The 63,272-nt window shown below is 36.4% G+C and overlaps 5 protein-coding genes across 7 annotated transcripts; 1 reads left to right on the top strand and 4 right to left on the bottom strand.

The window, feature by feature from the left end:
* Window positions 1-10,120: 10,120 nt before the first annotated feature.
* Window positions 10,121-12,503, bottom strand: LOC116181906. The gene is made up of 2 exons (XM_031502359.1): window positions 12,317-12,503; window positions 10,121-12,036 (listed from the first exon to the last, which is right to left on the bottom strand). The coding sequence occupies exon 2, from the start codon at window positions 12,033-12,035 to the stop codon at window positions 10,173-10,175; it is 1,863 nt and encodes a 620-aa protein (XP_031358219.1). The 5' UTR covers window position 12,036; window positions 12,317-12,503; the 3' UTR covers window positions 10,121-10,172.
* Window positions 12,504-24,852: 12,349 nt separating this feature from the next.
* Window positions 24,853-27,541, top strand: LOC116181907. The gene is made up of 5 exons (XM_031502360.1): window positions 24,853-25,030; window positions 25,085-25,177; window positions 25,269-25,346; window positions 25,913-26,211; window positions 27,416-27,541. The coding sequence occupies exons 1-5, from the start codon at window positions 24,925-24,927 to the stop codon at window positions 27,539-27,541; spliced, it is 702 nt and encodes a 233-aa protein (XP_031358220.1). The 5' UTR covers window positions 24,853-24,924.
* Window positions 27,542-29,491: 1,950 nt separating this feature from the next.
* LOC116181909 lies at window positions 29,492-33,792 on the bottom strand. The gene is made up of 3 exons (XM_031502364.1): window positions 33,588-33,792; window positions 32,585-33,440; window positions 29,492-30,785 (listed from the first exon to the last, which is right to left on the bottom strand). Exons 1-2 carry the CDS (start codon window positions 33,790-33,792, stop codon window positions 32,602-32,604), a joined length of 1,044 nt encoding a protein of 347 aa, XP_031358224.1. The 3' UTR covers window positions 29,492-30,785; window positions 32,585-32,601.
* A 67-nt stretch (window positions 33,793-33,859) lies between these two features.
* LOC116181908 lies at window positions 33,860-38,763 on the bottom strand. 3 transcript variants are annotated; one of them, XM_031502361.1, is made up of 7 exons: window positions 38,618-38,762; window positions 38,119-38,394; window positions 36,200-36,526; window positions 36,075-36,146; window positions 35,950-36,021; window positions 35,732-35,896; window positions 33,860-35,686 (listed from the first exon to the last, which is right to left on the bottom strand). In XM_031502361.1, the coding sequence occupies exons 1-7, from the start codon at window positions 38,619-38,621 to the stop codon at window positions 34,581-34,583; spliced, it is 2,022 nt and encodes a 673-aa protein (XP_031358221.1). In that variant the 5' UTR covers window positions 38,622-38,762; the 3' UTR covers window positions 33,860-34,580. The 3 variants fall into 3 exon arrangements, with proteins under 3 accessions (XP_031358221.1, XP_031358222.1, XP_031358223.1); XM_031502362.1 differs by lacking the exon at window positions 35,950-36,021 and having other exon boundaries at window positions 38,618-38,763; XM_031502363.1 differs by lacking the exons at window positions 35,950-36,021; window positions 36,075-36,146 and having other exon boundaries at window positions 38,618-38,763.
* A 910-nt stretch (window positions 38,764-39,673) lies between these two features.
* LOC116181910 lies at window positions 39,674-41,916 on the bottom strand (the record flags this gene model as incomplete). Its single annotated transcript, XM_031502365.1, has 3 exons — window positions 41,108-41,916; window positions 40,863-41,051; window positions 39,674-40,809 (listed from the first exon to the last, which is right to left on the bottom strand). Coding segments are annotated over exons 1-3 (1,593 nt in total), but the record flags the coding sequence as incomplete, so codon positions are not given.
* Window positions 41,917-63,272: the final 21,356 nt, after the last annotated feature.

The raw sequence follows: 63,272 nt of genomic DNA, 5'->3' as shown, positions 1-63,272 counted from the left end.
TAGACAGTGGTAATGCTATATGAAAAAGATTTTTTGAATATCTCTGAACTATGAGAAGGGATAGTAATGAGATCCTTTCGTCTGATATTTACATTATGAACGTCAGTTCGAAAGGTGATTTTATTATAAAGATATACGGTGATGTTTTAAAAAATATTATTTTGTGATACAAAATCGCCGCGTGAAGGGGTCGACTTTTTTCCATATCAAGCCAGGATATTGATTCTAATTTACGCGAAACGCTTTGAAATGTACGTATGCCACAAATCAATCTTAAGCAAGAATTCTGAGTTACCTGCAACCTTCTCTTATGCTATGCGAGTAAGAGAGTCGAGGACCATATACAGCACTGCAATACGTAAAGTGAGATAATACAAGTGACATACAGAGCAAAATTTTTGATGAAATTGATAATAAGGATCTAATTCCATATATGTACTGAAGACTAGCAAAAGCTCGTTGAGTAGGTACATTTTTTAATATGAGTGTTGTAATTAAATTTAACATCAATAGTCAGACCGAGATTTCGGGCTTCGTCTACCAACTCCAGTCTTTCTCCATCAATCCTTATATCCAAAAGCGCACACACTTCCTTAAGTTTATATTTAATGAATGCTGAGCTGCATACGAAATGAAATTATTTAAATCTTCATTAATGTCTTTATTAGCCTTGGCAATATCGGATTTATCAAAACTGTAATACAACTGAGTATCATCTACATATAAATGATATTTGCAACATTTTAGCTTTTTAATTATGTTTGCAGTGTAAAATGAAAAGAATATGGGACCTAAAATAGAACCCTGCGGTACTCCACAATGCAGATATGCCGATATCGCACCAAACAGCTAATATATGTCCTTCAGCACTTCAAAATTCAACAAATTTTAAACAAATAAACTATAACTCAAGAAAAATAAGCACTTGCGCGACTACAAACAACGTTGCACGTCTGTATTCTCGATGACGTATACATTCCGTCCCTCCCACTTCCGCCCACATAGTTACCAGGTAACCTTTGAAATAAAATAACCTTGGTTGTGGCCTTAGACCATAGTGCATGGACTGCTAATTGCTATTAGCCCTATGCTTTCAATACAAAATGGCTGGTCACGGATAGAGGGCACTGTAGTCGTGGGTATGTGAATCTCAGGGTAAACTAAAGTCGTACGAACACGCTTTTATGGCAACCGCACAGTACGGTAAGCTTTAAATACTCTTGATGATCTTCTATACGGCCACAAATAAGAATAGGTTTGCTTTTTTTGCCATATCTAGGCGATTAATTAATTGACGTTTGTGAATTTATAGGTCGACAGTCTCAAATCGTGTCTCATCGGACAATTTCGGACAGACTCGTTTACCCTGAAACTCGCATACCCAGGTGATGTCTTTGCCCATATTTTAGTTACAATTAGCAGTCCATGTAATTATGGTCTAAGGTTGTGGCTCATCTGACAAACAGTCACTGGAACCCTGGCTCCTTGAATCTAGGAAAAGAAACCATTGAGCTCGTCTCGTAATCAACAGTCCTTATACATTGCGTCAAAATGTAACGGCGGTTGCTTACTTCTGTTGGGTTCTTATATTTACATACCACGACTTAAGAGGGTGGGTAAATAAATATAGAAAATAAAACACAATAATTGTTATTTATTAGTTAAGGCAAAAAACCCATAACACTACTCCGAAATTAATAACGGAATTACAACGCATGTGATGTAGGTACCTAGGTGTATGCATGTATATTGTTATGTTCTCTTATTTCAAATGTTACGCAAATTTTACTTACTGAACGTTTTGTTGCAGACAAAAGCGCACCTGGATGTTTTAGCGGACGCGCTTTTACGATGGGCGCGAGGCCGCTAATGCAATTTCCTCCTCCACCACCATGTTTCTGCAGCCGTTCTTGGGATACTTGTTAGTCAGGTCCGAGTATCCCAATCATGATATGCGTTTTACCCCCAACACCCCCGCTACTGTCGTCTGTATACTACCTTCAGAGAGTAATAAGACTTCACGTGTTACGCGCGGTAGATGGCGAACTCACCAAACGCCCGCTTACATGAACACTCTTACTTTCTTGCATTAAGAGAATTTTACCAGGACGTCTTTGGTGTCAGTTCGCCTGTCGCGTACGTAGGTAATCATTCCAAGTTAGTGAATTGGTAATTTAATAAATCTGTAAGCTTTCGAGATAAAAAAACGAAAAAATCAACATGCACAAAGAACATCTTAAATCAGCATCAATAACCGTCCAAACTGCGCAACGTATCAAAAACAAACGCCAAAAAGCTTCTCTTTTCTTTGCAAAATCATAAAGCGGTACAAAAAGTAAGTTATTCACGGAAAACTGCATGATGATGGATGAGGTTGTGCATATTGGGGTTTTCGTAAATGCGGGGACTGCACTATGGCCTGAAATCAGTCAAGGTTCTAAACGATTGTTTTAGAATATATATTTATGATATGTTACAGCCTGTTTGTTACATGTTTATCACTGTTGATATTGTTAAAATGTTAATAGTACGCGGAATGAGTTATTTGGCATGAAGTTTCGACTCGCCCGATGAAATTTGAAGGGATTTTGAAGTGGTCAATTATTAGAGACAAAATATGAGAGGACAAAACTCCCCAGCCTCGGATGCACATATAAAAGAGCTAGATCTAGATGTAGTTTTGAGTACCTCTAAATGTGGCGGTGTCAGTATCATTAATTGTGCTTTCGATGTAAATGTGTTATATCGCAATATATTTATTAAATGCACAATAGCGATTCTATTTAAGAGGCTGGTGTTTTTAGCGTTCTCTATGAAGAAAATTCATTTCGTAGTAAATTCCGGGAGGCTGGACCGCTGTCTGGAAAGTTGAGTGAATAAGAATACAGGGCCGTTATTGTGGGAGGTACCAAATATCATGTCTCTGATGGTATCGGGCGATGATCTACGATCATCCTGAGCCACCGAAACCTATCAATAGACAGTGAGATTACGACTGCTTTTCAAACAACGGTTTTTTGATTTGCTCTCGAAATGAATAATAGAGTTGTTTACTGTAAATCGAGTCGAAAGCACAAAATGAATGGAAATCGCATAACTTAGTTTCTTAGATTTTAATTCATGCAACTTTCTTTCGAAATATTTAGTACCAAACGTAGCTTCAAGTTAATGTTAAGATAAATAACAAGTCTGACCATGTTCCAAGTTTAAGTTGAACTGAAAGACGAAACTTTTAAGGGCGTACTTAGTTTCTTAACGAAATATACAAACGCATCGGCCTACGGTAGCATTTTTAGTTTAGAAATCATAGAAGCGTAGCTGTACCCCGTGGCTCCACGTGTGTTTACGGGTTCACGGCTGATATCGATCCTGTGACATCGTCCAAAAACAACCCCAACATAAAATCAGTTCAAAAGTCAATAACCTGGGACTTGACTGATTGTAAATCAAGTCTGTGCTGGAGATATCAGAACTATTACCGTAAAACGGACGTCTTAAGATTAACCGACATATTTACCTAATACGAAATTCACAAGATCGATGCTTTAAACCCGACAATGATATTAACCCAAGCAATTTCTTTTATAAAAAGTGTGTGCCGGTATTTCCCATTTAAAAATTGGAATGTTTACGGGAATAGTAAAACGTAACATGTCTCGTTACTGGAAATGTGAGTTCATAGGTTTTATACTATTTAATTTTCATTACGCAAAACTTAAAATTTTTAACCGATTACATATCATAATTATTCTCACATATTTTTTAAACAAAATAGAGAATGCATAAAATTTAGATTTGTTAAAAATCTTGATTGAATTAACGAGCGTCTTGTAAATAAATTACAACTTAAACCATTATAGGTAGGTAGTTCGTTCTTCCCCTAGAGCGTTTTGTAATTAAAGCACAACATGCAACTATTATACATACTTGTTTAAATATATAACACGCAAATTACTTTCGTTATATTTTTTTTCTTTTTTATTTACAAAATGGTACAATAGTCATTAGATAGGTTTACGTACGTGCTGTTATAGAAATAGCCGCAATTCTTAAGAAGGGCGAAGAGGAAGTTATATTCTATTTTGAACATTTTCGTGTGGGTTAAATCGTGGAGCCACAGATACTCCCCCAATCAACAGAAATCAGACCCGTTCCAAAATATTTTTCGTACGATTGAAATGAGTAGTTGTTACCTAAAATCTTGCCTCAGGGTCAAAATGGCGACGTGTTCCAATCAACCATTCCAAATGTAACCTAAAACATTCCTTTTCCTTATTCCTCCTTCAGCTGTTATTTCTAGGATGTGCAGCTACACACAAGCACTAACGCACCATGTTTTTTAAAATATAATCTGATGTGTCAATTTTGAATAGCCTATACACAGAATAGACTAGGCGCCGATACTTTAGGAGCTTTTTTACTTTAGCTCAACTCGTCAATTCTGTATTATACACATTTAATTAGATTCATTCTTACGTTATAAACGATTTAGGCTTCATCGGTATATTTTCTTCATGTATGTGCAAGCACCATATCGGCGTCAACCCGCACATTTATGAACTAATTATAGGCACAACCTATATAATTTCATACTGTAAAATAATTGATATGCACGATAATTACGTGTAAACACAATCTATTAAGTATGAATGTGATATTTAGATTATTAACTTCTAGCACCGTATTTAAAATATTGTTCGGAATCGTTAGTGTCTATTAATTAGAAATTATATCTTTACCACTGACACAATTTTTTTTTAAATGAAAACTAAAGTCACACAAATGTAATAAAGTTACCTACTAATAACTCCAATGACAGTATTTTAATAAATGTAATTTAACTGAGCGAGAATATGGAAAATAGGGGAGATATTAATAAAGTAAACCGTGTAGTAATAATGTCTAATATCAGATTATTGCAATAATTTTGTACGAATATTTAACAGATAAAAATCAAAAAATTTAATAAATTGGAAGGAGGCACAATCACTTTTAAATGCGTGTAACTCAAATTCCCATTTAAAAAAATGATAGGTATTATAACTTAGCAATGTACAAAGCATTTTCCGTTCAGAGGTATTTTACAATAGAAAATGTACACACTAACAATAGTAATAATACTAGATATATGAAATGAAACATTATTTTTGTGTCTTCTGCTTTAATATTGTAATAGTACTTAATGTTTATAATATAAATGTTTATATTTAAAAAAAACTGCACTGATCTTTGTAGGTTACTTAGAAATGTATACATACATTATTATTTCATTGTTATTATATGTGTCACTACACCAACGCACAAAAAGATTCTGGGCAAGAATCCCACGTGTTTTCAAAATCGCGAGATACTTGTCCAACAATCTACAGCACATTTTGGATATTCAGATGTCAATGTCCCAAATTCCCGTCCTATTTCCTTCCTATTCTAATCCTACTGCGCTGAGAAGGTCGGTGCTTTAACCTGGGCTTTAAATCCCCTACATGAAGTAATGAGACGGCCTAAACTATTTTTATAATTAGCTTTGTTGAATGTACTAGGTGTACATGTTATAGTTTTACAAAAAAAGAAATACATGTAATTGCGAAAACAGTGCCGGCCTTCCCATAAAAACCATTTACAAATATAATAATATATTTTACTATTAATGAATTAAAATATGTAAGTGGGAAATATAGAGCGATGAAAAAAATTCGATTAAAGTCTTCCAATAACATTTACCGTAAGTTTTACACTATACCCCTTCATCATTATCAATTTGTTATTTTGTACTTAGGTAACCTAAGATTTCTTTTTTATATAATAATGATTGGGTTATGAATATACCTACATCTCTTTAATTGATATTTTTTTCATCACTTAAGTGACTACAAATGATGGATGCTTGCTGGGAAAAGATGTGAGGAATGTTTCTAATATTTCCTTACGTCTGTAAGAGTATGGGGTTACTATCTTATCCAGACAACATATGTAACAATGTAACTACTGAATGATTCTAGATGTACAATAAATGCCTCGGTCATTAAACGACAATTCCAAACAATGTGTTTGTTTTTCTTTTTCACTTACCATAGCGAAGAAAAATTTGAAGAATTTAGTTCTTAATAGTTGTGTATCACAATTCACAAGTGTTTAAAATAGTAAGTAATTAAAATATTCGCATATTGTTTCAGGTGGATATTTCAAGGCGTACAATTGCTAAGGTCGTATACTATTTCACGCTTGGCTTTGTATAGAACTTCAACGGTGTAACATTAAGAAAAGATCATAGACGATACAGTGAGTTTTTTTAAAATGCGAACATACGTTTTTGTATCCAATGTAATTTCCCTATATGTTCGAATTAAAACGCCTCAATCTATTGAGTAGTTCAAATGAGTAGTAGCTAAAATTGATAGTTGTCACATTTTTAAAAATACCGTCGTCCAATTTAATTTAATCAAAATGCTTACTATACTGCATCCATTATAAGAAGGTAGTAGATGGCGCTGTTTGAAGATAAGCACACACAGAAAAAATATAAAACGGCACCAAATTATTGTAAAGTAGAAATATCCAGCACTGCAAACAGAAATAAATAAATAAACATTAACAGTTAATAACACTTCCAACAGTTTAGATGGCAACAGAAACTACCAGCTTGCAAAATTCGCCACACTTTTATGTTTCAGCGTAATACTGACTCGTGTTTTAACCAATCACACTGAAGGTCAAAGCTTCCCTATGCTTTCTACCGCTACCTTCTTAAAATGAATACAGTATAGAGATGAAGGTCCAAGTTGTAAATTGGTACAAAAATGAGAACGCAAGTTGCACGTTTTGCTGGTGCGAATGTCAACCGCGCACACTTCACAGATTGGTGCGTTTTTTTTAAATCGAACATCGAATAAAAGGAAGCATTTGCTTATACTTGCAAAATTCGAACTAAATACTCGTAAGTGCTCCTTCAGACTGGGCGACCTAGCAGCGCTGCGGAGCAGCAGGACAGGACGCAGTGCAGCGCTGCTAAACAGACCAGTATGAAGGGGCACTTACGTCTTACGAGTATTTACTTTGAATTTTGCAAGTATAAGCATATGCTTCCTTTTATTCATACGGACCATTGCATACAAAATCGTATGTTCGCATTTTAAAAAAAGTCACTGTATATCTTTCCATGTTATTATTCAGTTTTTGACGAGTATAAGTACTTGTTTTATGAAGTTCGTTCATTTTCGGATTAACTGATGGTTAAAAGTAAATATTCCGAAACAATACGAGTATCAGTTGGTGTTTATGTTATAGCCCATGTTGAATAAATAGACTAAGCGATTCTTTAACCGTAAGGATCATTGAAATAAAAGATTAAGGAAGAAGCTTATGTATTATTAGCTAGGATCCTATTAGGCTTCTCAATATGGCGGACATTCATACGCGCAGTGGCGTACATACATACATTTAATATACAGGGTGACACTTTTAAAACTTGCAATGAGCGATATCGTTTTTTATATTAGAGGTATCACAAAATGGCCAAAACAGTTTCGGTAGAATCGAGGGGGAAGCAAAATGGTCGTATAAAGAAGGAACCAACTTCAACCTCGTACCCCCCGCCACCCCCATGCCTAAATTTTGAATTGTGACGTATCACTTGTGATACATCATTGGAAAGCTCTTAAAAAATGCTTTTCAGAAATACCATACACTGGTACATTTAAACTGCCCATTCACAATTTATTACACTAAAATTTGAACTCCGCAAATAAACAACTTTTATTTAATAAAATGTTCAAAATTTCACTGTTTTGTTCTAAACAATACCACAAACGGTTTTCAAATTCATTTCTAACATTTTTAAACACTTCCCTGGAAAGTGAACGGCACTCCCTGACTATCCGGTAGCGAAGATCATGACCCCAAAGAAAGAAATCCAATGGTGTCAGATTTGGAGATCGTGCTGGCCATTCTATAGGACCTCTTCGTCCTATCCACTGTCCCGGAAATTTCTCATCTAAAAATTCACGAACAGCCATAGAGTAATGAGGAGGAGCCCCATCTTGTTGAAAATGTATGAAATCTTCAATCAAATTCATGTTTCCGTCAATTGGATTTATTTGATTCTCTATTTCATGAGTGATGAGAGGCTCGACGGTATTTTGTAGCATGTTTAGGTAAGTATCTCCAGTTAAATTTCCTTCGATAAACAGAGGACCAATAATGCTATCACCTGCCCAGACGTTAATTTTTTGGGGCCGTTGAGTATGCCCCTCGCGAAAAAGATGAGGATTTTTATCGGCAGTTATGTTTGTTCACATTTCCATTTAAAAAGAATGTACATTCATCACTAAAACAAATGTTTTTCACCAGTTCCGGATTATTTTGAATATTCTCGGTCATTATTTCACAAATTTTTTTTTTTTTAATTGAGATTAATGTGCCTTAGCATATCAGAGGCCATTGACACAGATACAGTTGTGTATAAGTTTATAGGCTAATGGTAAATTACATTATATTTGTGAAGCAAGGGTTCATATTTTGGAGCTGTAATTGATGTTATTTAGATATCTGAGAACTTTGTTTATCTGGTTCGGTGAGTTGAGGGCTTCATCCAGGGTGTTTGAGAGACCCAAGCTGACTTCTTGTGTGTGAGTGAAGCTGACATTCCCATTAGAAGGTTTTGACGGATAACGCCCTGTTGCAGTGATGACATATAGGTGAGGTTCTGAATCATCAAGTGGTCTGTGTGTGGGATTTGTGTTCCAATTCGAAGTCTTCGGATGATTATTTTATCTCTTCTTGTTAATGGAGGGAGGTGAAAAGGCTTGACAGATTTCCGTATCTCGTATAGCTTAGACGGGATTCTGGACCAGTGTTCTTGCCATGTTAGGTGGATCTTATCCTTGAAGAAGTTTTTCAGATCATTGTATAATTGGATTGCTTCGGTAGGGAGGTTTGCTATTGATGCTTCTTTTGCTGCACAATCTGCTAGTTCGTTCCCAGTAATGCCGACGTGAGAGGGAACCCATAGTAGGGTTACGTTTACTCCTACAGAGAGAAGCTGCTGGCAGCGTTCGTGTATAGAATAGACTGGACTAGGGGATGTGAACTGTAGATGTTTTGAATGGATTTGATTGACGCGGAAGAATCAGTACATATTGCAACTGTTTTGGAGTCCTGAGTTAAAGAGTTGCACGCTTGGAGTATAGCAAATCTCCAGTATGAATACTGCAAAAGGCAGAGAGGGCGCGTTTGAGGAAACAGTTCTATGGGAGAGAGAAACTGTCCTACCGCATTGCTGTTTTTAGAGGAGTCAGTGTAAAGCACTTGAACGAATTTTGATTTATGCATAAGGTCTAGGAAGTTGTGTCTTATGAGTTCGTTGGGCGTGTCGTGTTTGGAGTAATTATTTAGATTCATGTTAGTTTTTGGTAAACATTTTTTCCATGGAGGGGTTGCAGCGCTAGTGATATGTGTCGTCTGCTTAAGGTCAATGTTGAAAAGAAGGGATGGCAGGATGTAACTGACTGGTTGGGTTCTTTTGGGGGTGTTGACGTTTATGTTTCTCTTGAGTATAACTGTGTAGGCTGGATTTAGTGGATTTGCAGATATTCTCGAGCAGTGTGATAAGAGGAGTTGCCGTCTTCTTAGCCAAAGAGGGAGCTCGTTGGTTTCGCAGCATAAACTATCCACTGGACTAGATCGGAAAGCTCCTGAGCAGATACGCAGAGCTGCGTTTTGGACGCTATTGAGAGGCCTTAGGTTCGTTTTTGAAGCTGACATGTAGAGGATGCTGCCGTAGTCCATTCTGGAACGGATGAGGGATCTATATAGGGGAGACCGGGGTATAATGATCCCCCTAAGCTTAAAATTTCAATAGGTCGGCATCTAAGTGAATAACAAATGTTGTTCCCCATAAGAGTTATTGACAATACTTAGGGCGATTATAATAAGCATCATTTTTAGTTCACCCGAAAATCATTTTTGGAATTTACTAATTTTTTTGAAAGTCTATAAAAGGATCATATTACCCAATAGTGTGAGGTCAAATGATCCCGTTCATGGGTAAAAATGATCCCCCCTCTATATATATATATATTTATTTATTTTTTAAACAAAGTAACACAACTACATTAAGTAAAACAAAAAAAACATGAAATTCTGTAAAGTATTTAAAAGGAAAAACGTAAACGTAATTAAAATAACTGCCTTTTGTACTTGACACTTGTACATGATTGGCATAAATCACACGTGAAATGGTCTTCGTCCTCTTCCACCCCTGCACATGCATCGTGGGCCCATCTTAAACATTTGCTGCACTTAATCCATCCTTCTCCATCCTTGGCATTGGTGTAGGTTTCACAACAAAAAATGCATTCAGCATCGGATGCATCACTGTCGCTACTTATTTCATTGACCTTTTCTTTCTTCTTTGTCCGTTGTTTGGGATTAAAATTTTCTTTGTTAGCCAGCTTTGGTTTTTTATTTTGTTTTTTCTTTTCTTCTGCCTCATCTTTCTTCAGTTTTTCTTCCTCAAGCATACTTTTATAGGGCGTGCTTGTAAGCAACACCGTACCTACTGATTTTCTTTGGCGAACTTGTCGCTTTCCTTTTATTTTAGGGAGTGGATGACAGACCGTTGGTGCCATAATGAATGAACTTTCTCTGACCTCATCTGGAATAGGGGAATCTAATTGGTTACTTGGACCTGGAAGAGGCGATTTTTCCAACGAGTCACCGTGGTTTACTGTTTCTCTGGCAGGAGAGTTATGTGGCACCTCATTTAGAACAGAACTAGGAGAACTTCTTTCAGCAACTTCATCGTAGCGTTGATCAGTAACATCTGCAGCAACGAAATCCGCATCTATAAAAACATCGGGGTCGTAGGGCACTATTCCTGTCTTCTTGAAAGCATTAATTGCATTACTGGGCATTGCAGCTTTCAGATATGCTTCTGAAAAAATTTTTCCTATTTGGAACACTGTTACTGTTCGACCTGGGTTGTTGTTCATCCACTTCTCTAAAGACTGATCCATATATCGACTTAACGGGTACATTACCCCAACATCCAACGGTTGGAGTTTGTGCGTTGTATGTGGTGGTAGGCATAAAATACAAACACTATTTTCCCTTGCCTTTGTTACCACATTTAAGTTTTTGGTGTGGGACAAATGCCCGTCTAAGATCAAAAGCACAGGCTCCTCTTTTGAAGGTTTGGTGAAATTTAAAAAGTGATCAAACCACCGTTCAAACATGTCAAGCTTCATCCAGCCACTCTCGTTGCATCCAAATATACTGCCTGGCGGAGTGCCGTCCATTAACTCTAATTTCATACGTTTTCTACTAAAAATAAACATGGGAGGCACGAAAACTCCCCCTGCCGAAGTACAAATTACTGCAGTTGCCGATACTCCTCTCTCAGCAGACGTAACACGAGCTACTTGTTTTCGACCCCTTTTTGCGAAAATTTTTGAATTTTTTCCGGGGACAGTTGATACCGATGTCTCATCGACGTTATAAATCTTGTGAGGAGGGAAATTGTGTTTTTCAATAATATTCTTCAACAATTCGAAAAATTTCGTTACAACTTGCTTATTGAAACCTCTTGCCCGAGCTGCAGAGGTTGCTTCTGGATTTCTCAAGGCAATCTCAGGATGTCTTTTTGTAAATCCAGCTAGCCAATCGTATCCTGCTATCTGCTTTTCGCGCGAAAAGTGGTGAGGGATATGATTTTTTTCTGCAAGTTGAAATGCCAAACGCCGCAAATCTGTTGTAGTCAGACCATACATCCTGCTTTCTAAATCAAGAATGTGACGTATCAGCTCGTTTTCTTGATCATTTGTAAACGTTGTAGTCTTGCCGCCAAGGTGTTTAATAGAATCCTTCGCAATCACATTCTTGTTCTTAGCTCTACGCTTCAGAGACATCAAAGGGACCCCAAATATTCGTGCTGCGGTTTTAAAGGGCATCCCATTATGTAATACTTCTTGTAATGCAGTGTCCATGTGTTCTGCATTCCAATTTTGGCGATTACTTTTGCGGTGATAAGTGCGAGGCATTCTGAAATAAAATGACCTAGGTAAGTATAGTTGTTTCCCCAAAAATAATTTAACTACATGGGGCGAGATGATCCCGGGATCATTTTGCCCATTTCTTGGTGATCGTTTTACCCCACAAGCCAATTTAGTAAAGACCATCACCTAGAAATTTTACGAAATCAAATTTTCGCTACGCTAACATACTAATTACAAACTTAATCCCAGGGTTGAGCAAATAACCAGACGCACGTTTTAAAAAATGCTTCCCCTACGTTATGTACACATTTTAAAGTTGCACTTACCTTACATCAACAACTGCTAAAACAAAAATGGCTGCTTCCCTTCGTTGTACGTTATTCGAACTAACAAATTACATTTGTCCGGCAATGCGCCTGTAAATCAGTTTGTAATTATGTGTCAAGTTGGTAGATGGTGTTAGTGGAAACCTTTAAAATGGGAGGAACCATTTTACCCCGAGGGATCATTATACCCCGGTCTCCCCTACCTCACACCTACCCGAATCGTCACGTTTAAAGTTGGTCAAAAAATGTTCTTCGCAATATAATTCATCTTTGCTAAGTTTACGTGTATAACTACATTCCTCAACCTTCCAAAATCTTTCCAATTGATCTTGGACGTCCCTGTTCATGGAATGAAGGACCGTAATTTCGTGATTTGAGTTAGCTACCGTGCCCCCAAATATCCAACCTAGTCTAGTTTTTTGGAAAATTACATTCTTATCATAAATTTTTATTTGACCAATACTCAATAAGCTCCAAAATACTCCTGCACCTAATAGAACATCAATTTTACTCGACAAATGAAAATTTTGATCTGCTAAATTGATTCCACGCGGTATTTCAATATCGCTTATATAATATCTTTACTAGGTACGTTACCCGTTATGTCTCTTAATACCAAAAATGTTAGATTTTGATTGAAGTCATTAAAAATAGAACGTATCTGTGTTGTCACTTGTTTACTAAGTCGCGTAATACTTTTACTAATTCCCGCTATTGGTATGTCAATTTTTGAACCCTTTAGTGTTAATTTTTCAAACAATTCCTGTGTGATAAAATTTGCTTGCGATCCAGAGTCTAATAATGCCCTGCATTTAATAATATTTCCGTTAGCTCCTAATATATGAATTTGAGCGGTAGATAAAATAGCGTTAGGTTCGTTTATAAAGGAGTGTGCTACAAGTTTTGTATTTTCAATAGGGCTAGGAATAATTGATAAATGTGTTTGCACTTCATTTTGCGTATCCATATTGTTTTTTTGATGACTACTGGATGCCTTAATCAATTGGTTACCCTCATCACGTGGTTGCTCGAAACTATTATTATGAAGTAGGGTATTGTGTTTTCTATCGCATTTTTTGCACGAAGCACTCTTGCACTCGTTATTGTAATGATTACCTCTGAAACAATTGACGCATAGTTTTTTTTAATCTCTTTACTTCGTTCCAGCGATTTTGAATGGTCAATTTTAAGAAATTCGGACATTGATACAGGTAATGATTCTCCTTGCAATAATAACAACTGGAAGCTATTGTATTGTTAATTGCTACATGACTCATGGGATATGACGGCTTTGGTAAATATGGTTTTCCTTGCTGAATTTTATCATTTAAGTTTTCTAAAATTTGACATCGGCTGAGTAAAAATTTTAACAATTCATCTAAAGTAGGTAACTCGGAGTTGTTAACGGATGATTTTTCCCATTCGTGTTTCGTATTGCTATCCAATTTGTTCGTAATAATATAAATAAGTAAAACATCCCATTGATCGGTGGGTAATTTTAAATTATGAAGGGATCTTACGTTTTTATTGAAATTATCAATCAGGGAACGTAATGCCTTGTGTGATTCTTTAACTATTTGGGGTAGTTCAAAAATGCCTTTAACGTGCGTATTAATAATAAGCTTTTTATTTTCATATCGTTCCTTAAGTAACCCCCACGCAATTGCGTAGTTTGAATCAGTAACCTCTAAAGAACTCAACAAATGAGCGGCTTCTCCCTTCAAGGATGATTTCAAATAAAAAAACCGTTGAATATTTGTCAATGTGTCATTTTTGTTTACTAGGGCATCAAAAATATCATAGAAATTCATCCAGCAATCGTATCTTCCGTCAAATAACGGTAGATTCATTGTTGGCAATTTAATCAATTTATTACATTGAGATGTAGAATGCGTTTGTGAATTACCAGTCGAAGAAACATTTGATTCGGCACGGCTTTCAATAATGTTGCGTGCAATAGAAATGGTTCCAAAATATTTGTCCTCAAATTCCTCTAACTCCTCTGAATAATCTTTATCAACTTCTAAAGCTCCTAATTCGCGCAAATTTAATTCGAAATCAGTTAAGAGCGATTCGCCCCGTTGAAGACGAGCCTTTAATTCAGTAATATCTTTGGTATGATCAAAATTTGTGATGTAATTGTGAAATCTCGTTAATGACGATTTAAGTTGTTTGCGTTGATTTAAACATGAATTTAACGTTAATTCCGCCATAATTAATACGTAAGGAATATGAGTACATATATCAATTTACGAACTATAATTTGCAATAAATTGGCAAAAATGTTTGTACAATAATAAAATCTTAGGAATGTAATGACAAAGGATCGACTTACTACTTTGGCCTGGAGTACCTGCCTCAGAACAATAGATTTAATGAGTTCCCGAGCTGGTGTACAGTTGCTCCATAAACCGACGATTGGAATGTTGCTTTCGAAAAATGTCCTTGGATGATTGATGAGTCGTTCTATCCTTTACCTGCTTGCTGGAAATTTGCTTCGGCTTCTCACAAAACTTTTTTATTAATAAATTAAAAACGCGTTTATTTAAATTTCGACGTCTGATAATCCGGCTCGAAGGACCATAAAATATGTTGTATTCTTCGTTAAATAATAAATACTCGTATGTTCGTTTAAATAATTTAATAGCAAATAGTGGACTGTATCATCTTTACTCGACTACATAACTAGTACGAATGCCAAAGGTGGCTTAAGGTATAATACAAGAAAACTAGAGAGGGGTAGTGCAGCAAGGTCAAGTTCTGTACAATATTTAACAAATAGACTTGAGAAAATTCCGGTTTACGATGGATGGAGAATGGAGTACTTCGAGTGGAGAATGAAGAAGTTCCTATATTCACAGTGAAGGAGACGAGCTGCTACGTGTAACGCTGGTGGAGGATGTCACACTGCCGGAGTGTTGCAGAAAGTTGTGATGGCTCGCACGGATGAAAATCACCGGGAAAACTGCTTAGGGTGTGATGGAACGCAATTATACCAATATGGGTCGAGGCATCTTGATTGGCAAACTGCTAGTTAATGATAAACAACTAACGCCTGTTCGACTGATGAATTTGAATACATTCCCAACCAAGTTGAAGAGGGGCACAAAAATTGGGACGTGTGCCCCAGTAGCTGCAGTAGTGCGCTGCATGGATACAGCCAGGAATGATGACACTTTGGAGTGCCCAGATAGGCTTGACATCAAGCCAAACCCCTAAAGAGAAGCGGACTTCGTGTTGGATACTGACGCTAGCAATGTTGGAATAGGTGCTGTACTGTCCCAAATGCAGGATGGGAGGAGAGAGGCATCGCGGATATTTCAGTAAAATATCTTTTCTAAACCGGAACGCAATTACTGTGTCACCCAAGGGGACTACTAACCGTCATTAAGTCAATCGAACATCTCCATAGACCTTAAGTATCTGCTGTACGGACATAAATTTCTCGTAAGGGCCGACATGCTGCATTGCGATGGTTATTGCAATTTAAAAGTCCAGAAGACCAAGTGGCTAGATGGTTGGAAAGACTGCAAGCGAGGTACCTACGACTTTGTGACAGAACACGGCGCAGGGCGAAACCATTCGCGTAATGCAGATACCTTATCCAGAAGATCATGTGGGAATCGTACGGTTAGAAGATGGTTTTCTGAAGAGAGTTGTAGAAAATGATGATGGCTAACCACAACTGTGCAGCCAGTGATACCGGAGAGCAAGAAATCTGAAGTACTAAGACAGATGTACGATGGTGTATATCATCTAGAAGTGACGCAAACCAGCGTTAAGGTGCGAGCGCGATTCTACTGGATAAACCGCAAACAAGATGCGCAGAAAATGTGAAGTCTGTGCCACAAGCAACGGACCAGTAAGCAAGAAGAAAGCACGGATGAGGCAATATAACGTGGGTAGTCTGTTTGAAAGAATACCTAGCTATTAATATCTCAGGCCCTTACCCAGAGACATCCTCTGGAAACAAATACATCTTGGTAGCCATGCATGGACTATTTCAGCAAATGGACTGAAACGTATGCTCTACCAAATCAAGAAGCGACAACTGCGGCAGGCGTTCCGGTTTTTTAGCAGATTTGGGGTACCCTTGGAACTACACTCTGACCAGGGCGGAATTTTTGAGTTGCCGTTATTCCAAAACCTGCGTCAACTATTGGTAATTCGCAAGAACAAAACCTCCGCTTTAAACCTACAGTCAGACGGAATAGTAGAATGCATGAATAGGGACAATGGGAAAGTACCTACTTGTCAAAGGTTGTGTCCGATCACCCGCGGGGTTGGGATAAATATCTGCATTTGTTCCTGATGGAGAACCGTTCTGCAGCACAAGAAGCTATAGGAGAGCCCAGCCCCGTGTTGTTTGGCAGGGAACTCTGGTTGTCGTGTGATTTGAAATTTGGTACAAGACCCGGTCAAGAAGAAACCGTGGAGACAGAGTTTGTGGAAAACCTGCGTCAGAAATTGGGTGCAAACCATGGTAAGGTTCGTCACAATATGCAGAGATGGCTAGCGATAGTATGAAAGCATGCCGTACGGCGTGAAGGCCCACGCTTGTGGTTATCAACCCAGAGATCTGGTTTGATTGCATCGTCGCAGAGACGGCGCGGGCTATCCTCGAAATTACATGAGCTTGGGAAGAACCGTATGCAGACGTAAAGCGAATAAACGACTTAATATATCAGATACTGAAACAACCACGAGAAAAACCAGTGGTAGTGCACATAAATCGGTTGGCATCATACGCGGGACAGAACGAGCCCGAGGAACAGGAAGTAGAGAATGTAATGCAAGTGAAACCACAAGGATCCACTTTCGCACAATTTATGGCACATTACTTGGGAACTCGAAGGGCATGTTTTGGGTCCGTTAACTTGGCCCCCCCACTGTTAGATTTGATAGTCGTATTATGTTAAAATGAATGCGCTCGTTATGCGCTCATATGCGCCACCGATAATAACTCTTGCGCCATTATAGTTTTTTAGAAATCCGAAAAAACATTTGGGGGGGGCCAAGTGAACGTAGCCCCCCCCCAGTACGTATTTTGTCGCTTGTAACTAGGTCACCTGATACATTGGGTTATGCGCTCAATTGCGCCACTTCAATTAAAGCTTGCGCCATTACGGTTAAGCCGTGACAAATTTTCAAAAAGTGGGGGGGCCAACTGAACGTTTTTAAAAGTTACTTTTTTCTATCATCTTTCCATGCAAAATTGTACTCCTAGGTATGCGCTAAAATGCGCCGTAAAAAGATATCTTTGCGCCATTCTTGTTTTTTGGTTATCCTTAAAATATATTTGGGGGGGGCCAAGTGAACGTAATCCTCCATAATACATTTTGCTACCGGTATCTATGCCACTCGATACATTTGGTTATGCGCTCAATTGCGCCACTTGAATTAAAGCTAGCGCCATCGCGGTTAAGCCATTACAAATTTTCAAAAAGTTGGGGGGGGCCAACTTAACGTTTTCAAAAGTTACGTTTTTAACATAGTTTTTGCACTACATCGTACCTTCCATCATGCGCTCAAATGCGCCGTAGACATAAGTTGTTATTATAGTTTTTGGGAACCGTTTTTAGTACCTATATAAGTATATATGGGTATGCGGTGAAGTTATGTTCTAATTGTGCAATTTTCATTCGGTTTTGCAAAAATCGACCATAACTAATAGGTATTAACTTACTTGGTTCGGGGTTAATGCATTATGTCGCAATGTAGTTCATGTATTATTGTCCTGACCATTATTCAAATGGGAATGCGGCGAATTCAAAGTTATTATTAAGACGAGATGTTAGTATTATTCGATCGGGTCCGTTAATGTACATCATTTTCCTGATCTTTATTATTACAACGTTTTTAAATTAAATTGAGCTTTGAAATGGGAAAACTCACCATAACGTAACCATAACGTTTTCTCCCATTTTTAGGCTCTAATGTCCCGTGCATCTGATTTTGCCGACCTACCTAACTTATTTGATTTACAACTCTTCTATTGTTTTTACACCGTCAAAGTGGTGTCACACATAGGGGGTTGTCTATTCATTCAAACACGAGGACAAGTATTTTGTAATATTATGATCCCAGATCCAGTTTTGTTATGCCTACCTGCTCGGTTCAATAACATAAGTAAGGAATTATTTAGTTTCATTAGAATAGTGTTTAGATCAAAGTCGGCATTCGTTACATCAAGCTGTGTTATTTGTAAAATATATTCTAAACACTGCTCAAGTTATGCATAAAGCTTCTTGCAACTTGCCGCAGACTTGCCTGTAACCATTCAATTTAAGGTTGTTAGATAAACAACTGTCAACTTAGCATTAGCCCTTCTGGGTATTTCAAATCTGTTAAGCCACCTTATGTAGTTTGCTAACTTCTTCTTTTAATTGTTAATTTCAAATATTATCATTGGTTATTGACAGAGACTTGTTATAACTAGACCGCGCGTAACGTAGATTTTACTATGAACGCCTGTTGTCAAGATAGGATAGGCAACCAACTGTTCATTGCGGGGCAGACGTACTTTCTGTAGCTTGCTTTAGCCATGTTTATCCTAAATTTTAGTAGCAAAAAAAGATAACATATAGCTGTTAACTGTTTTAATCGAATTTATTGGTATTTTATTTGAACTAAATTGGTATATAACTGCCTTACTCTAGTCCTAATTTGATTTATATTATATGTGTATTTTGGTGGTGAACACGTATGGGAAAATATACTCTTAAAACTAAAGATGTAAGTAGTAAGATATGATTATTTAGCGGATTTTGATTCAATATAATGCCTATCCAAAAACCCAAATGGGCTGTAACTGTTATTTATTTTTCTTAGACTGCTGATAACCATTTTGTTTACAACGCGGTGTGGTGTTGATTGAATGGAAAACCTGAACACATTTTCAGCAATTTGGTAAATTTTTAATGCATCGCTTGATACGTGCAAAAATCCTCTACGATTTTTTCTAGTTAAAAGCTTTGAATGACTCTCTGATGCGAATATCGCATCTGCACATATGGAACATTTAACAGACTTAGCTATTTTTCTTGTAACAAAACCTGAAATACACTTAGTACCAGTAAGTACTTAGTTACGTCTATACCTAATAGGCAAATAGGTATTGCCGTTATCTTGCTGGTAAAGGATGTCGAACAATAGTTCTACGTTATTTTAAGTGAATGGGAAAGTCGAAAACGCTCGGTATTGCATTATTGTTTAACACCTTCGTAGGTACCTTTCTAAAATCGGCTACATGGTTTATTCTCAACAGAAATTTATCTGTTCACTAATTCGAGCTAATCACGAGAAAGATTAATGAACGGAACATCTAAAATAACAGCTTATTTCATTATATTGCATACATCATCTCAGCAATTTTTGCCCCGCGGTGCATTGTGTGTTGCATACTGTGTCGACAACACCTTAGATACGTTAAGCGCAGTCTAGTTATAGCAAGTCTCTGGTTATTGATATTAGCCGTTACAGTATCCACCAATACTGGAGTTTGTATCCCTACTCTTTACAGCTATCTCCAGTTTGTATACTCAAGAAAAGCTCGTAAAGCTAGAGTTATCTACGAAACTTTGTAAAAACACTAAATAAAGTTGTTGAATAATTGTTTAATAAGACGTTTAAATCACAAGTTCATTTTGTTGTACGATTGTCCGGTACTGTATCTTTATAAATTGGGTACCGCAATTGTTTTGGCGCCGGAGCTTTTGAAGTAGAAACGTCAGTGCCTTTTATAGGTGAGTTATTAACTTATATTTTACTGTATTTTTAAAAATAGGTTATAATGAAATTGAGTACCAATAAATAATAAAAATTATTAATTACAAAAAAAGCTATCTTATAGTTTATCAGGATCACTATTTTTAACTATAAAATTATTTCATTTATCTTTCTTTTCCATCGTTTAATATTGCTTTAATTATTTAATTCATTAAGTTGTCATGAATGGAATTTAGTCATTCATAATATACAGGGTGGAGTAATGTGTGTGGATGGAAGATTGTGAGTTTATTAAAAACATATTCATAGTTCGTTGCTGGAAAATGGTGGAACTAGAAACCAAAAATATTCTTGCTCGAATAGCAATGCTTATATAGGGGTGATTCATACAAAAGTTGTATTTTTTAAACTGGATCTCCGGTACATTACTGCATTGGATTCCTGGGTAAATTTTAGTGTGATTATAACACAAATAGATTTTTTAGGCTATCATCACAAAAACGTTGATTTTCTGGTCGCTTTTGCGGCCATGAAGTTTCACTTTATTGTACACATCTGTCAAACTGTACTTATTTGAAACTGATGTGTGAGAAACAGTAATCTGTTTGATACAAAGCGTCTATCTGGTCTAGCCCCATCAAGGATTGGGCCATCCACGTCCGTTTTTGCATAATCACAATGTTCACATTTAAAATTATAGTTTGACGTTTCAATCTTTGCTGCTTGCATAACTTTTTGAAGTGTATAATCAAAACATGAGGAAGCTGATGTTATTGCTTACATTATTATACGAAGAATCTGCAGCAATTAACCGAGAACACAAGTAGCTACCTATACCTACCATCAAAGTAGGTAATCATTCTAATAATTGTACAGCATGTTAACTATAAGGTCTTGGAAGCCACCAGTTACGAAGAACATATTGCTTATGACATTATTCGGAGGAAGTTGCGATTGTACCTTTACTCTCAAACGCCTGCTCTTATATCATATATGACTTAGGGTCGCAACGCTTGCAGCTTCCAAAATTTCATTTGGCGTATCTGAACTGTCGCTATCACCCATTTTGATACGCACAAAACACACGCAAAGATGCTAATTATAATTACATACCACAGGAAATGCTTTGTTTTTAATTGTCTAAGATAACTATGATTTTCAGAAAAAATATGTTTGTGAGCAAATTTTTGAATTCTTTTTTGATGATCGCCTAAAAAATGTTGTGTGCACCTTGGCCAAAAGTGATTTGTTAGGCCTCATCTGAATTGCGGCATCGGCTTTCGCCTCGGCCACAAACAGCAGCTTCGGCCAAAAAAGATTACTTTTACGGCCTTGGTACACAAATAACTATTTGCGTTTGGCTGCAAACGGCCGTTACTTTTACAAAAAGCCAATGCTTGTAAAATCTGGATATCACAGGGTCCACAAAACCTATGCTAAACTATGCGATGTTACTTTTCTCTTACTTCCTTCGTTAATGATGCGTAAGGACCTGTACACAAATAGCACTCGTCTTAATTTTAATTACTACTTGGTATTTCATCAACCCTACCTTGTAAGCCAACAGTACTAAATAATCTCTGTACACTTTTGGCACTAATTCTTAAAATGTTCCTTAATAAACCCACAATCTTCTATCCACACACTTTTGGCCCAACCTGTACACCGTAACTCTTTGACCTAATTAAGTGAATGTAACATTTATCTAATTTTAATTTTTGCAAATAATTTGAGGATTCCCTTCTCTTATAATTTTGTGAAAGAATGAAACCATCTGAGGTTAAACTATCTAACTTATCAGATAATTATAATTAACCAAATTCTATACATTTAATAGGGGGAATTGTTCGTTAATAGATTATTTACATAGGGTGTTATAATAGGCAAGCATGTCAAACTGGGTGTTAAAACAAAACTATCATGAATACCAAATCCAAAGTTAATTGTAAAAAATATAAGAAAACATGGTCACCGTATTTCTAAATGGACAAAGAAAATTACCGTATTTGCACGAAATTTACTGTGTATACTCAATATGGGTTTGGGAAACAAAATCGAAGCGTTTCTCATCTGAATTTAAAAAAAAGGTTATGAGCTAAGGCTAACACGCATCGAGCGGAGGAGTGAAAAACCAATTATAATTAGTTAAAGTCATTATGCAAACGAGAGCGTATTATAAACAAAAAAGTTGGCATTGCACATGCGTTAGACCAAATTTTTGATACTGCGCATGTGCAAAATGAAAAATATCGATACGCACGGAATCCTTGTACCAAGCCCTTTCAAATGAGCTTAATATCGCCCAAATCGGTTCAGTCGCGTAATACGTGTGACGGACGGACGGACGACAAAGTGCAGCCAATAGCGATTTTTCACTTTAAGAAAAATACGCTAAAAACTAATATGCGCACTGCATTACTAAAACTTCCATGTTTTCTTTTATAAATTGATGGTTAAATAAAATAAAAAATATATCAAACACGAATTTAGTTTACATTGCGCAATTTAATTCTCTTTCACTACATTGATTTTTTTTCGTATCGAATTGTTTGCCTTTTTTATACATAGATACCATTAACAACAATTTTGTTCCTAGACACATACATTTCATGCAAATGTGGTAATTTTTAGTGTAACTTTTTTAGTTCGACCAAGTGTCAAGGATTTTCGAATTTTAAAAAATTGATTTTATATAGACATAGGTACTCGAACAACCTAACAAATGATAGAAAATTGCAAATTTTGGTACTTTCTTGGACTCCCAGACGAATTTTAATTAAAACTTAATTTTTAGTGAATAACATGGGTCGCAAAAAATCTTATGAAGAAATTCAAGAACTAAAATCTTTGATTAATGAGTATAAAGAAAAAGTTTACGTTAACAATAGGATCGTTGGAAAACAAAATAAGGTATGGGTGGAAATTTCGAATAAGTTTGTTGGTAAGATGAGTCCGAATGCTATATACACAGCTCTTATAAAAAATTACCATTCACTATGGGAAGATGTATCATTAGAAATCAAAAATACAACATCAACGCCAACAAAGGTACTTAGTTCGTCCGAATTAGAAATTATAACACCATCACTTGCCAGTCAAGATGCACAAATTGTTTATACCGTTTTATTCTCGCAAAAGGAATTTGCCCTTATGAAACCTGAAGTGCAAGTTTATAAACGTAACGATAAAGATAAGCCTAACCAAACAGACCGAGAGTACACAATATTGAAGAAAGGAACTTGGACGCACATGCTCTATAAATACTTTTACTTAATAACAAAATTACAATGTCATATTGTGTTTAAACGGGCAAAAATTTATAAGATCGGGAACACTTATTGTACAGTTGATGGCTACTGCAAGGAATGTACTTCGGTGCTAAAAGGCTGTATAGAATATGAACCGATGCCTAATGCTCCATATGTGGAAATGAATTTCATATTTAGTGGGCCGTTTACCACGAAACATATGTCGCTAAAAAGGCGTCATTTAACAGGTGGCCTTCGTAAAGAAGCGATTACCGCTATGGTAAATGAAAACATGAGTGCAAGTCTTTATAGAAAATTAAAAGCGGCCAGTACAGAATTTTATGGAAAAGGACCCAGAGATTTGCCAAATTTAACCGCACTGCGCGCTGCAAAACATCAGGCAAAAAAGAAAAACCTCCTGCACGCAGATCCAGTCAAGGCGCTTTTTATTGCTTCTGGAAAACAAGCATATAATGGAATTATACGAGCCATTGGGCTTACGCCATTTTTTGTTTACTACTGGAGCAATAGCCAAATTGCAGTATACCGTAACTATTGCGCAAAAAATTATTCCACCATAGCAATTGATGCAACCGGAAGTGTAGTGCGAAAACTAGTAAAGCCATGTGGAAACCGATCAAAACATATCTTTTTGTACGATGTCACAGTCCGAGATAAGCATCATAAACATCAATACACCGTAAGTAGCATGCTTTCCGAGAGTAATACTGCACTGTCCATTTACTCATGGCTAGCACTTTGGGCTGCTAGTGGGGCTCCATGCCCTAACCAAGTTTGCTGTGATATGTCGCTACCGTTACTATACGCCTGTGTAAATGCGTTTACTAATTTCAAAACTTTGAATGATTATTTAAATTTTGCATGGCGACTTCTTTTTGAAAGTGCCGAATGTAAAGAAAAATGTTACATCCGATGCGACGTGGCTCACGTGATTAAGTCTTTTACGGGATGGAATTGTTTTAAAAATACTCACAAACGAACGAAAGTATTCTACTTAAAAGCATTGGGCCAACTTGTTCAATGTACAGACATACAAGATCTAGAAAATTTGTTAAAAGCAATATTTGTTGTTTGCCTGAGCGATACGGAAGGCTGTAATAAACAGGGAGAAACTACGGCATGTGAAGTAATGAAAACGTGGCTAGAAAACAGAATAGGGACAGGTTGGAAAGAAAACGTGACTGTAAACTTTGAAGCAGTAAGTATTTATAATATCCATCGTTAGCTAAAAATATGTATTGTTAGCAGGCCACAGTTCACAAAACTCACGAATCTGTAGTTCCAGAAGACACAAACCAATTATTCAGCAAGTGGGTTATTAGTATTATCAAAAAATGCAAGGTACTAATATCGTCACCGAATCAGATTGGAATTCGCGGGAATCAACAAGTTTTACCCGATTTCATAAATGATTTTATGAAAATATCAAAAATCATCCCACTATGGACGGGTGTAATGTGTAGATACTATCCAGGAGCGCCTTTAATAGGCAGTAGTGCCGCCGTAGAGAGTAACTTTAATGACATTAAACACAGAATATTTTCGCAAACGAAATTACCCATTCGGCTAGACCAATTTGTATTATTTCATATAAATGTAATAGACGGTGTAATGAAACTTGCATCTAACTTCAATGAAGAACAGCCGCAAAACTGCCAGAAACAGGAAATGATACCTCCAACTTCACCTTCCAAAATTTGCAGTCTCGAAAGTAATCGTAAGTAGTTATAGGAATAAAGAAAATTAAGGATTTTATTAGTCTGTATTTAAGCACTCGAAACTAAAAACGTTATATGGCAAGGTACAAAAGAAAACGTTTCATCCCGATGTCTCGACGTTGTAGGGTGTAACATTGTAACCTCAGGTGAGTAAATGTAAATATTTAAAAAAAATGTTTTTCGATATTCAGCAAGATCATTGCTCGTGCTGTTGTGTGTTAATTGTTATATTTACAGGATCCAGAGAAATTGAAAATGGAGATACCTATGCTTCCACCTCCATTAAAACACGAGGTGATCACCTACCTGAAAAAGGTATAACAAACAAAATTAGGTACAATATTAAGCAGAGTGTGTATTTTAGTTGGTGAATTAGGAATATCTCGAAAATTATAACTTTTTTCCATACCACTACACTCTACACATTGTGACTCTGTAGAAAGTAGGTGTACATTATAGATCGTTGTACTATTCAAAAATCCCAGAACGTATGTACCTAATTTTACCTGTAGTCCGATAATGCCTAAAGTATGCCTCCATAACAGTTCGGTGAAAATGTACAATTACCTACTTCGTCCTTCACACAGACCCCATACGTAAACTTAAACTCCTGAAAATTTAAACAAATTACATTTGCTAGTTATCGAGATATTATATGTGTGTTCTAATTTATCACCTGAAAAACACTCTGCGTGGCACCTGAAATTTAGAGATACAAATGTAGTAACATGTTAGTTGTTATTGAGTTGAATACTTACATGAATGGTTATTTCTGTATTTTTGTGAGATCAAGTATAAAATCAGTTTAGTCAAGTTTAATTTAATTTAATTGTGATTTAGTTTCATTTAATTTAAACTAATTTTAACTTACAACATTGCAGCGAGCAACTCTGTTTCATGTCCTTCGTGCGAACTTCAAATACCTCCAAATTCAGGCCAACTTTGTGTATTATGCGGAATGACAATACATCAAAGTGAAACATGTTTTGTGGCATGGGACAACAGAATCGTTTGCACTCCATGTGGATCCTTAGATGCTAACGAAAAAACTAAACGAGCAGAATCTCGCTCAATAGAAAACTGGAGGGGCTTGGCAGACATTCCCGTTAAAAGAAAACGGAGCTCCTACTTAGAACCCAATTCAGAATTTTTATGTATGAATTGGAGTGACATGCGAAAGGTGATTCCAATTGGGCTTTTAAAAAATGGACACAGGGTTGATTTGAAACCCATAAAACACAATGAAAAATTTGTAACCCTTTCCAATACGTGTGGCTTTGATACGATTACACAAATATTATGTAGTGCATATTGTGATAGCCTAGAATTCAAGGAATTCGTTAGGGGTTCAATTGAAAACTCATTGCTATACAGCTTAGTTGAGAATATAATTTCTAAGGGGATTAATGTTCGGGCGTATAAGACTAGAGTAGAGATTTTGTGCAATATATTTAAAGGAAAAAAATATCCTCAAAATATTGATGTAATTGATGCTGTTTGTGAAATTGACGACATGCTAGGTAAATTGTCCCTAAATTCCATAGAACACGTATTTAAATGTACAAAGTGTAAATATTCCAAAATTGAAGTTCAAGCATTTTTACCTGTAAATATAGTTAATAATATAAGTAATCTTCATGACGATGTAAATAATGAAATTGCCAATGCTACTACTACTAATAAAAAATGTACTTCGCGAGTTAATGGTAGGCTTTGTTCTAATTATATTAAAAAAAATATAACCATATCAAATAGCTATGTCTTTGTACAACCAGTGTGCCCGAAAAACAGACGGTTAGATATATCATGTCAATTAAAAGATATACCTAATCGCATTACGTGCTGCACTGTAAATTATATATTACGAGGTGCGATTGGGTACATTGGAACTGTGGATGGTTCCGGAATAGGACATTTCGTTGCTTACTGTAAGCGATTAAACAATCTATGGGAGGAGTACAATGATTTAAAAAACAAGAAAGAAAATATTGTAGCGGCAAAAGAAGTGAGAATTGTAATGATCCTTTATACAACTTAGTAGTTAAGTAAACATTGTTGAAATTTTTGTATTTTGCAATAAAAAATATTTACTATATATTTTGAACATCATTGTCTTAGATGTAGTTATAGTAGAAACATAAGGTTCCTCAATTTGCCATAAAAAAGGAAGTTAATTAAGAAAAATAAAAGGATTTTCTATTGCAAATGCGCATAAAGTCTATGGCGGACGTTTTTACGTCCGTCTGTCGCGTCACTGTGAAGGATGAGACCTCGGGCTCGGCACAAGAAAGTCCTTTAAAGCTCGTTGATTACTCGTCACTACATACAGTGCAGCAGGTTTTTTTGCTTAATCACTTCGGGATTACGCCCAAATTTTTAATTAGGCACTAATTTCGTCGGAACGACAATTTGGTTGGGTTTATGTCCAAAATAACGATCACGGAGATCTCCGAAACCATAAAAGATACGACGATGACGATGGTCGCATTCGGGAAAAATTGCGCAATTAAAGAGCTATTATCATGTTGTAAAGAAAACCAGAACATTCTGATTACTTCCGCACCCGCACACAACGCCCGAATCGTGCGAAAATACCTATCGGGCACATTTTTCAGTTCCGAGGAAATTTGTTAGTAAAGTTGATGATTGACAAAGTGTTTCTAAGACTATATGGGCGCAAAGATTTCTGTTTACGGCGCATTTTAGCGCATGATGAAAGGTACGATGCAGTAGGAAAAAAATGTTAAAAAAAGGTAACTTTTGAAAACGTTAAGTTAGCCTCCCCCACTTTAAAAAAAATGGTATGGGTTAACCGTGATGGCGGTAGCTTTAATTCTAGTGGTGCAATTGAGCGCATTACCAAATGTGTCTAGTGGCATAGATATCGGTAGCAAAATGCATTATGGGGGGTTACGTTCACTTGGCCGCTCCCAAATATATAAGGATAACCAAAAAACAAGAATAGCGCAAAGATATCTTTTTACGGCGCATTTTAGCGCATACCTAGGAGTACAATTTTGTATGGAAAGATGATAGAAAAAAGTAACTTTTAAAAACGTTAAGTTAGCCCCCCCCAACTTTTTGAAAATTTGTCATGGCTTAACCGCGATGGCGCTAGCTTTAATTCAAGTGGCGCAATTGAGCGCATAACCAAATGTGTCGAGTGGCATAGATACCGGTAGCAAAATGTATTATGGACGATTACGTTCACTTGGCCCCCCCCAAATATATTTAAGGATAACCAAAAAACAAGAATGGCGCAAAGATATCTTTTTACGGCGCATTTTAGCGCATACCTAGGAGTACAATTTTGCATGGAAAGATGATAGAAAAAAGTAACTTTTAAAAACGTTCAGTTGGCCCCCCCACTTTTTGAAAATTTGTCACGGCTTAACCGTAATGGCGCAAGCTTTAATTGAAGTGGCGCAATTGAGCGCATAACCCAATGTATCAGGTTACCTAGTTACATGCGACAAAATACGTACTGGGGGGGGCTACGTTCACTTGGCCCCCCCCCAAATGTTTTTCCGGATTTCTAAAAAACCATAATGGCGCAAGAGTTATTATCGGTGGCGCATATGAGCGCATAACGAGCGCATTCATTTTAACATAATACGACTATCAAATCTAACAGTGGGGGGGCCAAGTTAACGGACCCAGATACTCATTACAGACTATGAATGCTTTTAAAAAATTCGAACAGCGAGGATTTTTTAAAGCTTCTGGTCTCAAAAACTAAATTCTTTTGGGGACATTTTAAGGAGGGTAGCTTGCAGAGGAAACATTTCTAACAAAAAAATGCAAATCAAATTCGGCGAGTGTTAATATGACTATGTTGCGATGCTTGAGGGTAGATAAGGGAGCTCATATCTGATCTTTATATCTCACTTTGGCTGGCTGTAGTCGAGTTATTTTTATATCTACACTACAGGGTAGAATTAACCACCACCAAAGTCTTGACGCTGTCTTTTTTAACTTTTTTTTTAAAAGTTATGGAGCAAAATTTACTCAAAATTGTTATTTATGCACTGATTTCTTTGAGAAAACAACCAAACGTTCCATTTTGATGCCTAGGAGATAGGTTTTTCAAATTTTCTGATATCCATATACATTGAACAAACGTTATTTACGCAAAAATTTCTTAGTTTGCTACTGTTTGAAGATCATGTGTGTTTTGATCAAATAATTATTAGATTAAACGAACTTACCTGTGAAGTTTGATCATAATTATATGACTCGCCCCGCCTGAAATGATCACTCAATGTAGTACCCCTACTTACCCGCCAGAATTCGCACAATTTACAGCCAATTCAAAAAACGCGCCAATTCCAGGACTGCCTCCTAGCCCTCAAAATGGCCAACTTCATTACTTCAAAGCCCGATCAGTCGCAAAAGAAATGATCAGGGGATAATCAATAATTGGGAAGGGAGGGAGTGATCATTTCAGGCGGGGGGAGTCATATAATTATGATCAAACTTCACAGGTAAGTTCGTTTAATCTAATAATTATATGCTCACCCCGCCCTCAAGATCACTCAATGTAGATGTTTAAAGTACATTGCGACTGAATAACACTTTATTTCGAAAGAAATAAAATCAATACATGAAAACCAAATACACATTCTGAGTGTAAATAACAGTATAAATAAACTAACAAGTTTTTAATATGGCTCTGGCAAAAACCCCACGGTTTGCCAATGGTCGATTATAAAATCGGGCAAACATGTTAGAATCTTGCGACCACCCAGCAGTTTTACGAATCACATCCAGATGAACTCCTTTTCTGTTCGCTGCCGACACTGCAGCATGTCGAGTACTATAAGCAGAGAAGCTATCTGTGTCTATTCCACTATTTTTCAGCCCAATCTTTACCCAACGACTCAACGTCTGAGCAGAGATTTCTCTATAAGGTTTGCGAAGACTTACAAATAGCTTGTCCAGTGTTCCACGAATAGGTTTAGTTCTACTAAGATACATCTCCAGTGCAGAAGCAGCGCACACCTCAGGTTTGTCCACAAAAAACGGAAGAAATAAAGCTGGCTGACAATTCCCTATCGAAGAGGTCTTAATACGAGCAGGAATCTTAATTTCTATTCCATCTGCCTTGTGCTCTATGTTAGTAATTTGAATAACCGAAAAGGTCTGTAAGCGGTGAGCCGTTACCAAGGCTAATAACGTTATCAGTTTAACTGACAATAACTGTATCGAAATAACATTATTAGGGTAAAGAGATCCCAAATATTGTAACACAAGTCCCGGGTCCCATGTCGAATTATATTTGGGAGCGGGAGCTCTTAAGTTAAAAACTCCTTTAATGAGTCGCTTGACTTTTGCATCTTCTCCCACTTCAGGGGAAATAAGCAAAGATAGCGCAGAACGAGCTGAGCAAATAGTGCTATAACCAATCCCTTGATCAAACTGGAGAGCTAAAAAATCCAGAACCAAGGAAACGTCCTTTGTGAAGGGATCCACACATCTCTGTGAACAGAAGTTCCACCATTTTTTAAGTGCAACTTCATATTGTCGCAACGTGGATGTTGTAATAGACGAAACGTCCTTTGTGAAGGGATCCACACATCTCTGTGAACAGAAGTTCCACCATTTTTTAAGTGCAACTTCATATTGTCGCAACGTGGATGTTGTAATAGACGAAACCAGGATCCGAACTGCTGACTCTGGAACACCCCTCTTTAGAAAAGCCTCCCTGATAACAGTCCTGCCACCAGGGAAAGTTTGGGCTCTAGCGGGTGTCTCCTGTTAAGAAAAGACAAAAGATTAGTATTTGGTTCCAAAACCACAGGCTTACTACACAAAAGTGAAGAAAACAAGGGATACCACGGCTGACTTGGCCAGAAGGGCACAATAACAATCCCTTGGGCTTTGTCCTCAACGATTTTCCGTAATACCCGAGGAATTAAGGAAAAAGGTGGGAAAGCGTAAAAGAAATAATCTGACCAGACTAAAGTAAACGCATCAATGGCTAAAGCCGCAGGATCCCTCTGCCAACTCACGTAAAAGGAGCATTTCTTGTTGTCTTTATTTGCAAATAAATCAACTTCAGGAGAGCCAAAAGCTGTCACTACCTTAACAAAGGCCTCAGAAGATAAAACCCATTCAGTTTCTGCAGATAACCGCCGAGATTCGTAATCTGCCTCCCAGTTATCTGCCGAAGTGATGTAAGATGCAAGAACCCATAAATTACGTTTCTCACACCACTGCCAGATAGACCGGGCAAGACTGTTGAGTTCAGGAAACTGAACCCCTCCCATTCTGTTTACATAAGAGACCGCAGTTGTATTATCAATCCTCAAGAGGATATTACGATTAGACAAATCTTTGGTAAAGTGTTTTATACCTAAATAAACAGCTAATAATTCTAGGTAATTTATATGTTTCACTTTATGCTTATCATTCCAATGACCATGAGTCTTATCATTTCCACAAACTGCCCCCCAACCGGTCTTAGAAGCATCTGTAAAAATAACCGTATCCGAAGGGAAGTTTCTGAGAGGACAAAACGAAATTCGAATCTTTTTTCTCCACCAATTCAAATCTTCAATAACGCAAAGAGGAATGTGCATCCATTCATCAAAGTTGCCATTACAAGATTTTAAGGCTAAAAACTTAGCACGTTCAAGTTGTTTAGTATAAACCCAACCATACTTGGTTGCTGGGCAAATAGACACCAATTTCCCTAATAGTTCAGCAAATTTTCGAATCTTACAATGAGAGCGTGTAGTAAATTTCTCTAACAAAACTAAAATAGAATCTTGTTTAGAAACAGGAATTTCAATTCGCATTGACATAGAATCAATTACGAAACCTAAAAAGGTACAACGAGTACTAGGCTCAAAAAAGCTTTTCTTCTCATTAATAATGAAACCTAATTTCTGTAATAAACGGCAAGTCTGAAAAACATTTTCTGCACAAGACTCACGAGATTGTCCAAATACAAGAAAATCGTCAAGATAAACAATTGATAAAAAACCCATAGATCTTAATTTGGTCACAACAGGTTTCATCAATTTTGTAAATACCCACGGGGCAATTGCCAGGCCAAAAGGCATACAATTAAATTCATACAAAATATTATTGAACCTAAATCGTAAATATTTCTTAAAAAGCGGGTCTACCGGGACCATAAAATAAGCGCTTTTTAAATCTATTGTTGCCATGTAACCTCCAGGACACAACAAACTAGATACTAGGGAAAAATTTTCCAGTTTAAAATGTGGTGGCTCCAAATATTTATTAAGCATTTTTAAATTCAAAATGAATCGGTGAGAACCGTCTGGTTTGGGAACCAGAAAAAAGGATGACAGAAACTGTCCCTCACAAGAGTGACATTCTGAAATAGCCTGAAAGTCTAACATTTCCTTAATAATAGTATTCAAACTAGATTTCTCCCTAGGAGACCAACAGGGCTCCCTGGGAAAATAAGGCTGAACAGGAATGCTTACAAAAGGAATTTTGAGGCCTTGAATCCAGGACAATAAAAGGTTATCCTTTGTTAAAGACTTCCAAAAGTCAATATATAAATTAAGACTACCTGCCTTTTGAATTAGAGGCCTCAATGGCGTCTCGACGGCCGGTGAAAACGCTCCTCTCGAGATGCTGGAGGAAACCGCTGAGGACGGAAGGACGGAGCAGACCTGGTTGTCAACGATTTCTTGATCTGCGATCTTAGGCTCTGAACTTGGGTACGCGGTCCACCTTGACGAGCCTGCTGTTTCATTGCAAATCGAGGGGGACCTCGGAAGTTTAACGAAGGCACAGCCCGAGGAGCTACTGGATTGGAAGCTGAACGAGCACGTAATTCCACCGTAGTCTTGTCTAAGGCTTTTGCTGCCTTAATACGATCACTCAAGTTATCGCCAAATAACCAACCATCCACCGAGACTTCAGTTAAAGTAGCAGCCAGGTCCTTGTTAAGAGCACCTTTCAAGATCATTCGACGGGCTTGTGATTGTTCATGATGAAGGTCGGCGATCAGGCGAGCTGCATCACTGCACTTTTCCACCAACAGGCGACTCGTATCTTCATCTTCAATCAGAAGAATGTTGATAGCACTTCCTAATGCCGAGAGGGCTGAACAAATTCTGCTCTGCATAGCCATCAATCGAGAGTCTCGGGCCAACGTAGCTTCGGAGACAGAGTTTTTAACCTCACGGTTCACTTTTGGGGGTTCCAAAAGGGGACAATTTGAGATCAAAGGATACTTTGCCATAATGGCTGAACGAGCATCCTCGGTTAACCCAGATTGAAGGATTTTTCCCCAAATCTCAGCCAAATCTCGGTGAATAACTTCTGAGTTAATGCTCGATGACTCCTGTCGTCCCAGAATTTTCAGAATTCCATCGTCTAGCGGCACCACTGCCTCTCGACCTTCACTGCCCACCGGGTCAGGAACTAAAAGGATACAAATCCTTAGTCAACAGTCTCAATTCAAATTGAAAAACCAACAATTTTTTAAACGAACGATGAATAACCTCAAAAGAGGTCCGAGTCAACCACTAATCTTAAACATAAAATGTACCAATAAGCTAATAAACTCACTTCCCTCCGCCGTCTCTTCTACAGCCCCAGCTTCAGAAGCAAGCGACGAAGAAGGGGGCTCCGCAGGGAAATTAAAGTGATCTCTAGCACGAGCAAGATGACGCTCACGGCGCTCAAAAGCTTCTCTCAACTTCCTTACACGATACCGAACCTCATCTTCAGAGGAATCGGAAACTGAAGGCGAACGCTTCCTTCGACGACCCATTTTCACCAACAAAGTAGAAAATTTTTTACCTAACCTAAACACGCGTGCAATCTGGCGCGCACAGCAGAGTAATGAAGTTGGCCATTTTGAGGGCTAGGAGGCAGTCCTGGAATTGGCGCGTTTTTTGAATTGGCTGTAAATTGTGCGAATTCTGGCGGGTAAGTAGGGGTACTACATTGAGTGATCTTGAGGGCGGGGTGAGCATATAATCTTAAAATTTTTATTTATTCAACATTTTCTTTAAAAATTAACCTAACATTTTACTTTGATAATAGATGGATTTTCATAATTTTTGGTTCCAACCTGTGTTTCAACCACAATTTATGAATTTTTTGAAAAAAAGTTTTTAAGTCATAGATTGGGATAAAGCCATACATTGAGTATCGAAGTAAAACGTTTGGTTGATTTTTAAAGAAAATGTTGCATAAAAATCGATTCGAGATCGTTTGATCAAACTACACGAGTTCTTTTGTATAGTCAAATAAACCGTTTGATCGTTTTCGGCATCAAGGTAAAACGTTTGGTCACTTTTCCAAAGAAATCGGTGCATAAATCACAATTTTAAGTAAATTTTTCTCTATAACTTTGGACCTTGTCGAGATAGGAACCTGAAATTGGATTGTTTTTGACTAATATAATAAATCTGTGAACTAAATTTAGATAAAATCAGATGTTGCTAAGAGTTGTAGTAAAAAAAGACAATGTTAGCTCGCGTATGTCAGGAATTATGATTCTGTGCAGCAGTTGTGAGTTGTTACAGTCTTTTGACGGTACAAGAGAACTACTATTTACATTTGGTCATATTCGTATGAAGTAACGTCATCCAAATACAAATTCATTTCCGAGTCAAAATTTTGCTGAGACTCGTATCCAAGACCCAGTTCAATGCTCCTACTGCAGGTGTGCACAATTGGTCTCCTTGCAACTCCAATATAATTATGGAATGACACAGAAATGTCCTCAGGCATGTGGATTGAAGCAGTGGCAAATAATAAAAATTTGGATAATCGGTGCATTGGTAGCGATCCCACATAGTTTTGGAAGTAAAAAAAAGTTTGTTCTTCAATGTTGTTAGGATGTTCAACTGTAAGCTTCAAAACATTCATAACTTTTTCTGCGGTTGGTTGTTTGGACGACCAAATTTGAATAATGTCGTCTAATGGGACATTATTTAAAAATTCTAATATCCTGGGTTGCAGGCCTACTCGCATTTCAGCATATAATTCTGCTGTGTCTTTAATAATTACTTTTTCAGCGATAGTAATAATCTGCTCTTCAATATCACATTCTCTAGGAATGTCAAGCATATTATTAGTAGAAAACAGGCTGGTGAGTCTCCCAATTTCGGCTTCAGACAATTCTGTAAAACTATGTAATGCCTTTTTTACCAACTTTCTTTCTGCAATAGTGAGTAGTAGCAAGAAGTCTTGCAAAAGAATATTTTTATGTTGGCTGTAATCCTCAGTTTTAAGTGATAGACCAGTAAAAGTATATATAGCCAGCTTATTAGGAAAGGTGCCTGTTAATAACATCATGTGTCCTAGAATGCGGCCCAATATCTTAAAGTCTCCTTTCAACTTTCTCAGTTTATGGAGGGGGATGTATGGTACTAAGACATCATTTCCTTTGAAATAAGTATGAGATGCAAAAATTTCATTCCAAAAGATGGTAAATAATTCGACAGTTAGGCCGCCACCATCTACGCCTTTTTCATCCACGAATTGAACGGAGAGTTTCTTACAACCTATTCCTTCATTTTGGTATATACTGAACATAACGTCAATGACATCTTGCCGTTTTACATCAACTAGTTGTGTATCTGCATCCTCTTGCAAGGTGGGAAAAACAACTTCACTTTGTGTAAAAATATCATATGTCCACTCTTCTGTATGTGCTACAAAAATGAAATGTTAAATATACAACAAAATTTTATACTTACTTGTTTCTAAAACGTCTTGTAAAAGTGATGTGGAGGAAGATGATGAACCAGCTACTGGAAGGATCGAAGCTTCCGGTAGAGTGATACCTCCAGAAAAATTACTAATATCCGACACTGTAGTAGCAGACATCAAAAACTGTCTTTCTCTGCTAGGTCTTATAGAAGCTAATGAACGTTTTTTGTATCATAGATAGGTAAATCAAACAGGAAATACTTACGAGATAATTCTAAATTCGAAACTGCAGTGGCAGGTATGTGAGACCGTCTTTCTCTGCTCGGTCTTGTAGAAGCTAATGAACGTTTTTTGTATCATAGACAGGTAAATCAAACAGGAAATACTTACGAGATAATTCTAAATTCGAAACTGCAGTATCAGGCATCAGAGACCGTCTTTCTCTGCTCGGTCTTTTAGAAGCTAATTAATATTATTTGTATTATAGATAGGTACATAAAACAGAAAATACTTACAAGGTAATTCAAAATCTGAATCATATTCTGAGTCATTAAAACTAACAGGACTCTGGTTCTCCTTTTCAAGAATGGGCAGATTATTGGGAAAGTCGTGATTTGGAATAAGTATCAGCATTCCATTCCCAAGTTGTAGTTCAAGGTCTAAACCATTAAACCTCTCCGGCAGCTCCAAATGAATCAGCATTTTCTGACGATCACACTTAGCTAATGTAAAATCAGACATTCTTAGCAAATCCCTAATACTGTTAGGAAATGCTTGGACAATCTCATCTTTAATACGCGATGATGGCCAGCTTCTTTTTATTGAGATGGGCCCAGCTTGTCCTATGTAAATAAACCATAGTTTCAAACAGAGTAAGTAAACATAAATTACTTGGCATTAAACTAAAACAATTTGGATAAACGTCAAAACTATTTTATTAGTTTCAAGAAGAATGTTTGCATGTAAAACGCGAGATAACGAAATACTGAATTCATTTTGCTTGAAAATTATTCAAAATAATTTCAATTGGCTCCTTGAGCTAGTATATTATTACATTTTTAGATTCCATATGCAATTCTAAGATACTTTTGTACATCACATTATGTGTCTAAAATCTACTGTTTTTGATTTAATTAAATTATAAAAAAAATGCTGTTTGCAGACTAGCAGTTGCAAAACAGTTCTAATTACTTGAGCAACATAATGAACAGGACTGAATGGAATTTTACAAACACAAAGACCACATCCTGCAGTTCGCCAAGAATCTACGTGCCTTGGAATGGAAGATAGGCCGGCCCTGCTTCACGTGGAACACCACTATAGACCAAACAGTGGCAGCTTTGGGGATACACATAGAACAGTGGGAGAAGTGGAGCAGAGACAAACACCAAATGAAGAAAGAAAGCAGACGAATACTGGAGGTGGAGGAAGAATCAGACATAAGCACAAGCAGCCAAGAGGAGGAGGAGGAGGAGGAAGAGGCAGAAGAAAGTGCCGAGGGAGAACAATAGTGAAGGGAAGGTAAGAACAGGGGGAAGGAAGCGATGTCAGAGAACGGAGACATTGGAAACTAATGAAGAGATGGAAGTAAGGAGGCTGACAGAAAGCAGAGTTCCCACTAAGGCAGATTACCAGTGGCGAAGCTGGGGCCGTACCCTTGCGGGTCGGGCAAAACCCCAGTTAGCCGCCCCCCCACAACCTTCCCAATCCATAAAATCCACCACATTGTTTGGCATATGTCGCGACCCAGCGCAATGGCAACAAAAGTGGTGGAGATGCACCCCTGTTAGCTTCTACCAGGGACGCATCTCCATGACAGTTGACTAAATTCTGGGGGAGGCGGCAACGCCAGGCATATGTCAAAGTATCAAGTATCAAAAGATGGGTCTAACGTATTTTGTTGACATTTTGGGACCAAATACAGCGACTTGACAATTTTTATTTATAAAGAATTTGTTTACTCAATTTTTAAAAATAGAACACCCAGTATATTTTTTCAGTTTTGGATTCTACAATACATCTAAGATAACAGTCCCTATGTATCTTTTAAAAAATGTAATGTTTGTTTATCTATGAATTAAAGCTTTTAATGCGCAATAATAGGAATCAACACATATTTGAGTCGCTTTATAATCTCTGTATAACATTTGATCTTAAAAGTTTCAACAAAACGTTAGAAGCATCTCTCTGCATAAGAAATCTAAAAATGTAATAACATATGGAGTGTTCTATTTAAGATAACGAAGTTGATGTTCACATGTAATATAGTTACATAAGCAGAAATGCTACACACTACAATATTTTTATTAAATAGATTGTAACCTCTTTAAGTGTGCAAATTTTTGTGACACACCCTGTATAAAGACAAATCCATAAATAACAGTCGATAAAGAGTTTCACAAATGACTGTGCCTTTGAATTTCTATTTACTTACCTAAACCTCTCTTATTTAAAAACTTCTGCTCATGGATTGCTGGCAAGAAGTCACAGTGAGCCAACTTCATTAAAAATATCCTCCTTTTATAAGTGTTACTACTTTTTCTACCACGTTTTGGTGTTTCAAGGCTACGATTAGGTCTGAATGATTGTCGTGTGACAGCTAATAAATTTTGAAGTGATGATGAAGTTTGCTCTTCTGGCGTGGGGTTGTAGGCTACTGTGTTGATTGCCCTCAGAATGCTTCCAACAGAATTACTTGTGATATTTCTCTCTGAAAATAAAATTAATTAACAGGTGTTACAAATTTATAATTATTGTATGCATGACCTTTTGTACAACTACAAATTAAGCCACACTTAAGTAGAGATATTGGTAAAGATTAAAAACAATTCTTGAAACCATTTGTATAACAATGATTAAAAGTTGAGACAATACTTAAAACGTGGCTGAACTTTGAGGAAAAGGACATTATTCATAATGAATTATCTACTTACCCATTATGACTGTAATTTACTACACGAGCATACAGAAAATAAATATTATTTACTGTCTCTAATCTCTATTAATAATAAAATTGCACGTACACCGTACACCTAACTTCTCCACTTCCAAGGTTTCAATTTCAAGCTTCACATACAACATATGCAACTGCACAAACATAACAACTCTTGGAATGCACTAATGCAGTGTTGTCAGATTCATTTTAAACTTAACAGTTGTACTAGAAGTCCGACAGATGGCGGTAATTTTCTATATCTAAGATATTTGAAATGCGCTTCAATACCAATATCTAAGATATTTTAAATTAGATCACTACATTATAACATATCTAAGATATTTACATATTTGTCGTTTTGAAATAAGAAAATTAAATTTATTTGTTAACTCAAATACTACCTAAAACATGATAGTCAGAAAGAAATGTTTGGATTTAAAAATATCGATTGATATTTTTAAATGAATTAAAAATATCATTTGATATTTTTAAATGAATTAAAAATATCGTTTGATATTTTTAAATCACTGTTTTAGAAATATCTATAACGTATTGTAATACATCTACAGCATTTTAAATATCTAAGATATTTGTAATTATTTAATATTATCTCTTAGATATAATGATTTCATGTAAAATTATTTTTTTTAATCTTTTAATTCCGTAGGTATTTAAAAGTAAAACGGCGTTCCATAGTAATCCGTATGTGTATCTACAAAAGAAGTTTATTTATAAACATATATTGCTTCAGCATTATTATTAACAGGTTAACTGTTATACACATTCACTTATGAGTGTTGCAAAATATATTGAATTCATGCAACATGGTACCAATGATATTGATATAAATCACAGTGTAAGTTATTTAAGTGCTGCAGTTAACGTGCCAATATGATGCAAGTATATGAACACAGATCACATACAGTGAGTACCTACCCCAACCAGCAAAGCGTTGCAGATGTGACCCAACACCATAGCTAAATACTTGCGTCATGCTGGACACCTTCATTTTATTTATTTTATTGGCCATTACATGAGCATCTGTTGATTTTGTCAATAATCGTGTATCATCATACGTATCCAAAAAGTACAGTAATTCGATATGTTTCCATGTAGCTACTTGCTCCACACCATTCTTGGTAAAATGAAGGTTTTTGGTTAATAAGTTATTTCTAAGGCCTTTAAACAGATGTGGCACATCGTACAGAGGCACAATTTCTTGATTATTAATGAAGAAACCAAGATGAGGATTTTCCATTCCCTTTTGTAAAAAATACTCATTTGCATCTTTTAATAGTGCATTAATTGCCGCTTGATTAGCTGATCCTTGATCACAAATTGTAGCCACTACTTTAAGTCCAACTTGTTGACATACAGTAATAACTTCTTCAATCAGCTGCTTCAATTGTGTTGAGGAAAGAGGGCCATTCGAAAAAGTAAATGAAAAGGGTTGTTTCCACTGTCGATAAACACCCTTAATCATGAACACATTAGCATAATCAGCGAGATGGGGATACCGTTTCCCTCCATAATCAGCGACCCCCTCAATACAATCTAATTTGCTGTTATAGTGCAATGAAGGAGAGATGGCCATTTCATCGAATACCACAGCGCATAATTTTTCGTTCGTTGATAAATTTGCAACAACACTCTCGAGGCTATTTACAATGTGTTTGTTAATACCTGGACGATACGGTACTTTATTTAATAAGTTTGTTAAGGTTCGGCGTGATGGAAGGCAAAATATTTTTGAGAGAAGCCGATAACCTTTTCCACTCGCCTTTAACAACGATAGTGCCAATATTTTGTCGTCCAGGGAAAAGCGACGGGCCTTTGGTGGAAGTTGTTGTGTGCGGATTTGTTGCAGAATAAATTTATATGTGGTTTCATTCACTGCATCCATTAGGTCAGTGAATGTTGACTTTTTTGCCACCTTCTCAGCCAAAGCCAAACGTTTTTGCAAATTTCCAAATGTATGCTGTAATTTAGCTGTTTTCTTTCCCCATTCAGTCACGATCTGATACATCTTTTTGCAGCGTGGTGTTAATTGATTTTGTCGTGTCACTTCCACAGCATTTAAAATACGTCTTCTTTTGGAAACTTTAATAGACGGTTCTGGTTCTTTCATGGCGATCGTTGTTGAAGTTGTTGGTGTATCAATGTCGGGTATAAAAATAGACTCCATTATACCTATTAATAAACAACTGTGTTAATCCATCAAATTGTATACACTCCATACATACTTGGATCTTGTCTTACTGATGACACTTTCTGAGCATTATCTAATGACTGGCTGGTGGAATATTGGTCCGTGTCAGCAATGGAACCTACACAGACGCTCGTATCCATTGAAAATATTGCTGCAGATGTAGAGGTTGCCCCAGACGTTGAACAAATGCTTGTGGCAGATGTAGACATTACATCAGGAAATGCTACAAATACATACAGTGGTACTTCATTGTTGTAAAAACAAATGAATGTAAAATACCTGTTAAATACAGTGTAGGTACAGCAATTCGTGATAGCCCTCTTCTGGTACCAGGTACTAGATATTTTTGGGAAAAATGTCGATCACAAACATAAGAAGATTTATAAATTGTATATGGCTCCTGGCTCATAAGTGCGGAATTCTGTATAACTTCAACCCATTTCCGCAACATTTGTACATCTTTAGGGAATCGATGGCGTTTACTAGTTTTGTCAGTACAGCCAGGTACACAGCACTTGAGTTTGTACTTTATATATGGAAGGTCCATTACGCTGCGACGCACTAAACAACTAAAACAGTAAGATGTTTAAGGAATATACTATTTCGAAAAGTGGACTTACCTATTTACATTAATATCAAAACACCAAACACTTATAATTAATTCAACCTTTAATATACACGACACAACTATATTTTTCACAACTACACAAATACTTCGAACAGTAAACAGTTCAAGTTATTTATTTACAATTTACGAAACAGTAATGTTTTCCTATGTATTTACACCTGCAAGTTCTAGTGCACTATGTTTATTTACAAATGTTATTCAAGAACGGGTTATTTCACAAAAATCTGAGAACGAATCAAAAATGCACAACAACGCCGAAAATAAAATTCGCATTCGCACAATGATTACACGTAATTTGCGGTTAGAATCATAATCACGTGGTGAAACTGGAGACCCTAACCTGTTGCATTTCTTTCAGAGTACCCTGTCGGTTGCAAGGGCTATCTTTAGTTAAGTCTCGAACCAAAAAAATTGTATTCCATTCTCTTCCATATAAGATACCAATCTATCCGTATGTGATTTGTGAGTGTATTCATCTACCACAAGTTAAGAGCAGACCACCTCGAGGTAATCGACTCTGTCCGAGTGCAATCGACTACAACTCGGCCATCCTAACAAGAGATCGTCCTCGATCACTCATACCTATTGTCCTTACAAACTATGCAAAAATTTCACACAAATATAAACAAATGAAATCCTAAGTCTAGGGTCAAATACAATGAAATGTCAGTTTACATAAAGTATTTGTCACAACCAGATATACCTACTAAGACATAATTCAAAATAGTCATAATTTCTACATAAATACATAAATTTTAACATAAATGCATACAAGTTCACATCATAAGGCATTAATTAATTAATAAGGCATAAGTTCAGTACATAATACATAAGTTTCATAAATTCAAAAATCACATAATTTAGAGCATAAGTTTCACTAAAGGTCATAACACATAACTTCATAATTTTAGTGCATAAGTAATTCATAAGTATTATAAGTTTCAAATCTAAGTCAGCATAAAATGTCATAATTAGTTATTAAGTCAAAATCGATAGCTTTTAAATTTAAAGTTTAATTGTCGTGAAGCCACAACTTCATTGTGTCGGGTCCACAAACACTTTCAAATGGTAATCTCGTAATTTGGAAATCTTCAATATCGGTTATTAAATATCGATCATTACCCAAGACCTTTTTGACCGTATAAGGACCTCGATATTTAATTAAAAGCTTTTTATTAACACCTGGTTGGTATTAACATTTTTTATAACTACAAAATCTCCTTCCTTATAAATAAAAGGCTTTTTATGATTTTTATCGAAATACTCTATTTTTCATTTGCCTATTATATGTCAATTATATCTGTCATACTCGTATGTGATATATGAAGCAGTCTATTACGCCCAAGGGCATAATGAGATGACAATCCAATCCTCAAATGGCCTGTCAAATTGATTGACGGGGTTATATTATGTAATAAAAAAGATGCAACTTGATTCGTATGAAGCACTTTAATGTTGGGCAAACAATAATCATGATATTTGTATATTGGAAATGCATTCTTTGGAACGATGAAAAATAAAATGTTGTATGCACCTCACGCATTACTCAATATTTAACCCTCGGGCCGGAGGCCCTCGGGCTCTGTCGCCCTTTGCATAAATATCGCCTTAATGCCCTTGATGCATAAATAACTATAATGTCATCGTCTAAATTTTGACAAACCGATAAATTTTATTCAAACGTGTTTTCTTGCAGTACAGGTATGTTATGCACACGAGACAATGCATGAACATGCTTCATTTTATTTCCTTCACGATGGATTAACTCATAATTATAATTTTGAAGAGATAGTGCCCAACGATTAATTTTTGGGTTTATTACTTTTTTATTGAGTGCGAGCTTAATTGAGTTACAGTCTGTTATAATTTTAAAATGGATTCCTTGTAAATATTCATGAAATCTATCGAGTGAATAAATTATAGCTAAAAGTTCTAATTCGTAACTGTGTAATCTTGATTCTCTGTCTGTTGTTCTCTTAAGCGGCGTTTACATTAGTCAACTTCTGATCGGTCGATCGAGTTGATCGATCTGAGGTCGTTCGATAAAAAGATTTACATTTTAAGCGTTGTCGGCCGACATTCCTATCGTTCAAAATGGCGCCTAGTGAAACGTAAAGAAATTTTACGTGTAACATCATCAATTGTGGTTAATTTACCTGCTTAAATTTTCTTTGACACCTTTTGCTATACAGTGTAATGTTAGCATTGTTTGCAAAATAAAGAGCATTATTATTATAATTATTCATTTTTTCTTTCACAACAGCAACTGTCAATCCCTCCAAATTCATTTCTTGTATTATTCCGTCTATCGCCGTTTTCTTCAAATTACAGTTTTAATATGAGTCACTAGAATTGTTCCACAGACATTCATTCTGTTCATAAAGATCTATAAATTTAATGATTTATCTGTTTGAATCGATTGTCAACTAATTCTCGAGTGTTTAGACGGTCGACTGCGAGTTGAAACGACCGAGTTGTTCCACCAAAAGTAGCCAGGCAACTTCTAGTTGAACAACCGGTAGTCACTCGGCTCGGTTGAAAATCGGGTTTACATGGGCGATCGCCTAAAACTTCGTGTAAAATTGATAGGTGCTCCTCAATTGTTTCGGTTGCTATTAATACGTCATCAAAATAAACTAAAATGGTACTATCCTGAATTAAATCGCCAAATATTTTGTGGATATACCGTTGAAACACACGACGCGGGGCATTCGTAAGCCCAAAGGGTATCCGTAAAAATTCAAATTGTCCAATGGGTGTTATAAACGACGTAGGTATATTTAACCGAATCTTTTGCTATCTTTACATGATAAAACCAGTTTTTAGGTCCAAAGATGTATAATAGGTTTTATTTTTTAATCGATCTAGGTGATCTTCGATAAGTGGAGTCGGGAAATTATCCTTAATGGTTATTTTATTTAATTTCCTGTAGTCAACACAGAGCCTAATGTCCCCATCCCGCTTGCGAATTAATACGATCGGACTAGCATAAGGAGATTGACTAGGACGAATAATTCCCTCCTCTATTAACTGATTTAAAGTTAACTGAAGTTTTTCTTTCTCAGAAAATGAAAGTCTCCGTAGTCTAAAGGTTATGGGTTGATCGTGCTTAAGGGAAATTGTCATTTCAAAGTCATCATCGGTACTTAAATTATCAAAGTGTGTCTCATAATCTCTATAAAGTGACACTATTTTAAGTTTTGAGTCTTTATCGATTTCGAGATTAATTTTTAAACTGCGAGATTCCAATTCGGTTTCTGAAAGATAGTTAATATTCAAAATTTCTAAAGCATCATCTTTAACACATGAGAGATTTCCTCTTTTGATTTGAACACCCATGGGTCCGACAGTTATCTCCGCATTGGATGATTTAATAAAATCCCTACCTAGCAACATTCCATGACTCATAGTTTTGTCAGGTACCACACATAAATTAACATCAAAAGACATATCAGCAATTTTTATAACACTCTTAAACTTACCTAGGATTTCTATTGGACTTGCATTGACCCCAGCTAGTGATTCAGTTACTGATTCTGACGAATAACAAATTTTAGGAACAAAAGAACTTTGAATTAGACTTGAAACTCTACCAGTGTACTATTAAAGATTCTGACAATACCTTGCTCATCGTGTACAGACAGTAAAGAATGAAATATACAAGGAATTGACAGTTCTGAACGAATAACGTGGGCGACGTCATGTCTGGAGCGTTTCCGTTACAATATTTTCAATCACATGTACACATCGGATCATGAGATGTTTTTCAAATATACAAGAATGACTCCAGCATGTTTCGATATGTTACTCGAAATGATCAAACATAAATTATTAAAACGTAGTAGGAGGGAGTTCCTTATTCCAAAATTAAGATTGGCAATGACACTAAAATGTTTGGCACATGGGGGTTGTACAAAACTTTAAATTTATTTGGTTTTCCCTTGCCTTGCGCAGTTCAATTTATTTTATTTTTGTGGAAAGAGAATGTGGAATGTATGATTTGATTTGTAATCGTCTAACAATATACACTGTGGTGTACACGCCACCACTGTAATCCGCACGCCCCTGAAAAAGAAACAGCAACACAAGCACGCGTCAACGGCGTGAGTAAGGGTTGTCGATCACGTGAAACACCGCACTAAGCAAGGGATGCGCACGTGATCGCACCCCAGGGAGCGCGTGCAAAAGGATCCCAAGTTGTATAAAAGCCGCAACAATCGAGAGACAAAGGAGAGAAGTTTTTCTGCTCACCATAGCGAAAGATCTCTAGCTCTGCTCACCATAGCGAGCCCACCACCTTCACGGTAGCCGCAGGCGACGTACCCAAGAGGACTCCGATGACCGGAAGGCACCACGCAGAAGGAAAACGCTTGCAGAACGCAGTCCGCCGTTTTCTCCGGCGCTCGCCAATACCTCCACCGATCAGCCCTCTGCCACCGTCGCCAACACCGGAGAAGAAGTACCGTTTATGCCTGGCTCCCACGTCATTGGCGTATGCCAACGTTCCACCTTGGGAAATCAGCGAAGACGACCCGCGGAAACCTTTATTAGAACTCCGTTACAACTGTGCCCTTTTTGGCCCCAATTATAATTAAGATGTATATATGTAAATAAACCTTTTTGACCATCCAGTGGCGTACTCATTACGAACACACCGCACCAACGACCCCAGGGGGCCACGCCAACTCACAACACGAATTGAACCAGCAAAACATGATCCTAACGAGCCGGATTTGTATTACTTATTACAATTGTAATAAGCGTTAATCATTACGCGAAGTGTATTTCTCGTTCTCGCTCTTGCTCGTATATTGTTTAGTTTCTCGCATCAAGATAGCCGTCCAGGTGTTGCAGTCACGCAAGGCCACTACGAAGATACCGGCCAACTAAACATCTCGTCCTCGTCTCGTTATCACCAGAAGTTCTATCCAACAGCACGATAAGTCCCAGGCTTTATTCTTCACGAGTGATTAGGAAGTTGCAAGAGTTTACTTCATCACTAGCAGTAGCACCAACGAATACGCATCAACATAAGGTCAGATCGTTCCTTTTTTTACATTATTATTTCCTTATCACACGTACCTGTCTTTACCGTGCCGAATAAAAAAGAACAACTTTCAGTTTCAAGTTTGGAGCTAAGCGCAACTCTAATTGAAGATTTGCAGCGATTAAAAAACAAACGCTCATATTTAAAAAAACAACTTACCATTTTGCAAAATTATTTAGACGAACCAGATTCTGACAGTTGTAAGAATAAGGTTCAGAAACAATTCGAAGTTTGCGAAAGAGCTATTGATTCTTTTGAGTCATTTTTGGAAAGCATATTCGATGCTGACCATGACGATTTGTTTGATGAGTTTTTTTCAGAAAAGTCCGAGACGGATACATTTTTCGGCGTCTTAAAGACTAAAGTTATTTCAAAATTTGGCAAAGATAATCCGTCCACAATACGGACACTTCTCCCATCGAACGCAAATTGGCACGCTTGCCCCGTATTAATTTAACATCATTCTCGGGAAAATACGAAGAATGGTTAAGTTTCCGCGACTCCTTTCACTCTCTAATCGATTCGAATAAGTCACTAACAACAATTGAAAAATTTCAGTATTTAAAAGGTGCTGTAATTGGCGAAGCAGCAGCCGTCATAAAATGTTTGGAAACATCTGAGGCTAATTATGATCAAGCCAAAGATTTACTAAAAAGTAGATATGAAAATAAACGCGTCATTATCAGTAATCACATTAAAGCTATTTTTGAATTGCCTGTAGTTACAAGAGAATCGCACGATAATTTTCGCAACATGTTCGATTCCATTTTGCAGCACACACGTGCGTTAAAAGCAATGGGTCGCCCGGTAGAAGGTTACGATGACTTTCTGATTTATTTAATCACATCAAAATTCCCATTTTCGACACGTAAGGAATGGGAAGATAAGGGTAAGGTTTCCGAATTGCCTACTTTACAATTACTAACGGATTTTTTGCTGCAAAAATGTCACACTTTAGAAACAATACACGCAAATGAAGTTACTTTTCATCCAAATAAACAAATTGCCTCTCACAATATCAAGCGTTTCTCGAATAGTGCGAATTGTATTCTCAATACAAACATTTACTGTAACATTTGCAAGAGAGCTGATCATTTTGCCAGTCAGTGTCCAATTTTGTTGGATTTACCTGTGAACAATCGTATTTTGAAGGTTAAAGAAAGAAATTTATGTATAAACTGTTTAAGGGTAGGTCACAAATCAAGAGAGTGTAAATCTTCCCGATGCAAAAAATGCAATGGTGCTCACAATACCATTTTGCACATAAACCCTAACATAGGACATTCAGAAGGCCAATCTAGTAACCAGCTGCGGCTGTAAATGTAACCGTTGAATCTTCTTCCTTGCATTTATCTAATTTAACGCATGTACCTTCCAACGTGGTTTTATCAACATGCTTACTACAGATCAAAGGTAATGACGGGGTTTTTATAGATGCACGTGCAATACTGGATTCTGGATCTCAAATTAATATTATATCCACGAAATTGTGCAAAAGGTTGGGATTAATATCAAATACAGTTGAGCTATCTCTAACAGGCGTTTGCAACAAGTTTACAAAATGTAATCATACCACAACGTCACAAATTAGGTCAAAATATGGCAATTTCTCTATCAATTTAAATTTTTATGTGTTAGATTATATCACGAGTTATTTACCCACGAATTTGTTCAATAAGATTAACGTAAATTTACCTCAAAACACTTTCCTCGCGGATCCTGATTACAATATGGGCGGTGAAATAGATCTACTGATAGGGGCGGAAATATTTTACGGTTTACTTTTAGATGGGATAATTCACGCACAGCCAAAAGGATTAATACTAAAAGAAACAGTTTTCAGTTGGATAATTTCAGGTAGCATATCAGCTCCTAGGCCAAATAAATTAGCCTCGTGTAATTTAACTACGTTGCAAGAGTTAAACGAAAAGATCTCCGCATTTTGGGAAGTTGAAAGAGTTCCTAATATTCAAATAAGGTCCTTCGAAGAACAAAGATGTGAAACGCATTTTCAAAAAACAATTACTCGTGATTCCAGTGGTCGATTTGTAGCGTCGCTCCCTTGGACGACGAACCCAAAGTTGTTAGGTCATTCGCTAGAAATTGCTAAAAAACGTTTTCTAAATTTAGAGCGCAGGTTACTCAATCACAACGAGGAAAAATTAGAGTACGATAAGTTTTTGTGTGAGTATTTGCAATTAGGTCGTATGCGCGAAATGGGAGCGAATGGTTTTGGTTATTTTTTGCCACACCACGCAGTCCATAAAGCCGATAGTTTAACCACAAAAACAAGGGTTGTTTTCGACGCGTCTTCAAAAACGTCTACGGGCGTCTCGTTAAATGATCTTTTAATGACTGGCCCGGTAATCCAAAGCGATTTATTTAGTATCCTAATTAGATTTCGATTCCACAAATACGTTGTAACTGCAGACATCAGCAAGATGTATCGGCAGATATTGATTAATCCCGATGACACAAAATTTCAACAAATTTTGTATCGTTTTGAGCACAGTGAGCCGATAAAGGTATTTGAATTACTTACATTAACTTATGGGACGCGACCGGCTTCATTTATTGCAACGCGATGTTTAAAAGAATTGGCTCTAGCAATTGAAGATCAACCGCGAATTCAGAAAATTATCATGGAAGATTTTTACATGGATGATCTTATCACAGGGGCGGATAACCCCCAAGAATTAGTCTTTATCCGTGATAAGGTAAATCATATACTTTCGGAAGCAGGATTTCATTTACGCAAATGGGCGTCAAACAATCCAGACGTTTTAAATGGGTTTCATATGACTAACGTCACAAATTTAATATTGAACCTTAATCACGATGAATCTTTAAAAACATTAGGGGTAGGTTGGGCTCCTTCTTCAGACCTGATCCAATATAATGCGCATATGAATTCTACGAGATCAATCGTAACAAAACGGTTCATTTTAGCTAACGTCTCACAAATCTTTGATCCCTTAGGTCTTGTAGGTCCAGTCACGGTTATAGCAAAGCTGCTTATGCAGGACATTTGGAAATTACGCATTGGTTGGGATGTGGAGCTCTCGCAAAATTTAAAGCATCGTTGGGAGGAGATTTCAAGTCAATTACTTACCATTGGGGTAATAAAAATTCCGCGATGCGTGGCAACAGATCCTACCTCCAGTTTAGAATTACACGGATTTTCAGACCCCAGTGTAAGGGCGTACGGTGCCTGTATCTATATCAGGGAAATTTTAGTAGATAATTCGGTACGATGCCAACTGCTATGCGCTAAATCACGTGTAGCGCCGCTGAAAACTTTAACTTTGCCAAAATTAGAACTATGCGCTGCTCTACTACTAACTGATTTAGTTGATAAGGTTTTAAATTCATCGCGAAAAGAATTTGCACGAGTTATATATTATTGCGATTCAACAATCACTTTGTCTTGGATAAAGGGTTGTCCAAGTAGATGGAAGGTTTTCGTTGCTCACAGAGTTGCAGATATCCAATCTAAATCTAACATCAATAATTGGGTTCATGTTCCTACGCAAGACAATCCTGCCGATATTATTTCCCGTGGATTATTACCGAAACAGTTGTCCAGTAGCAAATTATGGTGGAGCGGTCCTAATTTTTTACTAGACCCTAATTACTCGCCTACTATATTTTATCCCGATGAGATATCAATGGAAGCAAGGGTTTTAGTCGCATGCAAAAATATAAACTTTCAACAATTCTCAGATTTCATTTTTAATAAATTTTCTACGTTCGAAACCCTTATAAGAGTAACCGCATTCTGCAAACGTTTTATAAACAATTGCAGAGATAAATCGAAAAAAGTGGTAGGTAAATTATTACTATTGGAAATTAATGAAGCAGAAGCGACGCTTGTGAAAATGGTACAAGAAGAATCCTTTGGGGATGAAATTAGGTTATTAAAACAATCCAAAAATTTGAACTCTAATTCGCCCATTTTATCGCTTAATCCGTTTTTGGATGGCGATATTTTGCGTGTGGGAGGAAGGTTACGTCATTCTGACTTAGCGTTCTCGAAAAAATTTCCAATATTATTGCCGAAATCGCACGCATTCACAAACCTAGTTATTCGAAATGAGCATATCAAAGCACTTCATGGTGGTGTGCAAACAACACTGTCGCAAATTAGACTACGGTATTGGCCGATACATGGCAGAAGCGTTACTCAAAAAATTCTTAGACAGTGCGTAGTATGCTTTACAAATAAACCAATTCCTTTTAATTACAAAATGGGTGATTTACCCAAAAGTAGATTGGCAATTGATCGTCCATTTGCTAAAGTGGGGGTGGATTATTTTGGGCCATTCCTTATAAAGGAGGGTGGTAGACGCTCAAAACGTACTTGTAAGGTGTACGGTTGTGTATTTGTTTGCATGCTAACAAAGGCAGTTCATTGTGAGGTGGTAGAGAGTTTAACTACCGAGGCATTTATTGCTTGCTTTAAAAGATTTATTTCGCGACGAGGATTATCAGCAGAAATATTTTGCGATAATGCGACCAATTTTGTTGGTACAAGCAATGAGCTTCGGGAATTGTATAAATTTTTAGAGAGTGAAAAGAACGCAGAAATAATTTCAGATGCAGTTTTGCAATATCGTGTTAAGTGAAATTTTAATCCACCAAAAGCGCCTCACTTTGGTGGTCTATGGGAAGCTGCGGTAAAATCTTTTAAAAATCACATTTACAAAATCGTGGCTCACGCAAATTTGGAATTTATAGAATTTTACACTTTACTTATCGAAATTGAAGGTGTTCTTAATTCTCGGCCGTTAATTCCTATGAGCTCAGATCCTAATGATCTCGACTTTCTCACCCCGGGTCATTTCTTAATTGGTGACCACATGCGTGCTTTACCAGAACTTGATTTAAGCGAAGAAAAGCCCAATCGTCTGTCTCGTTGGCAACGTATTCAGCAGTTGCGGCAGCAGTTTTGGAAGAAGTGGAGTCGAGATTATGTCCAAGAGCTCCAAAGGCGTCAAAAGTGGAAAATTCCAGGAGATACGACTCTTACCGTTGGTCAACTTGTGCTTCTTCAAGAAGACAACGCTCCGTCGCGTCATTGGAAATTGGGTCGTGTCACGAAAGTCCATCCTGGTCCAGATAACGTTGTGCGTGCGGCAACAATTAAGACGTCACATGGTGAAGTAAAACGACCATCAGTGCGATTGTGTGTGTTACCAACAAATTAACGAGCTGTCAAGTGTTAATAGTAGCTTGATGTTTTGGAATTTTTTTTTTTGTTGACTGTATGTACATTAATATTTTTTTGTGATGCCATTTGTAGGGGCAACTTAGTAATGAAAACAATTGTTTAAGTTTTGAATAATATTTAGTTGAAATACTTACCTATGTTAAATATTTCAAGGGGGCCGACTATGTACAAAACTTTAAATTTATTTGGTTTTCCCTTGCCTTGCGCAGTTCAATTTATTTTATTTTTGTGGAAAGAGAATGTGGAATGTATGATTTTGATTTGTAATCGTTGAACAATAAACACGTATTTGAACCAGCAAAACAGGGGTTCTTTTCAAAACTTGGGTTGGGAGTTTCGCGTAGGACATTCTACGGTATCCAAGGTAATATATGAAACTTGTGAAGCGATATGGGAAACTTTGCAGCCAATTTACTTAAAATCACCTAGTGAGACTGATTGGATGAGTATAGGTGAAAATTTTTTTAATAAATGGAATTTCCCCCACACTTTGGGTGCTATTGACGGAAAACATGTACAAATGCATTGTCCTATAAATAGTGGATCTCTGTATTATAACTATAAAGGACATTTTAGTATCGTACTGCTTGCTTGTTGTGATGCCGATTACAAGTTTATTTGGGTTGATATTGGGGCCTGGGGATCTGAACACGATTCTGGAATATTTAGAAGGTCCAAAATGGGCAAAGATTTAAATGAAGGAATTGTTAAGTTACCAGCAGCAAGTAAACTACCTGGTAGTGAGACAGTAATGCCATACTTTTTCGTCGGGGATGAAGCCTTTCCATTAAAATCATACATTATGAGGCCATATCCAGGCAAATTGTTAAGTGATAAGAAATTAATTTTAATTATCGCCTATCTAGAGCTCGCAGAACAATAGAAAATGCCTTTGGTATATTGGCCAGCAGGTGGAAAGTTTTTCGTTCTCCACTTTTATGCTCAGTAAAAACAACTGAATCTATAGTAAAAGCAACAGTATGCTTACATAATTTCCTAAAGACCGAAATTTCGAATTCTTATGTTCCAAAGAGTCTGGTGAACAATGAAGATGATAATGGTGAAATCACAGAAGGCGAATGGAGAGAGACGACTAAAAATTATACAAATCTCAATTCATTGGGCAGATTAGGAGCAAATGCACCAAAAATTATAGATAACCAGAGGGACCAGTTAGCAGAATATTTGGTTAGTGATGCTGGAACAGTACCATGGCAGTACAATCAAATAAACAGGGGTAGAAGACGTCAATGTTGTTATTTTTTGATCAAAATAAAAAATAGTAACTTAAGTATGCAATTTCATCTCATAAAATATTAATGAGTTTTATATTATAACTAACAATAACATGTTCATCTTGCCAAAATTATCGCCATAAGTGTGGATACTCATCTCGTACTTACGGCAATATTGCCGTAAATACCATGGCATCGCTACAAGTACGGCTGTATATATTTTTTATCGCGGCAAGTGATGGTGTATAAATATATATATATATATATATATATATATATATATATATATTATATATATATATATAAGTATATAATATATTATTATTATAATGTTTAAGTCTCCCTCAAAGTATTCTCTTTTGATCTGTTGTCGCAAATAGTGTGACTCAATCCTAGGAATAGAGTTGATATGACGCTTAACACTGTTTCTCAGAGATTGGTCTAATTTTCGATGATTCGCATGTTTACCACGCATTTCACCTTCGACAATGCCATTATCATCTCCCTTTTTCAAAGTGGTTCGGATCATTGTATCTCCAATATGCAAAGATGCCATAAAAAAGCGCTTACTTACTATAACGTTATCGTTAGAAAAAAATTAAATTTTTACACATGGAACCAATGTACACTTTACCAAAATGTATCCGCAACTTGACCGTAAAATAGGGAAAGTGTTGCAATACTCATAGATGTTTTTTTCCTTAAGTAAAGCCTGTCGAGCTTTAAAGGTATTACCCCAGTAATCTTGCACCTTATGGAATGGTTCCTTATAACTGCTTTAACCACTCAAGTTGGTTCAATTTTTCTTCGTCATTTTCTGTACCTATTAATGATGGTGGTTGCTATTACAAACAAAAGCAAGTTTTATAAAACCTACCTTCTTCATCTGAACTCTGTAATATAGTAATAGTAGCATTGTTTGTCTTTATAAGACCTGCTGATTTCAACTGCTTTCTAAAGTTATAGTATTTGAAAAATAACTTTCCTCTTCCTGAATGAGTAGCTTTTCCGTTTTTGAAGTGAGTTGTTTTCATAAAATGTTTTCATCGGAAGTTGATACTACCCAAGATATCTTAGTAAAAGATCAATGTTCTTTTGTTGTTAGGTAAGTTATTTTTAATTTTTTGATCTTTTATAAGTTTTATTTTAAAATATTTTATTTTGTATAGGTATGTTCATGAAGGGCAAGTATACGAAAGACTAATTGCTGTGGTCTCCTGTCATGACACTTCCGGTCAAGGTTTTTACAATATTTTTAATACAGTATTGGAAAAAAATAATATTCCAACCAGCTTCTGCGTAGCTGATTCTACAGATGGAGCAACAAACATGCAGGGAAAATATAATGGATTTGCAAGCAAATTACAAAACCAAAATACAGAACATATTCATATATGGTGTAATGCTTACATTTTAAATCTGGTACTTAGCGATGTGTTTAAATGGAATTTAAAAGCCTCGACACTATTTTCTTTAATTAATTCAGTGGCAAAATTTTTCCGCGAATCATGTAAAAGAATGGATATCTGGTCTTCTATTTCCAAAGATAAGAAAAAGCGAAAACTAGGAATAATTGGACAAACCAGATGGTGGTCAAAATAAAAAGAACTAGAAAAGATTTTTGGAGAGAGTCCCTTATATTTAGATATTCTTGAATTATTAAGTATTTCACAAAATTCTGACATAAGTCCTGATATACGATCTACCGCAGATAACTTAAAAGAACAATTCCTTAAATATGAAAATATATTTCTTTCTCAGGTATTTTTAAGAATATTTTCAATTACTGGTCCACTTTCAAGATATTTACAGACTAGAGGCTTGGACTTGTTGAAAGCAAATGCCGTGACATCAATAACACAGTTAAAAAAATTTCAAAGAGATTTTGAAGCTTTTGAAAGGTCAACACAAAGGCCCGTATGAATAAAAGTAAGCAAATGCTTATACTTGCAAAATTCTAAGGAAATACTCGTAAGTGCTCCTTCGCACTGGGCAACTTAGCAGCGCTTCTAAGCAGAAGGACAGGGCGCAGTGCAGCGCTGCTAAATCATGCTAAACAGACCAGTATGAAGGAGCACTTACGAGTATTTACTTTGAATTTTGCAAGTATAAGCATTTGCTTACTTTTATTCATACGGGCCAAAGTTTTTTAACTTATGCTTTTAGTGAAATGGGAAAAAGAGATATTACTTTTGACATCGAGGATGCATTTCCAGTTACAAGAGTGCGAAAAGTTAAGAAATTCTTTGATGAAAACGGTGCAGATGAGGCAGTCAATAATCCAAAGGAAAAATTTAAAATAGAAACATTTAATGTTAATTATGGATATTGCTATTAGGTCAATGGAAAGCCGATTTAGCAGGAATATCAACTTATGCGCTGATATGGCAATGTTCAATCCTATTAATTTTCGTGAAATCAAGGCGAATGGCATTCCTGAAAATAGCTTGCAGAGTATTTTAAAGAGGATATTACCATTTAAAAACGATGCCGAATTCTCAAAAATTAAAGAAGAATTGCGCAGCTTTGCAATAAACTGGGATATTTATAAGATTACTCTCAATGAATCTTTTCAGAAAGATACTCTCGTATATGACCGAGAGATAAGTGACGATGACGATGACCTAGATGCCGTATCTTCAGAATCAGAAATCCATGTCAACTGTCAAAACGACGAAAATTCCAACATCTCTGTAGAAACTGTGTACATTGCTGCTATCTAGCAATAATAAAATATAATTTGTACCAAAATGCATATCCAGGTTTATCCATAGCCTACCAGTATATTTTAACTCTTCCTGTCACCCAAGTATTTTGCGAGAGAAGTTTTTCTATTTTAAAGCACATTAAAAGCCGACTTCGTAACAGGTTAAGTGACGAACATTTGGAATCATTTATGATAATCAACATCGAAATAGTATATTAAGTATTAAGTATCTTAGACAATAAGACTAGTGCACCAGGAAAAGGAATCTTTGAAGGTGTACTTTGTGGGAAGGAATGAAACTGATGAAAGCTCCAGGAAGTCTGTGGGATGAATACTTGATGTTAAAGTCGACAATTTTTCTTCACGACTATTAATATATCGAATTTTTTGACGTTAATTGTATTTTAAAGAAGAAAAATGTGGGATATCTCCCAAAAAAGCCAGTGTTTTTACCAAAGAACAGTTTACAAAGTTTTTACTTGAAGCGCCAAAGAAAAATGTCTTGTCTTTAAGGTGAATTTACTTTTAACTTTAACAGATAAATATTGTTTTGTTTTCCTCTAGGTGGGAATGATATTAGCTATAGCTGGTGCATCAAGACGGGAGGAGCTGTACAATATGAGACTTGAAGACACTGAGGAACGTGACGGCTTAATCATTGTAAAAGTTCCTCAAACGAAGACATATACCTATTCAGCGATGCTTCCTTGTTATTACCCAACCAAATGAAAAAGTTTGTTACTTGAATATAATAAAAAAACCTTCGTCCGAAAAATTCAAAATCGTCTCATTTCTTCTTAAATTATCGCAATGGGAAATGTAAAAATAAGTTGTATCTAATGGATTAATCTTGATTAAAATTACTTACCGTTCTAGAACACCAAAATACTTACCGTCGAGTTTATCGTTAGCAACCAGTAAACGTCACGTACTGTGTTAGAAACAGACATGGTAAACAATCAAATGGAGCTCAATCGCGCAAAAAAGATATTTTGTGCACAATCGACAATGAGGAGGTAATTAATGAACTTGCTGGATTATCTAGTTTGTTAAGTAGAATGTTAAATTTTTAATTTATAGTTTTCAAGTTTTCTCTGATTTTAAATTTTATATCAAATAATAATTTATTATACAGTTGTGGATTTAAAATTTTTTCTATAAATTTGCTTTCCTACCGCCTCCAATAAGATAGCCCGATTGTAGATGACAATCGACACAAACAGGCCGTCACGTAACTTCATTGTTCGTGCATTACTTCAACGGACCCGACACTCACCGCTAGCACGAAGGAATGGGCCATCAAAACCAGGCTGTATAAGTAATAAACACAACGGAAAAAAAATTGTTGGGCCTGTTGTGATTAGTATTGCCCGGGTCGGTTTGAGGTAGCCCATCCTTTTTTTTCTAATTTTCGCTTCCTTTTGACACATATTTAGCGAGATCACTTTTACACTTTGCGAAATTAAAGATTGTTTCGTTTTGTGCATTTTTCGGGACTTTTGTATTCCCTTTGCGATTTTAACGAACTTTCCATCATTCATCGAAATATTTATTAAAGTTCGATTAGAAAAGTGCTCAAAATTGGTAAATGTGCGACACGTTTGCATCCTTTGCGTGCTTCTTCTTTGTTCTTCTGACGAATAATTTCTCCAATTGTTTCCCTTAGCTCACCATATTTCTCGACAACGGTCATACCACGTTGAAAACACCGGTTCTTATGGAACGCCGTTGTATCTTTTAATAACTGAACACCCGGACTAAAAAAATATAATATAACTGACGCAATGCTACTAAAATTTATAGAAATTTACTTTGTGTTAACAACAATTGCCTAGTTGAAATTAATAATTGCATATCTTCCAATAACAACTCTTTTACAATTTCAAATAACGGTTTTTGTGCGAAATTTCAAAAACCGTTATTGAAAATGGCATATTTAACAATTTCAAATCGGCAGTCTTATTCATTATATCCCGTGTTGAAAATTTTAATGTTCAAAAATTATCGATTTGATATTATTAAATAATCTTTAATATCACCTTCACGCTTTGTAATAATTTTCAATTTCAAGTTGAAATAAAAAATTCAATTCTCTATTTCAAACTCGTAACTTTGGAACGCACAATTTAATTTTTAATATCAACTCTGTGATATTGGTAATTCGATTTACTTATGTCATGACATATAAAAATTGTGGCGCCATCTATCGAGTGATGTCAAAAGTGAGGAGCGAACCTCAACCCAACTAATCACGTTTGATGTAATTACCGCGAAAATCTACTTTCAAGTGCTTATTTTATTACCCATATCGTTCATAAATACATTGTGCGAATTATATTGTCAAAAAAAAATGTACAATTACGCGAAATGGAGATTTTAAATTCTGTTCCGATTATTAAACTTACTGTCGCTAGAGGGCAGGTCAATTTGCTATATGTGATTTAAAAATATCGCCTTGATATTTTTAATTCTATTGCACAAATTACTAATTTCTACTTGAAATTTTTAAATACTTTGCATTGTACACGATATGAAACTTAGAGATTATTTTGAAAGGAAAACCTTAAATACTTTCGATATTCTCTTGCCATAGGTATTAAAAAATAAGCGTCTTTCAGATCTAAAGATGTTAAGAACCAATCCTTTTGAATGAGTCTTAAAACAGTTCTTGTATCCTCTAATTTAAAATGTGGAGTATTCACAAATTTATTAAATTGCTTTAAATCGAGGATAAATCGTTTTTTGCCATTAGGCTTATCTGCTAAAAAGAAGTTTGATAGAAATTGATCAACTTGCTGCTCGCACTTAACTACCGCACCCTGAAGCCTCATTTTTGTTATTTCTTCTGATAAAAGATTAATATTATTTTCAGAAAATGAAATACGAGGTGGCGGCTTGGATTGATAAGGTTTTCTCTTTAGCGGTATTTGATAACCCCTTATCCAATTTAGAACTACTTTATTAGTTGTCCAATTATTGTAAAACTTTGCAAGTCTACCTGCTAAATAAAAACTTACCTCAGTTACTTGTCCTTTCTGTACCTCTCTCCTTTATGTTGTAGGGTTTGGAGGTTCGCCCTCTCCCTCCGTTGACGGGACGGGCGAAATCTGTTTAAATTCTGAAAGCGTCGAAAGTTACTTGTTCCCTTCCCTTCTTTTTTATCTTTATTGTTGGCTGCCAAGGCCGGCGATTTAAACCCGGAAGTGGAAGCAATTGGTTTCATATCATTGCTGGCAGTTTGAACGGTTTTGGCTGCTTTGATCTTGTCGCATATATTTGGCCCAAAAAGAAGGTCCGTGGGAAGACACGTTTCGAGTAATTCTTTGGTCTTTCAGTACAGTTTAAGTAAAAGCTTAGGCTAAGTCAAGGCTTAAACCATATGGCGCGTATTTCAGTACCTAAGCTTCCACTTAAGTCAAGTAAAAACAGGGTTTACTTAAGCGGTCGACTAGCCACGGTTTAAGTGTTAAGTAATGGTTTAAGGTGTTTATATCTAACCTAAAATTTAGAAAAATTAATATTTAATCGTTCCATCCCCGTCAATTTATTTACAATGGATGTTACTGATGTTCATGTTTATCCATCCAGTGATGAAGATGATGGAGAAATTGTAAATTTTGTTGAACATCTTGGGAGAAGAAGAAAACCTAGAGTCTTCAGAAACAGGATAATTTTGTGGTGTGGGACGAGCATGAATTTTATCAGCGTTTCAGGATATCGAAACGTTTAGCAAATATTGTTCTTGAGCTAGTTCAAAATGATATTGTATAACGTGAGGTTAGTTCGGCGCTGTAAAACTCAAACCCCGCCGCATAAACGGCCAGCTAGCTCAGATTCTTAATTAAAAGAAGGGCTCGAGATGAGAATCTTCCACAGCGGTTTGTTCGTTTGGGCATATAACATAAGTTTTTGATCTTTGGTAGTCACTAGAGATGATTAGTTGAGCGCCACCCAATTTTGCACAAATTCTGACCTCTCCTGTATAGAAATTGGGAAAACACAAGAGAGCCAAATAATAAATTCACTACGAGCAATTCTGATTTATTAATCCTGACAAAACGGTGCAGGATCGGCAAATAAAATGTATCTTCAATACGACAATAACAAATACTTTAAATGACAAAAAATAATCCCCAAATAAATTCATGAACACTTCCCTAATAATTACGTTACCAGACCCCTACAACAATGATCGAGCAAAAATGTAGTTAAGATTTCAATGGATTCAAAGATTGAATTAAGTTAACCCGAATAACAACTCATATAGGCAACACTGGGTACAAGTAAATTAAAAATCCTACCTTGAATAACACATACGCTGTCTTCTCCGAAAAAGAGCTCTCCTTCGAAGTTCCAGTTCTGTAACACAAAAAACAAACCCCAAGCTACAACGCTCGGAACGATTATATGAGCCGGAAGGGCCAAAAAAAATAGCTTACTCGTAGCCGGCTCGTTTACCCATACGTTAAATACAGGTGCGTTGCTCTTGAAGAGAGCCACGACCTCAAACACTAGATGCGAACAAAATACAAAGCTCCGATCATAAATCGTCGGAAGGTTACACTAGATTAACGGTATTGAAGCAAATAAAAAAAAGGTTGTGTAAAAGATCGTATCTTCCGAAAATTCCACAATCAGCTGGTCGCTCCCGGTATCGTTTAGGTGTTAGCGCTTATCTACTCGCTGGTACGCCGGATAGCTGCCGGCAATCAACAGGTGTTCGTACTCCGGAATAGTCGCCAGATGCAAATTCATTTACATACAAGGATTCGTCTGTACAAGGATTGACCTACTACATGGATTGACCGGTACAAGAATTCATCTACTACATGGATTGATCGGTACAAGAATTCGTCTACTACATGGATTGATCTACATGGATTGATCTACTACATGGATTGATCTACTACATGGATTGATCTACTACATGGACCCCCTAAAAGTAATGAAGATGTAACACTCCCTAACGAGATTTTTAATAACATACCTGAAATCGTCAGGAGGGTAATGAAAAATACTTAAATCAATGAAATAGGGAAATTATCCAACCTCAAATTGTGAATCTGAAAGAATTTTAGATAACATAACGTAAAAGAAAACCAACGCCATTTCACTTACATGTAGGTAGGGCGATGAACTTCTACCAGATATAGCCTCGCAATGGAGAAAACGGCTTCTGAGTTACACTACTCGACAACGCCAATAAAAAGGTAAAATTGCCAGAGATTTCACGTGAATGATGGCAAATATTACCCACTGGTTTAAGAAGAATTCACAATGCCACGCTCTACAACAAGTACAACCTCGTTGGCTTTAAAACGGAAATGAAGTGAAAAATTAACGCGATTCTGCGCAAGGAAAGAAACACGCGTACAAGTGACGCCATCTCACCTATATCCTGCCTAACCTAGCAAGCGGTAATTTTGAAATTTGAATATGAATAAACTAAACTGTTACAATTGTAACAAGAACGAGATGGTAATATTTGTAGAGGTACTTATGGTAATTAAAAACTTTACAAATATACGTTTCAGGAATCATGCAGTACAACCCGTAACTGCATTGTTGCTAACACTTCGGTTCTTGGCAAGTGGTAGCATGCTGATTGTTGCTGGGGACTTTGTTGGTGTCCATAAATCGTCAGTGAGTAAATATATGTGGAAAGTATTGCGTGCAATTGCATCGCTACGTCTCAGATACGTGTATTTCCCAAATACAGAGGAAGAAGTGAGACAAATAAAAACTGATTTTTATGCGATAGCTCGCTTTCCAAAAGTCGTTGGGGCACTTGATTGTACACATGTGAAGATAATTTCACCTGGTAATAATTAGCTTTTGAGTGGATATAAAATAATAATAACATAATAGGAGGAGAGCAAGCTGAAATGTATCGGAATAGAAAGGGATTCTTCTCCTATAATGTTCAGGCCATATGCGATGCAAGATTAAAAATACGAGATGTGGTAGCTCGTTGGCCAGGTTCTGTTCATCATGCCACAATTTTTTCCCAATCGGCAATAAAGAATAGGCTCCAAAATAATCCAGGAGCCCTTGCTGACAGTGTACTTGTGGCAGATAGTGGATATGCAAATACAAATTATTGTACTTTTTACAAAACTACAAAACCCCACAACTGCAGCAGAAAATTTATTTAACGAATCATTGATTCGCACAAGAAATGCTGTGGAACGTTGCTATGGCGTGTGGAAACGACGGTTTCCAATTCTAGCACTAGGAATTAGATTAAATTTAGTTAAAGTGCAGTATGTAATAGTGGCAACAGCAGTTCTACATAACATGGCTGTTGATGAAAATTTATTGGAACCACCACTACTGAATGAAGAAGAAAATCAAGCAATACACTGAGAGAAATAATTATTTGCCATAAATATAAATACATTTCCATCAAATATACTCCCTATTTAAATATGGGACAAATATTGTAATTTATTTACGTTTAATAAACAAATATGTGCGAAAATAGTTATTTATATAACAAGAGCGCGAAGTTCAATTTCGCGCATTGAGACTGAAGGTGTTTTGACGAGGCGAAGCCGAGTTAAAATATCAGTCAAATGCGCGAAATAACTTCGCGCTAGCGTTATATACAATATTTTTTCTACAACTGAACCGATTGTTAATTAAATTTGCTGTTTAAGTTCAACTTTGTCACGTGCGCGAAATACTTTTTTTCACTGTTGACGATTTCGCGCACGTTGTCAAGAGCAACCTTACTTATTAATTAACCGTTTAAAAATCTAGTACTTCGCGTTTCGAAATCCGTCAGAAAATGACAGGTTTTTATGACAGTTGTAGAAAAAATATATTTGTGTTAAATACTCGCACCTATCAGAAAATCACTACACTTATCAGAGCAACACAAAACAATACAACTGAGTAAGTTAATATAATTACCGCAAATAAAAATTATATAACCTCACATATTTTTTTTACTAGTGAGTAGTTATTAAAACATTACTTGCAAGTAACAAACATGCTTATTTTCAATATTCTGATTTCAATGCTTATTATTCTTACTATTTGCAGCAGATCACACAGATATTTGAGGTAATTATGAGGTATACTTAAGGTAAGTATTTGCTTTTGGTTGCGTCTATAATCCATAACGACTGTTGTAGATAAATGCGAATAGCTATACTAAATAGCCAGTAGTATTTGTCACAACCCAATGAGGCATTTAGGAATAGAATACTATTCTACTTGTTCTTAATAATATTGTATAATGGCAATTAGCTATGGTATATTAAGTAATAGTTTACGCAGACTAGGTAAAATAAATATTTACCATCTTTTTTCTGCAACATTAATTAATAAACCAAAACATGTTTTTATATGTCATCAAATAGGAAACTTATTGCCGATAAAATAATATTTAATTTGGACAGCAAATTCAACATAAAACTTCACTAAAATTGAGTTTTATGTTGTTTCTATTATATGTTTAGGATACGCAAAAAAAAACTAATATTGGTTCGGGAAAAATACGTATATAATATCTCACAATTGTTACATACAAACGACTGACAAAAATTTATAAAAAAAAAATAATAAAATGTAAAGAAACTAAAATGTTATT

Source organism: Photinus pyralis, unplaced genomic scaffold (assembly GCF_008802855.1).
Source record: "Photinus pyralis isolate 1611_PpyrPB1 unplaced genomic scaffold, Ppyr1.3 Ppyr1.4_unclustered_Scaffold2792, whole genome shotgun sequence".
NCBI lineage: Eukaryota > Metazoa > Arthropoda > Insecta > Coleoptera > Lampyridae > Photinus > Photinus pyralis.
The sequence above is the reverse complement of the archived record's forward strand: the minus strand, read 5'-3'. Positions and strand labels throughout refer to the sequence as shown.

What these genes read in the sequence shown, in the direction of transcription:
- LOC116181909 (XM_031502364.1), bottom strand. Translation starts at nt 33,792, where the DNA reads ATGGGTCGTCGAAGGAAGCGTTCGCCTTCAGTTTCCGATTCCTCTGAA. An exon ending in AGAAGAGACGGCGGAGGGAA is followed by an intron (nt 33,441 to 33,587) that starts GTGAGTTTATTA and finishes GTATCCTTTTAG; the next exon opens with TTCCTGACCCGGTGGGCAGT.
- LOC116181907 (XM_031502360.1), top strand. Translation starts at nt 24,925, where the DNA reads ATGAAACTTGCATCTAACTTCAATGAAGAACAGCCGCAAAACTGCCAG. An exon ending in TTGCAGTCTCGAAAGTAATC is followed by an intron (nt 25,031 to 25,084) that starts GTAAGTAGTTAT and finishes TCTGTATTTAAG; the next exon opens with CACTCGAAACTAAAAACGTT. An exon ending in TGATCACCTACCTGAAAAAG is followed by an intron (nt 25,347 to 25,912) that starts GTATAACAAACA and finishes ACAACATTGCAG; the next exon opens with CGAGCAACTCTGTTTCATGT.
- LOC116181906 (XM_031502359.1), bottom strand. Translation starts at nt 12,035, where the DNA reads ATGCCTCGCACTTATCACCGCAAAAGTAATCGCCAAAATTGGAATGCA.
- LOC116181908 (XM_031502361.1), bottom strand. An exon ending in TTCGAATTTAGAATTATCTC is followed by an intron (nt 35,897 to 35,949) that starts GTAAGTATTTCC and finishes AACGTTCATTAG; the next exon opens with CTTCTATAAGACCTAGCAGA. An exon ending in ACAAGACGTTTTAGAAACAA is followed by an intron (nt 35,687 to 35,731) that starts GTAAGTATAAAA and finishes TCATTTTTGTAG; the next exon opens with CACATACAGAAGAGTGGACA.